Source organism: Cervus canadensis, chromosome X (genome assembly GCF_019320065.1).
Source record: "Cervus canadensis isolate Bull #8, Minnesota chromosome X, ASM1932006v1, whole genome shotgun sequence".
Classification (NCBI taxonomy): Eukaryota; Metazoa; Chordata; class Mammalia; order Artiodactyla; family Cervidae; genus Cervus; species Cervus canadensis.
Window position 1 is genome coordinate 117,876,466 of NC_057419.1, and position 72,089 is coordinate 117,948,554.

General features: G+C 41.9%; 2 protein-coding genes across 2 annotated transcripts; one reads left to right on the forward strand and one right to left on the reverse strand.

Moving 5' to 3' along the window:
* Positions 1–7,817: 7,817 nt before the first annotated feature.
* On the reverse strand, positions 7,818–22,765 carry LOC122435172 (histone H2A-Bbd type 2/3-like). The gene is made up of 2 exons (XM_043459128.1): positions 22,709–22,765; positions 7,818–8,384 (listed from the first exon to the last, which is right to left on the reverse strand). The coding sequence occupies exon 2, from the start codon at positions 8,293–8,295 to the stop codon at positions 7,966–7,968; it is 330 nt and encodes a 109-aa protein (XP_043315063.1). The 5' UTR covers positions 8,296–8,384; positions 22,709–22,765; the 3' UTR covers positions 7,818–7,965.
* Positions 22,766–34,876: 12,111 nt separating this feature from the next.
* On the forward strand, positions 34,877–50,547 carry IGSF1 (immunoglobulin superfamily member 1). The gene is made up of 20 exons (XM_043459968.1): positions 34,877–34,971; positions 37,327–37,445; positions 37,594–37,620; positions 38,027–38,311; positions 38,666–38,953; positions 40,866–41,150; positions 41,392–41,685; positions 42,142–42,420; positions 42,738–42,858; positions 44,697–44,767; positions 44,864–44,896; positions 45,277–45,567; positions 45,867–46,145; positions 46,758–47,045; positions 47,806–48,093; positions 48,281–48,568; positions 48,763–49,050; positions 49,171–49,449; positions 49,837–49,960; positions 50,121–50,547. Exons 2-20 carry the CDS (start codon positions 37,376–37,378, stop codon positions 50,254–50,256), a joined length of 4,014 nt encoding a protein of 1,337 aa, XP_043315903.1. The 5' UTR covers positions 34,877–34,971; positions 37,327–37,375; the 3' UTR covers positions 50,257–50,547.
* Positions 50,548–72,089: the final 21,542 nt, after the last annotated feature.

Consider the following 72,089-nt stretch of genomic DNA (forward strand, 5'->3'; position numbering starts at 1 on the left):
CTTATTTTCCAAAGGTCTCATCTCCAAATACTATCACATTGAGGTTTTTGTTGGTGGGGTGGGGGCACAATTCAATCCATAGCATTCAGGAATACAAAAATCACCAGAAGACTAAAGAACTGGCTTGTCATTTGGCATTTATTCTTTGTTTGTTTTAGTATTTCTCATTTCAACCCCATTATAGACTATGGATCACTGATGTATTGTTTTCCTCACAGGCATCCCTGAGAAAATAGCCCTGTATTTCCTGTGAGGTGTCTCCAGAGGCCTCATCTTTCTCTTATGCTTCTTTATGTTCAAAATGATCTTTGTCCAAGACATGAAATAAGTTTTTGGGTGTATAAATTCCAATTTGAGCAAGAAAAAGTTACAGGACCAAGAAGAAGAAAACCACAATGATGACTATTCTTCTGGCTCCTCTTTCCATCACTTTACTCACACTTATCCATCATGGAACTGGAATTCCAGTTGAGCTATTTCAAATCCTAAAAGAGAATGCTGTTAAAGTGCTATACTCAATACACCAGCAAATTTGGAAAACTCAGCAGTGGCCACGAGACTGGAAAAGATCACTTTTCATTCCAATCCCGAAGAAGACAATGCCAAAGAATGTTCAAACTACCACACAACTGCACTCATCTCACAAGCTGGCAAAGTAATGCTCAAAATTCTCCAAGCCAGGCTTCAATGAACCATGAACTTCCAAATGTTCAAGCTGGATTTAAAAAGGACAGAGGGAACCAGAGATCAATTTGCCAACATCCGCTGGATCATAGGAAAAGCGAGAGAGTTCCAGAAAAGCATCTACTTCTGCTTTATTGACTATGCCAAAGCTTTTGACTGTGTGGGTCACAAAAATCTGTGGAAAATTCTTAAAGAGATGGCAATATCAAACCACCTTACCTGCCTCCTGAGAAATCTGTATGTAGGTCAAGAAATGACAGTTAGAACTGGACATGAAACAAGAGACTGGTTCCAAATCAGGAAAGGAGTACGTCAAGGCTGTATATTGTCATCCTGCTTATTTAACTTATATGCAGAGAACATCATGCGAAATGCCAAGCTGGATGAAGCACAAGCTGGAATCAAGATTGCCAGGAAAAATGTCAACAACCTCAGATATGCAGATGATACCACTCTAATAACAGAAAGTAAAGAGGAACTAAAGAGCCTCTTGATGAAGGTGAAAGAGGAGAGTGAAAAAGTTGGGTTAAAACTCAACATTCAGAAAACTAAGATCATTGCATCCGGTCCCATCACTTCATGGCAAATAGATGGGGAAACAATGGAAACAATTACAGACTTTATTTTTTTGAGCTCCAAAAATCACTGCAGATGGTGACTGCAGCCATGAAATTAAAAAATGCTTGCTCCTTGGAAGGAAAGCTATGACAAACCTAGACAGCATATTAAAAAGCAGAGACATTATTTTGCTGATAAAGTTCAAAGCTATGGTTTTTCCAGTAGTCATGAATGGATGTTAAGAGTTGGACCATAAAGAAAGCTGAGCACTGAAGAATTGATGCTTTTGAACTGTGGTGTTGGAGGAGACTCTTGAGAGTCCCTTGGACTGCAAGGAGATCAAACCAGTCCATCCTAAAGGAGATCAGTCCTGGGTGTTCATTGGAAGGGCTGATGTTGGAGCTGAAACTCCAATACTTTGGCCACCTGATGCAAAGAACTGACTCATTGGAAAAGACCCCGGTGCTGGGAAAGATTAAAGGCAGGAGGAGAAGGGGATGATAGAGGATGAGATGGTTGGATGGCATCACTGACTCGATGGACATGAGTTTGAGCAGACTCTGGGAGTTGGTGATGGACAGGGAAGCCTGGCGTGCTGCATTCCATGGGGTCACAAAGAGTTGGACACTACTGTACTACTGAACTGAACCGATCCATCCTCGAATAGAACGTTTTGCCCTAAACTGACTGCAGCTTTAGAGCATGCAGCCAAGGAAAGAAACCAAGAAAGAGATGAAATCTGAATAGCCAAAGTCTTTATGCCATTTACAAAATCAAATTTGCCACAAAATAAAATGAAACAGGATGTGCTATTTACATAGTTTCCAGGTGTAAAGACAGATGATTGTATATTTTAAAAACAGAAAATACTGAGTAATATGGATGGGGAAGTATTATTGTTAATATATTAGTTTTCAAATGTCTGATTTAGACCATGGGTTTTCAGTTTATAGTAAGACCCCAGAAAATATGTTGCTGTTCAGTCACTCAGTTGAGTCTTGACTCTTTGTGATCCCATGGACTGCAGAATGTCAGGCTTCCCTGTCCTTCAGTATCTCCCAGAATTTTCTTAAACTCATGTCCATTGAGTTAATCATGGCATTCAATCATCTCATCCTCTATCTCTTCCTTCTCCTCCTTCCCTAAATCTTTCCCAACATTAGGGTCTTTTCCAAGGAGTCAGCTCTTCACATCATGTGGCCAAAGCCTTGGAGCTTCAGTTTCAGCATCAGTCCTTCCAATGAATATTCAGGGTTGATTTCCTTTAGGATAGACTGGTTTGATGTCCTTGCTATCCAAGGGATTCTCAAGATTCTTTTCCAGCACCACAGTTAGAAAGCATCAATTCCTCCATGCCCAGTGTTCTTTAGGTTCAGTGTTCTTTAGGGTTCAACTCTCACATCCATACATTACTACTGGAAAAAACATAGCTTTGACTATACATAGGACTTTTCTTGGCAAGGTGGTGTCTCTACTTTTTAATACACTGTCTAGGTTTGCCATAGCTTTTCTTCCAAGGAGCAAGTGTCTTTTAATTTCATGGGTGCAGTCACTGTCCACAGTGATTTTGTAGCCCAAGAAAATAAAATCTGTCACTGTTTCCACTTTTGCCCCTTCTATTTGCCATGAAGTGATGGGACCAGCTGCCATGATCTTTGTTTTTTTAATGTTGAGTCTTAAGCCAGCCTTTTCACTCTTCTCTTTCACATTCATCAAGAGTCTCTTTATTTCCTCTTTGCTTTCTGCCATTAAATTGGTTTCATCTGAATATCTAAAGTTATTGATATTTCTCCTGGCAATCTTGATTCCAACTTGTGATTCATCCAGCCTGGCATTTCACGTGATATAACAGCAATCCACTCCAGTATTCTTACCTGGAGAATCCCATGGACAGAGGAGCCTGGCGGGCTACAGCCCATAGGGTCACACAGAGTTGGACACAACTGAAGCGACTTAGCATCAAGCATGCACTCTGCATATGTTAAATAAAGAGAGTGACAATATACAGCCTTGACATATTCCTTTCCCAATTTGGAACCAATTTGTTGTTCCATGTCCAGTACTAACTGCTGCTTCTTGTCCTGCATACAGGTTTCTCAGGAGGCAGGTCAGGTGGTCTGGTATTCCCATCTCTTGAAGAATTTTCCAGTTTTTTTGTGATTGACACAAAGTCTTTAGCATAGTCAATGAAGTAAAAGTAGATTTCTTTTGGAATTCCCTTGTTTTTTTTTTTTTTTTTTTTTTTTTTGATCCAGTGGATGTTGGCAATTTGAACTTTGGTTCCTTTAGCTTTTCTAAATCCAGCTTGTACATCTGGAGATTCTCGGTTCACGTACTGCTGAAACCTAGCTTGAAGGATTTTGAGCATAATCTTGCTAGCTTGTGAAATGAGTGCACTTGTACGGCAATTTGAACATTTTTGACATTGCCCTTTTTGGGGACTGGAATGAAAACTGACCTTTTCCAATCCTGTGACCACTGCTGAGTTTTCCAGATTTTCTGGTGCAGCACTTTAACAGCATCATCCTTTAGGATTTTAAATAGTTCAGCTGGAATTCCATCACCTCCACTAGCTTTGTTTGTAGTAATGCTTCCTAAGGTCCACTTGACTTCACACTCCAGGATGCCCGGCTCTATCTGAGTGATCATACTATCGTGGTTATCTGGGCCATTAAGACCTTTTTTGTATAGTTCTTCTGTGTATTCTTGCCACCTCTTCTTAATATCTTCTGCTTCTGTTAGATCCATACAGTTTCTGTCCTTTGCTGTGCTCATCTTTGCATGAAAAGTTCCCTTGGTATCTCTAATTTTCTTGAAGAGGTCTCTAGTCTTTCCCATCCTATTGTTTTCCTCTATTTCTTTGCAGTGATCACTTAAAGTTTCCTTATCTCTCCTTGCTGTTCTCTGGAATTCTGCATTCAGTTGGGTGTATCTTTTTCTTTCCCTTTTATAACTGAAACTTTGTATTTCTTGTCCTTTGAGACCCATATGATGTGAATGTTTGTAGACTTGATGCTGTCCCAGGGTTCTTTTAAACTATCCTCATTTTATCAAATTCTCTTTTTCTCTTCAGCTAGATGATTTCCACTACTATGCCTTCCAGCTCACAGATCTGTTCCTCTGTATCATCTACTCTTTTGCTGATTCCTTCGACAGTATTTTAACATTCCAGTTATGGAACTTTTCATCTTTATTTCATTCTGCTTTATAGTTTGTAACTCTTTGTTAAAATTCTCACTATGTTCATCAATTCTTCTCCCAAATTCATTGAGCATCTTTATGATCATTACCTTGAACTCTTTACTGGGTAGATTTTTTATGTCCAGTTTGTTTAGTTCTTGTTCTGACATTTTGTCTTGTTCTTCATATGGAGCAGATTTATCTTTTCTTCAATTTGCCAGCTCTCTATGTTTTTTCCTATGTATTAAGTAGGTCAGCTACATTTTCTGATTTTGGAGAAGTGGTCTCATGTAGGAGACACCTTATGGACCACAGCAGTGCACTACTGGTCATCAGAGCTATGTGGTATAGAGGTGTCCCCTATGTGTACTTCATGGACCCTTCTGTTGTGGCAAGGCAGATGACTATGGACATAATTGTAGGCTGGGCTGGCCTGGGTTTCGTTGCAGCAAGGCTGTATTGTCTTCAGTGGCTGCTAGCCCACTCATCAGTGGACCACATCTTGGGAAGCTGGGAACAGAGCATTCGGGGTTCCAGTGCCTTTCAAAAGAAGCTTCACTGAAAGTACTTACATGTATGATTCCATTATTTGAAGTTCTAAAACAAGTAAAACCAGTATGTAGTGAAAAACATAAAAACAGTGGCTGCCCCTAGGGCATGAGGATGAGACTATTTGTGAAGAGAGCCTGAGGAACCTTTTCATATGAAACAGTCAGCCAACTCCTGGGGATATACCTTAGAGAAATGAAAATTTATGTTCATATTAAAAACTTATCCATGAATGTTCATATCCGCTTTATTCAAAATTGCCCAAAACCTGGAAACAACCAAAATGTCCTACAATAGACCAAGGGTTAAACAAACTGTGGTACATCCACACAATGGAATACTACTCAACAATAAAACATAACTGCTGATACACACAACAATCTCAATGAACCTCAAAAGCAGTATGTTTTGCCTATGGGATCGGGATGGGGAATACATGTAACTCATGGCTGATTCATGTCAATGTATGACAAAACCCACTGCAATGTTGTGAAGTAATTAGCCTCCAACTAATAAAAATAAATGAAAAAAATAATAATAAAAAATAAAAATTAAAAAAAAGCAGTATGTTTAGTGACAGCAGCCAACCTCAAAAGCTGACAGACTTAATGAATCCACTTACAAGACATATGTGAAAGGTAGGTTTTTTTGAGATGGAGAACAGAGCAGTGGTTGTCAAGGATTAGGTCTGAAGAAAGAGTTTGACAACTATTGAGAGTTTAAAGTGAAGTCGCTCAGTCGTATCCGACTCTTTGCGACCCTGTGGACTGTAGCCCACCAGGCTTCTCTGCCCATGGGATTCTCCAGGCAAGAATACTGGAGTAGGTTGCCATTTCCTTCTGGAGAAGGAGAGTTTAAAGTACTCTATAATATTGTGTTCTTTTTGTGTGGCTAAGGGGCCTGCAGGGACCTTGGGTGGACACAAATCTATCCTCAAGTACATGCCCTGGATGACAGTCAGCAGAATCATAAGAAAGAGTAACTGATACGACTTCTCCAAAGGCCCGGGTGATTTAACAATCTCTTCCGCCTCCCAGCTCCTTCCTCTTATGGGTCCCTTAGGTAGAACTCCCACAGAGCTTACCAAAACTTTGCTTTTTTTTTTCTTTTTCGGTTTTGAATTGACCAGTTTGGCCTTATCCAGGGAACCCTAGAAGCACTTAGCCTATGGGACCTAATAAAAGCTATAAATCCCGGATCCTGCTGCCTTCCCTCTGACTATACCCTGCTCTGACCTCCTGTGCCGCCCTCCAGGAATGCTTTGTACCTCCTCCAGGTCTTATGAGTAATGAACTTCTTCATTTCACTTTCCCTTGTGGTCTTTCTTGAATTTTGGCTCACCATCCAACTCCCCACCCAGGGTTCTATTTAACAAACATTATTTTAACAAAAAGCAAGCACTGAAACAGGGACCACGGTACAAGATCAGGGACTTTCTGAGTTGATGGAGCTGTTCCATGTCCTGAATGTGGTGGTGGATGCACACATGTATACATGTGCTAAATTCATAGAACTGGGCTCCAAAAGAGGTTGTTTCATTGCATAATGTTAGAAAATAAAAAGATATAACACAGTGCCATGGACTGCATACAGAACTACCCTTACTACTTAGTAAATTCTTATTTTAGCACAACTATACTTTTATATGGGCTTCCCTGGTGGCTCAGTGGTAAAGAATCCCTCTGCCAATGCAAGAGAAGCAGGTTCAATCCCTGGGTAGGGAAGGAAATGCAACCTGCTCCAGTATTGTAGCCTGGGAAATTTCATGGACAGAGGAGACTGGCAGGCTACAGTCCATGGGGTTGCAAAGAGATGTGACTGAGCAACTAAACAGCATGTTTTTGCATATTTTTAAAATATCTTTTATGTTGTATATTATATATCCATCATATATGTTTCCAATTCTTCTAACCATTATTCTGAAATGGTGGGCAGGTATTTTGTTCTCATTATTTAAAATGAAGAAATAAAAGGTCAGTAAAAGGCTAGCACCCTATCAGGGAAGCAGCAGTAGGTATAAAGTTTCTTACTAATCAAATCCAAACTACCTAAGGCATAAAGAAATAGCATTAATTTTAAAACGTGGGTCTCAGACATGGTTACTACTCCAACTTTCTAGGCTAAAGGTCTATTTCCACGGTGATATGCAAATGAAGTCGCAGGAGGCGGAGCCTGGCCCCGCAAATGTCGTATATGCAAATTGAGGGTGGTGGCATGGCCCGCCGTTGCTAGGTGACCTTTTTGATGCAGGTTGCCAAGCAGGGCATCTCCTGGCATCTCTAAACAAACATGACCAAAAAGTTAACTCGACCCCACGTGACCCTGATTCTGACCTTGCATACGTGCTGGTTGTGTCCTGCCCACCCCAATCCCCATCCCACCACAGTCTTACTGTCTAGGCCCCCGCCCCCATGGGAATTCATGTTAAGCACACTGTCCACCCACCCCTGCATCCCATGCCATGGCTTTGTCCGTCACTTTGCCGTCTTCGCCCTATTACAACACCGCCCTCATGGGCCTGAGCGTCACCACCAGGACCCCTGTCCCTCTGCGGACTTGGCCTGGCTCCCACTTGCTCAGAGCCAATGGGGGAGCCTTCCATTCCCTCGCCTCCCCCAAGACCCCACTCCACCCCCACCTCTGCTGTAGCCAGCCTCTCCCACCCAGGGCCACACCACGCACTATCACCGTGAGCTACTTCTCCTTTTTGCCTGCCATCCCCGACTCCACCCACATCCACAACACTCCCCCTCAGCTCCAACCAGACCCCCGACCCCCATCCCTCCAACAAAGCGTGTCCCACCACCACCTTCCAGACCAAGTGACTGAAGCACACACAAGAATACCTTGAAACTCTTTATTGATTTGACATTACTGGGCCCAAGGCACCGACCTGTGCAATCAGTCGGTGGGCAGGCCTGGCACCGGACAGCCGGAGGAGGCCTGTCTGGGGGCCAGGGACTGGGCGCTGGGTACCCAGGTGTAGTTGGGCACCTACTGTGGACCCGGGGCCTCCAGGGAGATGTTTGTCATCCAAAAAAAGCCGCTGAGCAGAGCATTGTTGTGCATCGCCATGTCCACCAACTCGGGGGTGATGCACCTTTGACCACTATTGTGGGCCGCGTTGCCTGCCAGCTCCAGGACCTTGGACGTCAGGTCCTGAATGATTGCTGCTAGGAAAACTGGTGCATTCGAGCTGAGCCGCTGGGCGTAGTGGCCTTTGCGCAGGAGGTGCTCCATGTGGCTCACGGAGAAGGACAGCTCAGCTCGGGCGGTGCGGGAGCGGTGATGAGATGACCTTTGACGGCCCCTTTTCTTCGGCATGCTGGCTGTTGAGCCCGCTTTCTCCGAAGCCTCGCTCTGCAGTGCGGTGGGGAGAGGTGCGGTGGGATAAGGTACGATGAGATGAGGTGCTGTAAGACGAGATGCGGTGAGATGAACCAGTTGGTTCCAATGTCTCAAGACAACTGCTACTCTCAGATCTCTACTCCGTATCCTAGAAACCACGGGCCGGCGCCTCATTGGTCAGGACGCATGCTCTGTGACACGTAGACCCAGTGAGGTCATTGTTTCTCGCGCTCCCCACCCCACCTCCCCAACCCCCACAGGGCTGGACCTGCAAAGAAATGACACTGGCAGGATCCTTCTCACCCTGCCCACTGGACCCTCTCTGTCGAAACTCTCCCTTTCCACTTCACAGAACCTTTGTATAGAAAAGGCAGCAGACCACCCAGTGGCACCGAGTATACACTGGCGGTGCTGGGCCACCATCATGACTGTATCTAGTTCCAAAATGTTGGCACCACTGCAAAGAGAAACCCCTGTACCTGGCCAGGCAATCACTCCCCATTGCCCCCTCCTGCAGTTTCCCCTACCCCACCCCACCCCATAGTCCTCAGGCAACCACTCATCAGCTTCCTGTTGACAGCCCTTTGCCTATTCTGGAGACTTCCTAGAGATGGAGGCATACAATAAATATGTGGCCTTCTGTCACTGAGCATAGGGTTCATGCACATATGAATGAATCAGTAGCATGAATCAGTACTTCTTTCCTTTTCCTGGCTGAATAGTATTCCACTGTATGGCTAGACTACACATGTTTTGTATCCACTAGGCAGTGAATGGACATTTGGGTGACTTCTCCTTTGTGCAAACTGGGAATAGTGCTGTGATGGACATTCCTGTACAGGTTTCTCTTTTCCACCCTTTGGGATTTATGTCTATGAATAGATTTATGGGTTTATTTCCATACTGTTAATTCTATTTCACTGATCTATGTGACTATCCTTATGCTAGTACCACACAGTTTTGTTAACTGTAGTTTTGGAGTAAGTTTTGAAATCCAGAAGTAGGTGTCCGTCATGCCTCGGTACACTTTACTGAAATATATATTGTTAGTCTGTTTCCCAGCCTTCCTGAAAGGGACCTAGAGGTTTTTAGTCAGTGTGATTTTGAATTAAGAGAATACCTTTTGGTGACTATTGGACACTGACTCTGATCTCACACTAAATCCAAGATGGCCAAGTGTCACTATGGTCTATCAGTCATAGTAGGAGCTTATGGAGGTCAAGGGATCAATGAAATTTCAACTCAGGCTCATCTCCATTGGGGCTGGTGTGTACCCAAACCAATCCCATGCTTATCTATACAGTTCTGGAATGCTAAATTAGGATAGACATATTCAGCAACTGGCAGACTCCACAACACATCTGTTCCCTGACCTGCAGAGTGAGGGCTATTTTGGTAGGGATGGCCAAATGGAAGCAATTAGAGTTGCCTCTATCTAGAAATATAGTAAACCAAAAGCCTTGCACATACCTGAGTGGGATTTCAGAGATTTGCAGCACCATCAAGGGCTACAAACATGCAGGAGTGACTATTTACTCCATACTCCCATTAAAGTAGCCTATTTGGCCTGTGCAGAAGACAGATGGTCTTGGAGAATGACAGTGTATTTGCATTAGCTTGACCAGGTGGTGATTTCAATTTCAGGTGCTGTACCAATGTAGTTTCATTGCTTGAGCAAAATTGCTACTTGCCCCCTTCATGGATCACAGCCTTGTTGTGGTGAAGGTGCTTGCATAACTCAGTGAAGCTATGAGCCATGCTATGCAGGGCCACTGAAGACAGATGGATCTTAGTGGAGAGTTCTGACAAATTGTGGTCCATTGGAGGAAGAAAATGGCAACACACTCTAGTATTCTTGCCTCTAGAACTCCATGGGCAATAGGAAAAGGTAAAAAGATATGACACCAGAAAATGAGCTCCCCAGGTTGGAATTTGTCCAATATGTTACTGGTGAAGAGTGGAGGGCAATTACTAATCGTTCCAGAAAGAATGAAGTGGCTGGGCTAAAGCAGAAACAATGCTCACTTGTGGATGTGTCTGGTGGTAAAAGTTAAGTCTGAACTGTAAAGAACAATATTGCATAGGAACTAGGAAAGTTAGGTCCTTGAATCAAGTAAACCGGACGTGGTCAAGCAGGAAATGGCAAGAGTGAACATCCACATCTTAGGCATCAATGAACAAAGTGAATAATGGGAATGGGCCAATTTAATTCAGATGACCATTATGTCTACTACTGTGGGCAAGAATCCCTTAGAAGAAATGGAGTAACCATCATAGTCAACAAAAGAGTCTGAAATGCATTACTTGGGTGCAATCTCAAAAATGACAGAATGATCTCAGTTCGTTTCCAAGGCAAACCATTCAATATCACAGTAATCCAAGTTTAGCCCCAACCACTGATGCTGAAGAAGCTGAAGTTGACTGGTTCTATGAAGACCTACAACACCTTGTAGAACTAACACCAAAAAAAGATGTCCTTTTCATCATAGGGGATTGGAATGTGAAAGTAGGAAGTCAAGAGCCACCCAGAATAACAGGCAAATTTGACCTTGAGGTACAAGATGAAGCAGGGCAAAGGCTAAGAGAGTTTTGTCAAGAGAACATACTGGTCATAGCAAACACCCTCTTCCAACAACACAAGAGATGACTCTACACACAGACATCATCAGATGATCAATACCAAAATCAGACTGATAATATTTTTTGCAGGCAAAGATGCAAAAGCTCTATATAGTCAGTAAAAACAAGACCTGGAGCTGACAGGACTCAGATCAGGAGTTCCTTATTGCAAAATTCAGGCATAAATTGAAGAATGTACTGAAAACCAATAGGCCATTCAGGTATAGCCTAAATCAAATCCCTTATGATTATACAGTGGAGGTGATGAGTAGAATCAAGGGATTAGATGTGGTAGACAGAGTGCCTGAATAACTATGGATAGAGGTTCATAACACTGTACAGTAGGCATTGATCAAAACTATCCCCCCAAAATAGAAATGCAGGAAGGCAAAGTGATTGTCTTTGGAGGTTTTACAAGGCAAAAGAGGTTTACCAACAGCTGAGAAAAGAAGAGAAGCAAAAGGAAAAGGAGAAAGGGAAAGATATACCCAACTGAATGCAGAGTTCCAGAGAATAGCAAGGAGAAATAAGGAAGACTTATTAAATGAACAATGCAAATAAATAGAGGAAAGCAACAGATTGTGTGGATCACAGCAAACTGTGGAAAATTCTTAAAGAAATGGGAACACCAGACCACCTTACCTATCTCCTGAGAAACCTGTATGCAGGTCAAGAAGCAACAGTTAGAACCGGACATGAAGCAATGTCCAAATTGTTCAATTTGTTCCATTGTTCCATTTGAATAATTGTTCACCGTCCAATTTGTTCCAAATTGGGAAAGAAATATACTGTCATCCTGCTTATCTAATTTATAGGCAGAGTATATCATGCAAAATGCCGGGCTGTATGAATCACAAGCTGGAATCAAGATTGCCAGGAAAAATGTCAACAACCTCAGATATGCAGATGATACCACTCTAATAGCAGAAAGCAAAGAGAAACTAAAGAGCCTCTTGATGAGAGTGAAGGAAGAGAGTGAAAAAGCTGGCTTAAAACTCACCATTCAAAAAACTGAGATCATGGCATCTGGTCCCATCACATCATGGCAAATAGAAGGGGAAAATGTGGATGTAGTGACAGATTTCCTCTTTTGGGGCTCCAAAATCACTGCGGATGGTGACAGGAGTCATGAAATTTAAAGATGCTTGTTCTTTGGAAGAAAAGCTGTGAGAAACCTAGACAGTGTGTTGAAAAGCAGAGAAATTACTCTGCTGACCAAGGTCCATATAGTCAAGACTATGGTCTTTCCAGTGGTCACATACAGTTGTGAGATCTGGACCGTAAAGTCAGCAGCACACCAAAGAATTGCCTTCGAACGGTGGTGCTGGAGACAACTCCTGAAAGTCCCTTGGACAGCAAGGAGATCAAACCAGTCAATCTTAAGGGAAATCAACAGTGAATACTTGTTGGAAGGATTGATGCTGAAGCTGAAGCCCCAATATTTTGGTCGTTTGATGGGAACAGCTGACTCATTGGAAAAGTCCCTGATGCTGGGAAAGATTGAGGGCAGAAGGAGAAGAGGGCATCAGAGGATGAGTTGGCTGGATGGCATCACCAATGCAATGGACATGAACTTGGGAAAACTTTGGGAGATGGTGAGGGACAGGGAGGCCTGGGTGTGCTGCAGTCCATGGGGTTGCAAAGAGTGAGACAAGACTGGGAAGAGGGAACAACAACAACAGTGGTAATTCTATGTTTCTCTTATTGAGTAACCACCCACTTCACTGATTTCCACAGTGGTCTTCCATTTTTGCAATCCCAACAGTATATGAGGGTCCCAATTTCTCCACATCTTCTCCAAAACTTATTTTTGTTTGTTTTGCTTGTAATAACCACCTGAGTGGGTGTGAAGTGGTATCTCATGGTGATTTTTATTTGCATTTCTCTAATGGCTAAAGATGTTGAGCATCTTTTCTTGTGCTTCTTGGACATTTGCACATCTGCTTTGGAGGAATGTCTATTCAGGACCTTTGCCTGTTGTTTAATTAGGTTGCTTGTCTTTTTGTTGTTGACTGGTAAGTGTTCTTTATGCATTCTGGAAAATAGACCCTTATCAGATATATGATTTGCAAATGTTTCTCCCATCCTGTGGGTTGTTCTTTCAATTTCTTTTATCTTTAAGTCAGAGTGAAAGGAGAAATATCTATGGCATCCCTTATATGTGGGAGCTAAAAAGAAATGACACAGATGAACTTACAAAACAGAAAGAGACTCACAGACTTAGAAAATGAACTTATGGTTACCAAGGGGAAGGGATAGTTAGGGACTTTGGGAACATCATCTACTTACTGCTATATTGAAAATGGATAACCAACAAGGACCTACTATATAGCACAGGGAACTCTGCTCAATGTTATGTGGCAGCCTGGATAGGAGGGGAGTTTGGGGGAGAATGGATACATGTATATATATGGCTGAGTCCCTTCTGTACTCACCTGAAACTACCACACCATTGTTAATTGGCTATACTCCAATATAAAATAAAAAGTTTAAAAGTTTGGGTAAAAAAAATAAATAAATAAAGTTTGGGTAAAAAAAAATTTCTTAAAGATTTTTCTATTTTTCATATCCTCTCCTGATTTTCCCTCCTTTTTTTCCGTTTTTCTGTATCTACATTGTCAGAACATATAGAGACATTACATACTACACACTATCTACTTTATAACCATAATTTAGCCTTGATTCTTAATCATAATTTTTTCTTTCTTTCTTTTGAATTGGAGAATAATTGCTTTACAATGTTGTGTTGGTGTGTGCCATACATCAACATGAATCAGACATAGGTACACTTATGTCCTCTCCTTGAACCTTCCTTCCTCCTCCCACTCCATCCCATCCCTCTAGGTTGTCACAGAGCACCAGATTTGAGCTCCCCGTGTCACACAGTAAAGTTCCACTGGCTATCTGCTTTACATGTGGTAATGTATAAGTTTCCATGCTACTCTCTCAATTCATCCCACCCTCTCTTTCCCCCACCATGTCCACAAGTCTGTTCTCTATGTCTGCATCTTCATTTGTTGTTGTTCAGTCGCTCAGTCGTGTCTGACTCTTTGTGACCCCACGGGATGCAGCATGCCAGGCTTCCCTATCCTTCACCATCTCCCGAAGTTTTTTCAAACTTAAGTCCATAGAGTTGGTAATGCCATTCAACCATCTCATCCTCTATCATCCCCTTCTCCTCCTACCTTCAAGCTTTCCCAGCATCAGGTTCTTTTCCAATGAGTCGGCTCTTTGCATCAGGTGGCCAAAGTATTGGAGCTTCAGCTTCAGCATCAGTCCTTCCAGTGAACATTCAGGGTCAGTTTCCTTTAGGATTGACTGGTTTGATCTCCTTGTAGTCCAAGGGACTCTCAAGATTCTTCTCCAATACCACACTTCAAAGGCATCAGTTCTTCAGCACTCAGCCTTTGTTATTGTCCAGCTCTCACATCCATACATTACTACTGGAAAAACCATAGGTTTGACTAGACGGACCTTTGTTGGCAAAGTAATGTCTCTGCTTTTTAATACACTGTCTAGGTTTACTGTAGCTTTTCATCCAAGGAGCAAGCATCTTTTAATTTCATGGTTGCAGTCCTCGACCACAGTGATTTTGGAGCCCAAGAAAATAAAGTCTGTCACTGTTTTCATTCTTTCCCCATCTATTTGCCATGAAGTGATGGGACCGGATGCCACGATCTTAGTTTTTTGAATGAAAAAATGGAGATCCTCTGTCACCGTGGCAGGCCACTGCTGACTCATGCTTCTGCAGGAGGCCCTCAAACACTCAACGGCAGGTCTGGCTCAGTCTCTTGTGAGGGCCACTGCTCCTTTCCCTTGGTCCTGGTGCATCTCCATTGCTGCCCTGCAAATAGGCTCATCAGTACCATCTTTCTAGATTCCATGTGTGCTGAGTAGCTTCACTCATGTCCAACTCTTGCAGCCCCATGGACTGTGGCCCACGAGGCTCCTCTGTTCATGGGATTTCCCAGGCAAGATTCCTGGAGTGGGTTGCCTTTTCTTCTCCATATATCCTTATTAACCACAGATTTAAAAGATGCTGTCAGTTTGGGTTATATTTACAGGACTAGAATATCCAAAATGAGGGATATGATAATCTTACTGTTCTCTGTCCTTTCACAATGATGCCTGGAATTCTTTAGTCAGTTTTGGGTGCCAGAATTCAAGAAGACATAAATAAACCAGCACACACTTAGCTAAGCAACTAGGATGGGTGGGGAAGGCAAAACTATATCATATAGAGTGTTTGAAGAAACTAATCAGAGTGGCTTAGAGAATAGAAAACTGTAAGGGCTATAATCTCCACTCTGACATGTGAGTGAACAATACATTAATTAACCACTTTACTTTTTGGAGACATAATTAGGTTGATTACATAAGGAAGAATGTTCCTTATGTTGACAACATAAGGAAGAACATTCAGATAGAGTTCTCTGAAGATGGAATTGGTATATGTTATTTCTTTTGAGAAACTATTCTTGACCCCTCTGTTCCTAAATTTCGTTTCTTTCCTTTCCCCTGTAGTACTAATACCTTGTATTTCCCACTACCATACATAACCTTTTCCATACTGCATTGTAATGGCCAGCTCTGTGAAGACAGAGACTTTAGCAGCCTTATAATGTGTCTAATTATTAAAACTGGACACACAGGAGGCACTCAATAAATGGGTAGACAAATGAGGGTAAGGCATATCAGAACATAGAGGGTAAATACGCAAAAGCAAAGGCAAATAGATTGAAATAAGCATGGTAAATGTATGCCAGGAGATGAAGCAGAGAAGGCAAGTTGTATGAAGTGAGAAGAACTGCCTAATAGTAGTCAAGAGCATATATAAATATAAACAAACAAATAAATATATATATGTAAAATCAAGCTTCCCAGGTGGCTCAGTCATAAAGAATCCACTCACAGTGCAGGAAACACAGGAGACAAGGGTTTAATCCCTGGGTTGGGAAGATCCCCTGGAGAAGGAAATGGCAACCCACTCCAGTATTCTTGTCTGAGAAATCCCATGGACAGAGAAGTCTGGAGGGCTTCAGTCTTTGGGGTTGCAAAGAGTCAGAGATGACTGAGCGGCTGAGCATGCATACTTACTCTAAGTTGCTAAGGCAGAGTGGAATCAGATTACAGAAGATCTTGAATGCCAGAGTGAAGAACTTCAACTTAATGAATAAGGCACTAAGAAATCATGTGAACAAACACCTTTAAATCTCTGCTTTAGACCCATAAATATCTGTTTTCTAGATACTGATCCTCATGAAGATTAAGGACCACTTATTAGTTGATCTTAGGTGAATTTTTTTTTTGTTTTTTACCAGCAATTTTTTAGGTATAATTTAGAATTCACCAATTGTAAGCAGACAGTTCTATGAGTTGTGACAAATGAACACAGACATGCAAACACCACTACAATCAAAATAAATAGCATTTCTTTCACCCCCAAAAGGTCCCTCATTCTGCTTTGCAGAACTCTTGTACTTCCGACCCTCGTCCCTGGCAACCACTGATTTATTCTCCATTACTATAGTTTGCCTTTTCTAGAATTCCATATAAATGGAATCATACAATATACAGCCTTTTATGTATGGCTTCTTTCACTTAGCATAATATGTCATCAAGATTCATCTATGTTAGCTAGAAATATCAACAACCTCAGATATGCAGATGACACCATCCTTATGGCAGAAAGTGAAAAGGAACTAAAGAGCCTCCTGATGAAGGTGAAAGAGGAGAGTGAAAAAGCTGGCTTAAAACTCAACATTCAAAGAATGAAGATCATGGCATCTGGTCCCATCACTGTATGGCAAATAGATGGGGGAAAATGGAAACAGTGACAGATTTTATTTTCTTGGGCTCCAAAAAAACTATGCACGGTGACTGCAGCCATGAAATTAAAAGACGTTTGCTCCTTGGAAGAAAAACTATGACAAACCTAGACAGTGTATTAAAAAGCAGAGACATCACTTTGCCGACAAAGATCTGTATACTCAAAGCTATGGTTTTTCCAGTAGTCATGTACAGATATGAGAGTTGGACCATAAAGAAAGCTGAGCACCAAAAAATTGATGGTTTGATGCTGGAGAAGACTCTTGAGAGTCCCTTGGACAGCAAGGAGATCAAACTAGTCAATCCTAAAGGAAATCAACCCTGAATATTCACTGGAAGGACTGATGCTGTAGCTGAACCTCCAATACTTTGTCCACCTGGTACGAACAGCCAACTCATTGAAATAGACCCTTATGCTAGGAAAGATTGAGGGCAGGAGGAAAGGGGGATGACAGGGGATGAGTTGGTTGGATGGCATCACCAACTCAACGGACATAAGCTTGAGTAAACTGTGAGAGACAGTGTAGGACAGTGAAGTCTGGCATGCTACAGTCCATGGGGTCACAAAGAGTCAGACACAACTTAGTGACTGAACAACAACAACAAATATTTGCTACATCTATCAATAGTCTGTTCCCTTTTCTTGCTGAGTAGTATTCTGTAATTCATAGGTAGTGTAATTTATTTATCCATTCACCAGATGATGGGCATTTGGAATGTTTATAGTTTGAGGCTACTATAAATAAATTTGCTGTGACCATTCAAATAGCAATGGTGATGTGCTTGTCGAGCCCTTCAACTCAGACCAAAGGCGTCTAGCAAGAGTTGAATAGCCCTGGAAGTGACGATTGGACTAAGAATCCATCAGGACTTAGATTTATCTCTCCCTCCACTTGATCTAATTCATCCATTTAAGGATATTCATTCATATAAGGGTATTGTTATTGGTGACTCCAAGTTGAAACACATTGATTTCTCACTTCTCTTCTGAAGACTTTTGTGCATAAAGATATATTGTAGCCATTCAAATATTTGCATCTTCTCTCTCTCCCTCCTGTTTTCTCTATTTTCCCTGTATTTCTGTGCCTCTTTGCCCTTTTATTTCTCTTTTCTCATTTTCCTCCTGTTTCTGTCTTTTCTATCCTTCCCTTTCCTTATTATCTTCTACCTTTTGTTTCCCTTCCATTTCCTCTCTCCTTCCCTATCATCTTCTAACATAGCAATTTATATTTACAAAATGTTTAAACCAAGGAAGTAGCCAATTTGCATGAGCTGTTACACACCATAAGCATTTTGTGCACTGTCAATTCATTTTATTTACTTGTTTTAACTATGAGGATACGAAGCACTCAGTCCCATTCCTATTACGTGAGATCACATCAGTCAATTACGCCTAATTTCCTATAGTGATTCTGAGAATTTCAGCTGGATAGAGCTTTTATGTTTTGCTTTAAAGTACGCAGTTGTTGATTCCTATGCCACATACCAACACCAGCCCTTCCTGCCCCCCATTAAAACTCCTATGTTTTGACAAATTGGAGTCATTAGTATTTCAGCCCTCTGAAATAGGTTTAATCATTCAGGCGGTGATGTTCTATGTTCAAACTTTTGTATTAACAAACTCTCTCTTTTCTTCTTCTTGTTAAATAAGAACCTGATATTTAAGCATCCTAGATTAGTGTTACAAGAGCACTTTCAGCCCACCCATGAGGATCTGTGCTCAGATTCTCATGTCCAATGCCAGAAAGCATTAAGGAGAATAAAGAAGTTCATTTTATAGCTTTATTAGAATTGCTCCTTTTGTACCTAGGCCTTTTTTTGTCTACAAGACTTTGGCTTAAGAATCTGTGCTAGTTAACTCAGATTCTCTTTCCTTTCCCAGGGTCATGAAGGCTTTTCTAAAAATGAAATGTGGAGGAGGTGGGGCTTACTGTGGTCCAGTCCTGCTAGCTATGAGTGGGAAAGCACAAGAGTAAGGGGGAAGTGAAAAGGGGTTGCAGAGAAGTGCGGTGTCTAGGATATGCAGGGAAATTCTACACATGTCATAGAACCAAATTGGAGCATCATCCACTTGGGATACAGCTTTAGGGAGGAAGTATAAGTGAATGAAAGTGGAAGGAAGAGACAAGGGACAAAAGAGAGGGGGAAAGAGTGGGAGGAGGAGACGATGTCGAAGGAGGATTCAAAGACAACTACCTTCTGTTCCTCCTCATTTCTAGGCTAAGGTAGGCCAGGCCTACTCAGCATTCCCTCTTCTGCATGGTTTTCAGACTTCAGCATCTTCCTCTTGCCCTTTTAGATGCATTTTAGTTTGTGGCTGCTATCCAAATGTTGTTCCCATCCTGCTATTTTCACTGAACATTTCAAGTACAGGTCTGCCAAGCACAGAGCTGGGCTGTGCTATCACTCCCTTGTTTCTGACTCTATCTTTCTATTAATGCAGATGAAGATGAATTTAGTTTTCGGCGCAACCACAACACACAACTGAATAATATTGAGTTTACAGTCCCTGAAAACCCCTAAATCTTTTTTATGTGTGTTGCTACTTAGCCACATCTCATCCTTTGCTTGTACATCTGGGGGGTTTTGGACTCAAATGCAGAATTGCACATTCACGTTTGTGAATATTTAAAAATTATTTTTGAAGCATGTACTATTAAGCTTATTTCAGAGTTATTTTGAAAATAACTCTCATCAATTCTGCAGTCAAGTAAATGTCCTATTTTGTTTTGTTTTCATTCTGGCAATTAATTTTCAGAATGAAGGCACAGGTAATTAGACATTCAAATTTTCAAAATTCATCTTTTAAATATAAATGTTCTCAAATTTAACCTGTTGACAAATAGCAGGTTTAAATTCTTCATTTTGCTGTCTGTTTCAGCCTAAGGTGGAAAAAAAGTGGTATATGCCTAGTCTGTCCCCAGCCTCCTAAAGTGGTGCAATGCTGCAAAAACAACCACAGTCCCTCGTTGCTGGGCAATGGACAGCGTCACAAATCAAACTCCCTTCATTTTTGCATCTACTTGTCTAGCTTAATGTTGAGACAGTCACAAACAAGGTATTTGTTATATAAATGTGATTGTTAACATATTTCAGGAATATTTTAGATCTTACTTCGTGTTTATTTGTACTTAATGTGTTTTTAACCTTGGAAGAGATACACACTATTTAGAGCCAAAATTTAAATTACATTAAAAGAACTCAATATAACCTTATTACCTTGTGATAAACATGACTTTAAAAAAGCCTTTCTGTTTGTATTTTCCATTTGAATGACTTCCAGCAGATGACATTAAGTTATAAGGTGATGGATTTATAAAATCATAGAATGTTCTTCTCATTTGAAAGGAAATTCAGGTTGTTGTTACTTTTTTTTTTTTTTTTTGCTAATCTCCTAGGGAACACAAATTCAAAGAAAACTCTTTCAGTCTGGGATGCCTTATTAATATATTTCCATTTCTGCTCAGTTCATGTCTAGTTCTTTAGTGTATCTGCTAACAATACTATTCAAGAACATCTTTCAAAAGTATCACAAGCTGTTATGACCATTATCAGTTATAATAGCTACATTATATATGGCATGTCAACATTCAGCCCAAAGATACCATTGCCTCTGAACAGATTATTTTTCCTGCAATTAGGTGCTGTATACTAAGCTAGCTAAAAAAATAAGAATTGGCCCCCATGTACCAAGGCTCTATTTAGCAGAACTGTCTTGAAGGAAAATGAACAAAATGAACAAAATGGATCTATGAGCACTTTGTAGGAAAGGAACAATGTGCAATACATAGATAGATATTATAATAAGAATAATAACAGTCATCAGATCTGACCTAAGGGAAACTGAACAGCAAAAGTAAAGGCAATTTCACAACCCTTATATAACCATCTTCTTCTTTTTTGTTGTTGTTGTTTTCTTTTGCTTCCATGGTGAACTGTATTTGCATGAAAGGCTTACTACTAGGATTAACTGCCCCCATTAGTCCAACTTCACCTCACTCTCCAAAAGCACCTTACCAATTTTCCATTTAACCAAATATCCAGAAAAACTCAACTAAATTGCTAATTAGTTCAGAAAAAATGGTCAAAATAAACACTGACTTGACTATCTCAAGACAATTTGAGAAGAAGTTGAACAGAAGTTGGCCTTTGAAATGATACTGTAGGTAATATGGCCAACTGTGCAAACTAGAAATGAGTTTCTTCTGGTACAGTTAGCAACTTGAAGAAGAATAAGTTGGCAGTGCCAAAACAAGGAAACCTGATGGAAATAAGTGCTGTTAGAAGAGTGGAAATCTGATGCTTCTCATGATTATTTTTCTTTATTATATTTAAAATTGTAATATTTCATATTTATGAATCATAAACTAAATATATGAACTATAGATGATGCACACTATATGTATCTAGTATATAGTAATTGTGCATTATTTATAGTTCATATATGTGTGTGTATATATATTTTTTCTCTGGCTTTTTTGCTTTACCTAGTTGGACATGTGTTTTTCCCCTAATTTTAATATAAATTTAGACTAAGATAAATGTTGCAAGGATAGTAAAAAAATTTCAGCTCCAAAATTCTCAGATTCCCTAAATTTTGACATTTTAATATATTTGTTTCCTCTCTCTCTCTTTCTCTGAACAATTTAAGAGTAAGTTGAAAATTTCATATCCACATCACTCATGAGTGCGCTTCCCTGATAGCTCAGTTGGTAAAGAATCCACCTGCAATGCAGGAGACCCCGGTTCGATTCCTGGGTCAGGAAGATCCACTAGAGACAGGAAAGGCTACCCACTCCAGTATTCTTGGACTTCCCTTGTGAAGAATCCGCCTGCAATGCGGGAGACCTGGGTTCGATCCCTGGGTTGGGAAGATCCCCTGGAGAAGGGAAAGGCCACCCACTCCAGTATTCTGTCCATGGGGTGGCAAAGAGTCAGACATGACTGAGCAACTTCCACTTTTCACTCTTAAATATTTAAGTGTGTATTTCTTAACAACGAGGAGTCCTGCTTATTTTTTTAAATATACCCTAAAATATTACTCAACCTTTTAAAAGTTCCTTTTGTAATCACAAATTTGTTTTCATAGTAGAAAATACAAGGATGAAGAAAAAAAACATCCCCAATAATTCTCCACATCATAAAGAAATGAGCAGCATGAACGTTTTGTCTGGTCTTTGAGGTGTTGTCTGTGTAACTTTTATGGTCTATCACTGATGCTGTGTTGAATTGCTTCAGTGGTGTCCGACTCTTTGTGACCCTATAGACTAGCCCGCCAGGCTCCTCTGTCCATGGGATTTCCCAGGCAAGAATACTGGACTGGGTTGTGATTGCCTTCCCCAGGGGATCTTCCCAGCCTAGGGATAGAACCCACACCTCTTATGTCTCCTGCACTGGCAGGTGGATTCTTTACCCACTGAGTCATATCACTCATATTATAAGTTAAAAAATCATAATATTTCTTAAATGCTTTATCAAAGTTATTCTTAAAAATCCAGTACATTGACCCTCATCTTTTTCAGAGAAACAATACTGACATTTCTCCTGAAAATTCCAAGGCAGTTTTGCCTCTCTTTCTCCCCCAAACAGTTTGCAGATTCATTGGTTCTTATCTTCACAATATCTCTCTTCTTTCCTCTTTCAGTTTTCATTCACCTATTTATTCAAAATTTCTAACTACTTTCTATGCAAATTTGGGACCTAGATTCAAATTGTAGCTCCCCCTCTGACTAACTTGTGTGATCTTAAACAGGTTGCTTAGCCTCTCTGGGCCTCACTTTTCTCGTGTGTAAAACAGGGATACTAATACTGATGAACAGTGGTCCCCTCTTATCTGTGGTTTTGATTTCTTCCATTTCCATTACCCAAGGTCAACTGTGGTCCAAAAATATTAAATGGATAACTCCAGAGATAAACAATTCATAAGTTTTAAGTTACATACCATTCTGAAGTAGTGTGGTGACTCTCAGGCTGTCCAAACCCGTCCCATCCAGGATCCCCAAGCATCGACATCGTCTGCTCCTGGCAACCAACCATTGACATCATCACAGCCGGATGATCCATGATCTCCTGAAGCAGATGATCCTCCTTCTGAGAAACATCACACAGCCTCCATCATTCACCTCACTCCATCTCATCACGTAGGCATTTTATCACAATAAGGTATTTTTGAGAGAGAGAGCACATTCACACAACTTTTATTACAGTTGTTGTTGTTTAGTCACTAAATTGTGTTCGACTCTTTGCAACCCCATGGACTATAGCCCACCAGGATCCTCTGTCCATGGGATTTCCCAGGCAAGAATATCGGAGTGGGTTGCCATTTCTTTCTCCAGGGGATCTTTCTGACCCGGGGATTGAACCTGTGTCTCCTGCATTGGCAGGTGGATTCTTTACCACTGAGCCACCAGGGAAGCCCTTTATTACAATATACTGTTATAATTATTTATTTTATTAGTAGTTATTATTAATCTCTTACTATGTCTAATGTATAAATTAAACTTTATCATAGGTATGTATGTATAAGGAAAAAAACATAGTATATATAGGATTTGGTACTCTTAGTGGTTTCAGTCATCCATCAGGGATCTTGGAAGGTACACAAGTCAGCATTCCACAAATGTTGTTTTTGTTGTTGCTGCTATTGTCCCTATAGCTGCCACAGAAGTGTTGTCAAGGTAAATGTGACAATGTATAGAAAATGCTTAACATGGTGCCCCACAAATAGTAAGCAAGTGATAAACAGTAACTATTATTAGCACGATGTCTGTGTTAAGCAGAAGAGGTACACAGATGAGTAAATCACCCTCTCTATTCTTGCAGAACTAACCATCCAGCATTTACAGCCATCAGATTAATCCAACCGTATTTCAGAGTTCAGTTCAAATGTGGCCTTATCCACAAGGCTTTCACTGATCCCTTCAGCTAGAAAGAATATTAAAAATATTTCCTTTTACTAAAATCTTCATGACCTTTTTTCCTACACTTTTCTTATCAAATTTTAGCACACTCTTCTTTTATTTTTACTTGTTTACACATCATTGTTCTATTTCTAAACTTTTAGTTACTAGAAGGGCAGTGAATGTGTTTTATTAATCTTTTAGCTGCCAGAGTATACGCAAAGGGTCTTGCATTCTTTTGCCTTTCCCTCTATCTTTCACTCATCTTATTCCACTAAATATGTGACTGTTCCTTGTTCATAGTGGATATTCAATAAAGGTTGGTTAAGTAAATAAGCAATGGGGTTAACCATTTGAAATTCAAGAAAGTGCATGTTATTTTCAAAAAGTATAAAATTTAAATTACTTCTCGAGGTCATAAGAACAGACTTCCACTTCTTTCTGAGTTTGTGCTAAGTTCCACTTGGTAACTTTTTGGCGCCATCTTACAGCTATTTCAAGTGGGATTCTTTCATGGTGTACATATTTTTAAAATATTGTCATGCTGTGCCCAGGATAGTCACAGAACTTCCACAGCAAGTGCTCCTTGTTGAAGTACAAAGTTATTAATAATGACAAGTCATTTGGATACTTTAATTAGTGTCTAGCACTATTTCCATTAGTTAATATATATTTTTAACATCATAATGCCCAATGACAATTGTACTGTTAATTTCCCTGGCACTGCAATTTCCCCAGTGGATTATGCCATCCTAAGTTTCCGGAGATCTTGTTAAAAATATTAGGAAAATATCATCTGTAGATAAAGGTCACACAGTTAATCAAAAATATTTTTAATGCCAACTGGCCAAACCTTTTCCTCTACTTCTTTTTAAACATGTATAAGGCTTTTGATGATCTTTCTCCTACAATCCTACCCTTCCTCTTCCTTTTGTTCACTTGGTTCTGAAGAAAGGGGTTCAGGGAAAGATTAGACAAGGCCATACAAAAAATCTCTTTAGTTATCCACCCGCTAACCAACCCTAGCCACTAACATCCACAAATTCAATTGTCACAGCTTGCAGAAAAGTCAGTTCTGTATCTTTAGTAACTTAAAGTTGTGAAAATTGCTTCTTCTATTGAAGCATTAGAAAGTTTGTTTATCCATATACTTAGTAAAAATATTCACTGATTAATATGTGGAAATTTTTCTGTTTTGTTCACTCATGTATCCTTAAAACTAGAAAGCAAAGTATGTGTGCAATACCCCATTTGCCTAAGATCTCACAGTACCTAAACACTATGAGCTCTAAAGACTATTTTTTAAGTTGCTTTGAAAGAAGAGGTATGAAACAGCTGTTCTAATTTTTAGTGGGTGAATCTGATCAAGTGTTTTACTAGTTTCCAATAGTAATTTTCAGTATTTCTGAGAATTGACATGAAAATCAGATGAAATCACCATTTGCATCTGAATTTGCTGCACTTAATTTTTACTTTTTTCCCCCCTACACAACATCTCCTTCTCTAAACTGTCCTCCTCCAAACCCATTCAAAGTTATCTACTTGAACACATTAAAGTCTGAGATAGACACTGATTTTTAAATTACCAGATCTCTGAAAGTGCCAATATTTTCATATATGGGTATTTAATATGCATAACTGTAATTGTAAACTACCCTGTCTCTGATTTTTTTGTTTTGTTTTGTTTTCTTTTGAAACAGAAACCTGAACTACTAGGAGACTGAATTAGAGGGACAGGTGGACGGTCAGCTCAAAAAGTGGCCTCTGAGCCTTGTCCCTGAGGATCCGTGCCCAGGATAGCATAACTAACGTCTGGGAGCATTAGAAGCTAGAGAAGGTCATTTTCTGCTTGGTTAGAAGCCCTCCCCTTGGACCTAGAACATGACCTGGCCTTTCAATTTAGCACAAGGAAGAAATTTTACTAAAATTTACACATGGCCCTTAATGATCTGGCTCCTGTCCATGTCCCTAGCTTCATTTCCAGACATTTTCCACATACCTTGTGCTGCCATACTTTGCACTTCTTTGCCCTTCTATTCCCAGAAAAGGAAATCATATGGTGGACTGTCAGGGACACACTGGGTGTGTGAAGCAGATGTTTTGAAGTAGGAAGCCTCGTAAGTGCTCTCACCATGCCTGATGATGGGAATGCTTCAGTCCGGAGGGCTCGGATGAAGAACTTGCTAGGTGCTGCCAAGCAGAATTAACTGTTTTCTCCTCTACAGTCCCATAATGTTTTTTATCTGACGTCTGTCTTTCAAAACTTACCATGCTCTGCATTATATTATACTTAGCTGTGAATATGGTTATATCTCCCATTAGGTCATAATCTTGAAGGCAGAGTTTATCTTTATTTTCTCATCTCTCTCATCCCTTTCTACACTACTTTGGATATAATCAAGCTGCATCCATATTTTTTAAATGTTCAAAAAGAAAAATGATGCTATGGGAGCTGAGAAAATATCCATTTGAGTCCTATTCAAGTTTTCCCTTCCCCATCACTGTCCTGTCTCTACCTCTGCCATCATCACCAAGCTAAATCCCAGATACCACTGTAAAGAGATATTTAAAAAAAAATACGTGATTAGGCTGAGGGTAACAAAGAGTTCTATATTCAGATTTAACTCAGAGTTATTGAATACTCATTTGACTGATGAGGAGATGGAGACTCAAATAACTTTCAGTAGCTGGCCAAATGTCACACAATTACACAGCTAATAAGTGGCTCTGCCAGGCCTGAAATTCAAGCCCCCTGACACAAAGTTAAAATTTCTTTCCACAAACACTGAAACGTTTAGATGAACTTCTTTCACTCTTTACTTTATAATTCTAATGCACCTAGTTGTTTAATCAGAAACATATTCTGTGTACCCTCAGTCAGGAAGAAACTAAATATTTTGAACACATAAGGTTCATTTTAATGTACATTTTTATTTGCATGTTTGTGTTTTTGTGCCTTTATATAATGTTTTTTGTGTCTGTATATTTATGTATTCAGGTATTTAGTGTACTGATGTCTTTATATGTGTGCTTATTTTTTATTTATGCATTTATCTATTTCCTCATCTTACCTGTAGGGCTATGAAACTCTTTCTCTCAGTGCTATTAGAGGAGAGCACATCAGTTAATTATACTTTAATATTCTATAGTTTTCTGAGCATATCATAAATTAAAATACGTATTGGATTTTGATTAAAGGATCCCAGTTCTTGAGCTTCTGGGGAACAGGAGAGAGCAGCTGTGTACAGAACCAAATTGCTGAGCTTCAGAAACCCCTTGAAGACAACAGAAGCTTTAGCTACAAAAGCAGGGAAAAAAGAGAGCAAATACTACTCGAGCTTAAAAGAGAATGAAGAAAATGATGAAGACAAGCTTAGGAGCAAGCAAGAAGCACTGTAATGCTGCAGAGGAACCAGGGACCTCAGAGGGTTTAAGAGATATAGCTGGCCTGGAGAAGCAGCAGGCAGAACCCAAAGAAAGGGCCAATGTGAGGGAGATGTTGTTTTCCACCTTGAAGGTGATTCAGGACCATGTGGACATTTAAAAAAGTACACAGGAAAAGCTCATCAAAGATCACAGGACTGAAAGAAACCCTGAGAGAGGAAAATTATTGAATAAATACCATGGAAGAGAGAATCAGTACAAATGAAGAGCAAATTGAGCTTCAGTCTCAAAAGAAAAAAAAAATTTTAAGCAAACAACCCCTCACATTAGAAGACAAGGTGATGGATTTTGAAAACACATCAGGGATATATAATATTTGTGTGCTTGGCATCTCTGAAGGTGAGGAAAATGAGAGTAACCTTGAAACTGTTAATGAAATTATTGAAAATAATTTTTCCAGAGCTAAACATAGATCTCAACTTACACACAGAATAAACAGGTCCCAACTCAAATATACCTCTCAAACTAAAAGTCCAAGTCACAAAATTGTACAGTTCTTGAATTTGAAAGGAAAAGAAATAATCTTGCAAGCTGCTCAAAAAAGAGAACTGATTTTCAACAAAGATAGGTCTAACACCTAACTATGCCTTAGTTACAGTGCAAGAAAGACAGAGTTGGAACCAAGATCTACTACCAGCTGAAGTCCTTGGGCCTGAAGCCTCCGGTGAACCATCCAGCCAAGCTATCTTTTGTATTCAAAGATGAGAGAAAAATCTCTGACAATCAAGATGACTTCAAGGCATTTGTCAGCAATATTCCAAAACTCCTGGCTTTACTGCAGACAGCTGCAGCCCAGGGAGAGGGTGCTTCTGGAGATAAGTGACTAAACTGATTTACAAAGCTGTTTCTTAAAAAAATGCAGATCTCAGTTTTATGATTAATTGCGTTTTTGCCAAGGGAATTAGGGAAAATGATGTACAAATATAATATTGACATTTGTTACTAAGAGTGTATATGTACATCTATGTCTGTATCTATCTATATTCTGCATGAGAAAGAGAAAAGAAAAAGTAAAAAAGAAATGGAAGGGATAGAGGAGGGATACATGGGAGAGAGGATATGAACACAGCAAGATAATTAGCGGTGAGTGGGATAGGGAGATACTGGAATATGATAGCTAAAATAGGAAAAAATAATTTTGTTGTGAATGTGAAAGTAATAACCTATACAAAATTAACAAACTCGTTCAGAGAAAGAAAGTTTTCCCCCACCCTCTGTCAAGGGTACTTGGATCTTTCAGAAAATTTGACCGTATCTCAGAGCACGAAACAAATTAAACTCAGAGAGATGCATGTACATTGAAATGACTGCCTATAAACTGACATTTTAAGAAACAGATTGTAAACAGTGGGTGATGTTGAAGTGATGTGTTTTTAAACTGCTAATTTGTATTGCTCTTGCAGTTTAGATGTCTCCATTTAACTTTAATTATATAATTAGTTAATCATACAATAAAGGGAGCTAAAAGAACCCATTTGTTGACTTCTTTACTTTCCTTTGGACAACTGATTAAAAGTTCCCGACTGACATTACCTCCCTTTTTCTCCTCAAACTCTAACCCACCCCCCACCTCAAATCCCTACAATTTAGACAAACTGGAGGCAAGTCAGACTCCGAAGCAGAAAAACAAACTTTCCTGGCGCTGGCACTTTAAAGCATCCTGCCTGTGTCAGACCTAAACTGCTCATTGAAGCCACTCTGCCTGCCCACCAAGGCAGTGGGACTGAGCCCACCTCCTTCCTTCTGGGGCCATCAACTTCATCCAGGATATGAAAAGCAGACAATGAGACACTTTGCAGCCCACTCTCAGAGGTTCCCTTCATTTTATAAGTCTATGCCAGAACCCTCACCCCCATGTATGCAGATGCACACAACATACAAGCACATACATAGGTTTTCTTCTCATTGCTTCTTATATAAACAAAAGGCATCTTGTGATGCTAGGAGAATTATTATATGGGGACAGTGGGGCAATAGTTTACCTTTCTGGTAAATGGTATATAGGTCAAACAGAACCTTATGGTCCTGCTAGATGAGAACACCACAAAACATCTTTTTTTTCTCTCCACCCATTAACCTTAAGTTATATTCACCTAGGCAATCACACTGTTGATTTGCTTTATGACAGGCATTTAGAAGCCTGATCATGCAGGTCTCCATGCCTTATGGCTCACCATGAATCTTTTGATTAAATAAGTTTCAGTTCTGGTTCATCACTTGCATTTGATTTATTCTAGGAATCTTCCTTCACAGTCCTGAAAATACCCTCAGTTATAGCTTCAGGGAGTGACTTAATGCCCCAAACTGTGCCCTTAGTAATTGAAATCCTGGACAAAGGATATACTGAAACTCAAGCTCCGTGAGTGGGCCCCAGCTTCTCTTTTTACCTCTCAGAGAAGGTATTTCCCACCTCCAAAGCTCTGCCCCCACACCTCAGGTCTTGCTGTTGGAACCTAATTGGTCCAGTTGGGCTTTCTCACTGTCCCAGAGCACCACTTGCCTAGTACCTCCCTTCCTTATTTGTCTACTCCATGTACCCATTCTACCATGAAATAGGATTGTGGCTTAGACTTACTGGGAAGTGGTGTGTGTGAGTCGCTCAGTCGTATCCGACTCTTTGCAACCCCATGGACTAGCCTGTCAGGCTCCTCTGTCCGTGGAATTCTCCAGGCAAGAATATTGGGATGGGTTGCCATTTCCTTCTCCAGGGGACCTTCCTGACCTAGGGATAGAAGCCGGGTCTCCTGCATTGCAGGAGGTTGCTTTACCGTCTGAGCTACTATTGGGAAGTGGGAAGGGTGCTAAAACATATTGGCACCTCTTGAATGCACCAAATACTCTAGAAATCTGACCCACCCCCAAGGTGGCTTTCCACAGCAGTAAAGTAGGGGGGACAAGGAATGCTTTATAATGATCATAATTCTCGAGAGTATGAAAATCACCAAGATTTTTGGTAGTTCCTGTTTACCACTGAGAATCACTGTCCTAAAATTTAAAACTGGAAGTGGTTTGCTAGTGGATGTTTAACAAACAGCTTTCTGAGGGGTGGGGGAAAGCCCTGATTTGTAGCAGTTGCCTGTTCGTTGGTGTAAATTCTCTGGCCATGGCCAATTTTAAGGCATGATATTACTAAACCCTGGGTTAAGATGAGATGCACACATTCAACTGTAGCTGGTGCCAGCACATCACTGGGAGGAGGCCAGTGCTCCTTTGCCCTGGGCTTCCCCTGGTTGGACTACCATAACACAAATTTAGCTTAAAAAAATCTCATTTAATTCAGTTCAGTTCAGTTCAGTCGCTCAGTCGTGTCCAACTCTTTCCCACCCCATGAACCGCAGCACGCCAGGCCTCCCTGTCCATCACCAACTCCCGGAGTCTATCCAAACCCATGTCCATTGAGTCGGTAATACCATCCAACCATCTCATCCTCTGTCATCCCTTTGTCCTCCTGTCCTCAATCTTTCCCAGCATCAGGGTCTTCTCAAATGAGTCAGCTCTTCGCAGCAGGTGGCCAACAAGCTTCAGCCTAAGGACTTGCAGAGAGCAGGAAAATATTCTCACTGCTTTCTTTACTACATTATTAACAGAGCATTCGATTGGTGCTTTTCTGTCTCACTTCCCTGGTGGCTCAGACGGTAAAGAATCTGCCTGCAATGCAAGAGTCCTGGGCTGGGAAGATCTCCTGGAGAGGGAAATGGCTGTCCACTTCAATATTGTTGCCTGGAGAATTCCATGGACAGAGGATCCTGGTGGGTTACAGTCCATGGGGCTGCAAAGAGTCGGACACGATGGAGTGACTAACACTTTCACTTCAAGTACATTCACATCTGTTTTTTAAATTAAAAATTTTTTACTGAAGTATGTAGTTGATTTAAAATGTGTTAGTTTCAGGTGTATGGCACAGTGATTAAATGAGATATATATATTTACATATATGAAAGATTCTTTTATGAATATATTACAGCATATTGAGGATAGTTCCCTGTAGTATACAGTAGGTCCATGCTGTTTACCTATTTTATATATGGTAGTGTGTATATATTAACTCCAACTTCCTTATTTACCCCTCCCCCACACCTTTCCTCTTTGGGAACCATAAGTTTGTTTTCTATGTCTGTGGGTCTCTGTTTTGCAAATAAGTACCTTTGTATCTTTTTCTAATTCCATATATAAGCAATATCACATATTTGTTTTTCTCTGACTTATTTTACTTGACATGATAATCTCTAGGTCCATTCATGTTGCTACAAATGGCATTATTTCATTCTCTTTTATGGTTGAGTAACATTCCATTGTCTATATATACCATATCTTCACTATCCATCCATCTGTTGATGGACGTTTAGGTTGCTTCCACGTCTTGGCTATTATAAATAGTGCTACAATGAACACTGGGGTGCATGTATCTTTTTTAATTAAAATTTCCTGCAGATATGAGCCCAGGAGTGGGATTGCAGGATTATATGTCAACTTTATTTTAAATTAAAAATTTTTTTTTACTTTTATCATTCCAAGCTTCCAAAGCAGAGGTAGCATTGTAGTGTTTAAGACAATTTTGCAATATATACAAATATTGAATCATTATGTTGTATACCTGAAACTAATATAATGTTGTTTATCAATTATGTGTGCATGCATGCATGCTAAGTCGTGTCAGTCACGCCTGACTCTTTGTGATCTTATGGACTGTAGCCTGACAGGCTCCACTGTCCATGGATTCTCCAGGCAAGAATACTGGAGTGGGTTGCCATGCCAGGGGATCTTTCTGACCCAGGTGTCAAACCTGCATCTCTTGGGTCTCCTGCATTAACAGGTGGGGTCTTTACCACTAGCGCCACCTGGGAAACCCTTATCAATTATACCTCATTTTTATAAAAGAATGAAGGAACTGAGAAGTTGTTCAGTTACTTTGCATAAAAGAATTTTGAATTATTTTCTAAATAAAATCCCTTTTAATAGATATATTAAAATCAATAAAGTAAGCAATTTTAAAAAATGGAGAAAGAAATGGCAATCTACTCCAGTATCCTTGCCTGGAGAATCCCCATGGATGGAGGAGCCTGGCAGGCTGCAGTCCATGGAGTCACAAAAGAGTGGGACATGACTGAGCGACTCAACAACAACAACAGCAACAATGAAAAACATGGAACCGTGGAATTGTATATACAGATTACCTGGATGTGAATTCTAGCTCTTCCAGTTGCTGGCTGTGTTGGCCTTGGGCAATTTGTTAATGGATCTGTGTTTCAGCTTCTTCATCTGTAAAATGGGACTGATACCAATAACTAATCCCTAGTGTTGAGATTGAGATAAAATGAGTTCATATTTATAATGCACTTAGTACCTGATACATTCACAGTGATTTCTTCCTCTTTTTTTGAACGTGCTGGATCATTGTTACTGCATGGGCTTTTCTCTAGTTGTGTCCAGGAGGGGCTCCTCTCCTGTCGCAGTGAACATGCTCCTCTTGTTGTGGCACATGGGCTCTAGAGCACACAGCCTTCAGTAGTTGTGGCATGAGGGCCCAGTAGTTGCGGTTCCCAGGCTCTAGAGGACAGGCTCAATCATTGTGGTACAGGAGCTCAATAGCTCCATGGCATGTGGGATTTTCCCAGATCAAGGATGGAACCTGTGTCTCCTGTGTCTCAGCATTGGCAGGCTGATTCTTTACCACTGAGCGACCAGAGAAACCCTATCATAGTGATTTCTAGACAAATCTTTTAAAAATAGACATGAATATTTCCACCCTGACAGATAATGAAATGAAAAATGAAATGTTAGTCACTCAGTCATGTCCGACTCTTTGTGATCCCATGGACTGTAGCTCACCAGGCTCCTCTGTCCATAGAATTCTTCAGACAAGAATACTGAAGTGGGAGGCCTCCTTCTCTATTCCCACTGCCCTGGTTTAGCCACACAGTAGGTGGCTCAGTGGTAAAGAATCTCCTTGCAAATGCAGGAGATGCAGGTTCAATCCCTGGGTTGGGAAGATCCCCCGGAGAAGGAAATGGCAACCCACTCCAATATTCATCTGGGAAATCCCATGGACAGAGGAGCCTGGTGGGCTACAGTCCGAGGGGTTGCAAAAGGGTTGGACACGACTTAGCGACTAAACAACAACAGTAAATGGCTTGCTGTTCTCCATGCCTTACTTGCTGGACGTTCCTGTTGCAATCCTCTGATTCCCATGGCACCTCCTTCCTTGACCATCTTCTACTTGTTCTCTATCACTGGTTACCCTCAGCCTACAAACTCCTTAAGAGCAGAAATTGCTATTCTTTCTGTATTGTCAACATCTGGAACAATGCCTGGCACAAAGAAAATACTCAACAAAAATGTGTTGAATTAATGGATGGTTGACTGCTGTGTCCTAGTCAGTATGTAGTAGTTTACAGGGGGCGAGGGTGTCCATTCAGTCCTACCCAAAAGTCTGTGTGATATTAAGTACAATTATTATCCCTATTTTACAAATAAGAAAATGAAGGCCTAGAGAGGTTAGATAACTTGTCCCCAAAATACCTATTTGTATGGATATGGCTATTCTATTCTTTTTTTTCTTTGGCTATTCTATTCTAATCAATACTTTATAATGGTATGTAGGAACAGAGGATGGCAGGAAGCCACAACTGATATCCCCATGAAGATATGACATTCAGTTTTCCTATTAAAACAGATGTTGCTTTATTTTTATGTAGTTTGTTCTCAAATTACAGTATTTTTTCTTTAGGTAAGTTTTAATCTTCTATGAATGTAAAACTTGTACACAGAGAAAACCGTGTCATTTTCTTACAACAATCCATTGATCTCTGAGTCCACTGAAAGCTCTACTTTAATCCCATCATATAGTATATGTCAGGAGCTTTGGTTAGCGCCTCATTCACACATCATCGTTTGAAAAAGTTGCTGATGGTCAACTAAATTTATGAATTGTCTGCATCACTGAAATCCTCGTTCTCTGGGGCATTCGTGGAAAGCTGTACAGATTAATAGTAGTATTATTAGTGATAGTAGACGGGGCAACAACAGCACCTATCCTGTAGCAAGCTTACCTGCACTCTCCCATCCAAGCCCTGTGAAGTGACTTCTGTTGTTTGATTTTGCAGATGGGGAAACTGAGGCTCAGAAAGTGTAACACACTTTCTTGAGGTCACTCAGCTCTCGAATAGCAGAACCAGACTGAAATCCAAATTTGTATTAATATGTTTCGCCTGGGCTTTTATCCCGAGCTGGACTTTGACGGCTGTCCAAGTTACTCAATCCTCTCTGAGGTTCAGTTTCCTCGTCTGCAAAATTGAGGGAAGTAACACATCTTTTAGGGGCTGCTATGAAGATTAGAAATAATAGATGCCCAAGGCCGCAGAGGCACATAGTAGGCATTTAAGCCTTGGTGGCGGTGTTTACGCTTCAGTGGGGATGTGAAAGGAAGATCTGAGATCCCTTTAAAGGCATTGGGGAGCTGGAGAGAAGGGATCGACAGCTTTGCCCGACTTCAGAGCTGGCCTTCTCCTCTCCTGAATACAATGACCCAATGAAACTCAGCGATTAGCGAGGGGGTAGGGGCCTGAATCGGGCTCCGGCAACCTCTGCAGGGAATCGGGAGAGAGGCGGGAGCTGGGGAGGGGCGTGGAAATCCCGGCCGCCGGAGGACTGCAGGTGTTAGAGAGTTGGTGTAGGTGGACTCCCAGAGCCTGGCGGAGGGAGGGGAGGAGGTCGGAGCGGCCGGGAGGGCGGGGGAGAGAGGGAGGCGGGGCCCTGAGACTGAGAGGCTGTCCTTAGACCGCTCTTCCCGTGCCGGGCAGTTTGCAGCATCAGGAGGAGCTCACTGGAGAATCTCCAACAGCGGAGCGGGCCTTCAACTACCGTAAGTACCTGCAAATGCGCGCACAGTCCAGTGGCTGAAGATTAAATACTGCCCATCAGATCCTAAACAAAACCCCGAAATAATTTCCCTGAAGTAATTAATTGCCGTAAACTTAAAGGCTCCCAAGTCTTTCCTCCCCCCACCCCCTCAGCCCTCCTTTTCGCCTTCCCTCCCCGGCTCCCGGCCATGCCTCGCTGAGAATCTCTGGGCACTCAGATATCTTCCCTTTTCCTTCGCAGTCTTCCCTCAAAACCTCTAGCGGAACATGTACCCGGCACCCCGCCGAGCCCAAACCCTTTGATTCCTGGAACCCTCAAAGCCTTGCAGGGGGCGAGCCATTAGACATTTCGGGTCTCTCGCCCTCAAAAGCACTGCGGCGCTGCCTAAGGGTGTGTGAAGTGCTTGGGGTGGAGTAGAACGGGAGGGAGAAAAGGCTAGACTGCCGAAGATGGGGGTGGGGGAGTGTTGGGGTGAGGGGGTAGTGTGAAAGGTCAAAAATGGGCGTGGCCAATTAACCCGAAGCCCGCAACTCCTTCCCTTGTACCCTGGACAGAAGATTCCTTTTGGCTGGGTATAAACGGTAGAGTTTCCTCAGGAGGTGGAGGAGGGGTCAGCCATGCTGAGAAGCCCAGCTTCCCTTATTCCCCTCAAGCCCCCAGGAAGTGAAACCCTGGTTTAGGGGTCCACCTGGCAGGACTGGAATCTCAGTTGGCCTTCCTGGGTGGAATCCCAGTTAAAGCTTTCCCTTGGCAGTAAAACCTGAAGTCCCCCCCCCCCCCAATAAACTGGCCCAAAGCCTCAGGGGAACAAAGCAACAGGGTGTCACCAAGACTGGGCCCAGGCCTGGGAGTCTGTGGGAGCTGAGATGGAAATAGCATCTTTAGGGTCCTATGCCAGATTAATGTCCCCTTTGGGGAGAAAAATAGCCAGTTTTAAAGAAATATTCACTATGTGCCTAGCACTATTCCTGTATTATCTCAGATTCAACACAACAAGGCTAGTCAGATATTAGATAAGAAAAGTTCAAAGGAGGTAATTTGAGCATCCTTCGATGCAAAGTAAGAAATGCAAAGGAAAACTGTTCTTCCTTGGATCTCTGACTGTCCACCTGCTCCCTACAGCCCAAATGTTTGAATCTTCCCCCTTTTTCCTGCTCCTTCATCACTCCTAGTCCTGAAGCAAATTAGAAGCTTTGATATCAGGATCAGTTTGGAGAAGCAAAAGCCCCCGTTTCTGCTCTGGGAGCTGCCTTTATCCCACTCTTTTGAAATAGAATTAAACAGCTAGGGTCAGACACAACCTCAGACCCTAAATAGAGAGGCGATAGAAGAGAGTCATCCTGAGTTTGTGTGATGAGCATACATCTTTCTTTGGCCAAAGGATACTCTGGGCCCAGGGTGGGTAGGGTAGGAGAGACAGAAAAGCATAAGGGGTCTACTTATGGACATGTAGAGCCTGTGGTCAATAGTGATTTTCAAGAAAATAAGAAAGCCTCCCTGAACTCAAATATTTTTGCCACATTCCCTGAAATTCAATTCTTTTTTTTTTCCTTAGGGGCAGTGAACAAAAATGCTTATAAGTTTCGGGGCGCCAATGAATCATTTACATTTCATATCAATTAGTTCAAGTAATTTGATTCTCCAATACCTACTCGAAATGGAGGTTTTGAGCTTTGGACAGGGGATACGAAATAATAATGAAAATAATACTAAATTTGAAGCATTCTACAGAAGGGAAAGCCTGGATGGGATGAGACAGTAGAAGTGAGGGAGGGTGAGAAAGGGGGCGAGGGCTACCTCTGAAAGTTTAATTTCTGGTTTTAGAGCATAGGCATTGGAGTTCAACATGGATCTGAATTTTGGCTCTGATATTTAATACCTTTTGACTTTGGGCAAATTATATCTCTTGCAAAAAAAATTTTAAAAAATTATATCTCTTGCATAAGCCTCAGTTTCCTAGCCAGCAAAATGGGAATGTAGAACTCTTCCTTTGTTAGGTTGTTGGAGGACTCTGACAAAAAATATACATATGAATAAAGAATCCGAAAAGTTGACTCTACACCTCCCATTCCCCTCATGCCTTAGGGCTTCTGCTGGCCTGGATTAGGTCACACTCTGGGCCTCTCAGACCCTAGGGACAAACACATTTCAATAAATTTGATATGGTAGATATACCAGCAAAGACCTTGAGTGGAAGAAGGGGGAAGTGGGGAAAGGGGACAAAGAGAACAAGTAGCTGGTAACCCTGCATGCCTGTGGGGGAGTGGAGGGTAGGTGTTCTGGTGCAATTTAGTGATCCAAACTGAACTTTCAGGAGAAGGAGCAGTCCCCTGAGTAAAAATGCTTCTGCTTTTAGATCTCACCGCCTTCTGAGGGGCAAAGCCCTTTTAGACTCCGGAGGCTCCATGACCCTCGACAGGCCAGGGGAAGGGGCCACCATGCTGCGGACATTCACTCTCTTACTCTTTTGTGCTGGTGAGTACAAGGAAGGCATGGCGGGGCAAGTGACCCTGTCATAGGCACCCCTGTGAGTGGGCCCCTTGGGGAGGGAATGGAGAATACTGAGGTTTGAGGGTGATTGGGACAACGAGGGGCTCTCCTTTACCATAATCTCTCTTTTCAGGACTGAGTCTGGGTGTGACACCAGTGGGTAAGTAAGTCCTGCCACGTCAACTCCCTTCCTTCCTGAAGGCTGCAAGACATTGCCCCTCCATGGCCCCGGACGTAACTGCCTTGAGATGCCCAGGGCAGTTTCCAGACTCAGCTTGTTAGGAATCAGGACCGCTCACTTCATGACTTGGTTTCCCACAAAATAGTAAAGACTTTGTCTCTTGCACTTTGTTCTCCAACTCACTTGAATTCCTTAAAACAGTGTCCTACGGTCCCTATCCCACCCTCCCCCCTCCCCATAAAAGCACACAACCCTGTCCCGAAGGAAAGACAAAAGGAGGAGTGGGGAGGGTTGGGGCTAATTTAAAGGGGACATTGCAGGGGGCATGTTATGGGAGGGAGAGGGTTGGAACCGCTGACATCTTTGTTTTCTTTGGGAATGACAGCAGTGATGCCATCTCAACCGGAGCTATGGATAGAGTCCAACTACCCCCAGGCCCCTTGGGAGAACATCACACTCTGGTGCAAAAGCCCCTCTCAGATTTCAAGCAAGTTCTTGTTGCTGAAGGATAAGACACAGATGACCTGGATCCGCCCTTCCCGAAAGACCTTCCAAGTTTCATTCCCCATCGGTGCCCTTACTCAGGCAAATACAGGTCTTTACAGGTGCTGCTACTGGAAGGAGACAGGCTGGTCAGAGCCCAGTAAAGTTTTAGAGTTGGAGGCACCAGGTAAGAAGACAGAGAGAGATAATCAAGAATAAACTCCAACTCCTGGGACTCAAACTTGCCTTCCCAGAGCAGGGTTTGTTTAATTCATTTGCCTCAAGTGCTTGCATGCATAATACAGATATTCCACACTTGGTAAATAAGTGTCTCATCTCTATAGGTAATGCAGAGTGAGGCTGCAGACTCTGGAATGGATCTAGAGGGCAAGCTCCTCAACCTAGGGGATACTCTAGATGGGGAAAGAGGGGTGACAAATAAGGATCAGACCAGGAAGACTCATTTAAGTAGAGCTCTCTGCGCTCCCTGAGCTGCACTACCCTTGCTCTACCTGAATTCTAGTTCATTCTCTCCTTCCAGGCCAGCTGCCCAAGCCCATCTTCTGGATCCAGACTGAGACCTCCCCTCTTCCTGGATGTAATGTTAACATACTCTGCCATGGCTGGCTGCAGGATTTGGTATTCATGCTGTTCAAAGAGGGATATGCGGAACCCGTGGATTACCAAGTCCCAACTGGGAGAGTGGCCATATTCTCCATTGCCAACATGACACCCGAGAGTGAAGGGGTTTACATCTGCCGCACTCATATCCAGATGCTCCCTACCCTGTGGTCAGAGCCCAGCAACCCCCTGAAGCTGATTGTGGCAGGTGGGTGTGGCTATGGCTGCTGGGGTCTGATGATCATTGTCCCCGGGATCATGGTTGGATGAGCCAGGGTTTCTGATATGACTTTCCTTGCCCAGTTCTCTGCAAGGCCCATGAGCTAGAGTCATTTGATATTTTACTGAGATGCAAATGAGAATCACACATGCTAGAAGGCAGCTGTCTGGGAGCCAATCACTTGGCTAGTGAGTGAGTCCAGCCAAATGTCCAGCAGCTTCAGCTCATCACAGCTTTGTTGTTCTCTATTTGTTGAAAATCATGTGTTCATTCATTCATTCGGCTAATGTTTATTGAGCACTTAATATGTGCCAGGCACTGCCACTGCAGTCATGGAAACTGATTTTTTTTATTTAAATGTATTTTTATTCTATTTGTGATTTTTATTTTTAAGTGTGGAAAACAGAGTGAATTGCTTGTGCTGGCGATAAAAAGAAACAAAAAATGACAAGGAAAGTGATAGTTCGTATTTCAGAAATGGTTTTATAAATGAATTTAGTCTTGTATATATACAGATCCAGTAAGGCAGTACCAAGCTTTAAACACAGTAGAAGGTTCTTCCAAACGCCTAATGTTAGACACACACCCCACCCCCAACTCCTCCACCCCATAGCCCAGATGCTTCTAGACAGAATTGGCCACACTTGCTTTAGTTCCTTCATCAAGTTAAATAGGCTTGGGGAAAGCTGTGGTGCTACAGAAAATACCCTGGACTTAGAAGTTTTAATCCTAGTTTCTAGTTCCACCTCTGACACCACCTCCCTGTGTGATATTGAGCAAGTTACTTCAACTCTGTGTTTCGGTTTCCCCCACTCTAAAATGGGATAACAGTATCTACCTGATCCACTGTATGATGCCTCTCTGTGCCTCAGTTTTCTCATTTGCAAAATTGGTATAATCGTAATACCTACCTCACAGGGTTGTTGTGAGGATTTGCCTAACATAATATGTGTACAGTGCCTGGCATATAAGTTCTCAATAAATGGTAGATATTAATTTTATTAGTATAGCTTTTTATTGAGGATCAAAGAACAAAAGCCTGTCTGTTTGAACTGCGTGTTATGGATGCTTGTTGTACGAATGTCCTTCTGGTATAGATGCCACTAACACACACTTCTGCAGTTACCTGTTCGCAGGTGTCCCCCACTAGGCCCTGAGCACTTAGCGAACAGGGACTGTGTCTGTCTCCTTTACTTGTATACCCCTAGACCTCCATGACGCCTGAGGTATCCTAAATGCTTAATGAACCTATGATAGAGCTGATCCTTCCAATAATGGATGGGTGGGCCTACCTGGGATTGGGGTGGGTAAGAAGGAGTGCTTTGGGAGTGAGGTTTACCTTCTGTTTTGTAGTTTAATCTCTTTGGAGAAACAATACATGAAAATGAGGGTGTGGCCCCATTAACAAATGTTTCTTTGGTTTGCAGACTTACTGGCCAATCCCGACTTACTGGCCTCTTTCAGTCTCCTCTGGGAAGTAGGGTTTTCTGTGAACTGAATGTGTTCAAAAGCCATCCTTAATACTGCAGTAACATTCATGCTTTATGAAGAAGGAATCAAAGTAATTTTCAGAAGTTTGGTTTCTTGGGTGATTGGAAGAACTACATTTGGCATTTTAGAGACCTAAAGATAGAGGGAATTACAATGTAGACACTCCACTGAGACATACCCCTATACATAGTTAGAGCTCAGTGCAGTGATAGAGTCTGGTGAGAGGGAAGGAGTGGAAGTGAACTTCCCCTTGGTTACCTTCTAGAAGAGGCAGAGATTCAGGGAAGAGTGAGGGAGCAGAGGGTAAACTTCAGCTACCACTTGCTATCTAAAGAAAGTAGAAAATAAAACCAGAATATGATGAGGAAGAATCACCCTACTTCTAACTCAGGGTCTCTTCGCTTTCTAGGACTCTATCCCAAACCAACTCTGACAGCCTACCCTGGGCCCATCATGGCACCGGGAGAAAGCCTTAATTTCAGGTGCCAAGGGCCAATCTATGGAATGACCTTTGCATTAATAAGGCTTGAAGACTTGGAGAAGTCCTTTTACCTCAAGAGGCCAATAAAAAATGAGGCATATTTCTTCTTCCGGGCATTGAAAATTCACGATGCTGGCCATTACCTCTGTTTTTACTATGATGGATCATACAGGGGTTCACTCCTCAGTGATATCCTGAAAATCTGGGTAACTGGTAAGAGAGGGGGGTGCTCTGGGACCTATGTTGGGGGGTAAGGGTGTTCGGCTCTCTTTGGGCCCACTGGAGAACTTCATCATGCAGCCAGGGTTAATGGTGGGGGAAGGAGCAGAATTTGTATAACTGGGCTTTGGGTGGGATTTGCCAAGGGTGGACTGGAGGAAAAGGATAGAAGCCTTAACTAGTGGGAGGGGTAAGTCAGACTTATTAGCCTTTGATATTTTGGGTCTCATCCTAGACACTTTCCCCAAGACCTGGCTACTTGCTCAGCCCAGTCCTGTGGTCCAAATGGGTCAGAATGTGAGTCTGTGGTGTCGAGGGCCAGTGGATGGAGTGGGGCTTGCACTCTATAAGAAAGGAGAAGACAAACCACTTCAACTCTTGGATACCACCAGTATCTATGATGACACGTCATTCTTCCTCAACAATGTGACCTCTAGTGATGCTGGCATCTATAGCTGCCACTATCTCCTCTCCTGGAAGACCTCCATCAGAATGACATCGCACAACACTGTGGAGCTTGTGGTTGTAGGCAAGTGCTAACAACTATTCTTTATTTTTATCTTCATTCCAGTGTTATTAGAAGGAGCTAGTGTCCCTGTACCCTTTTGGATTTATGAGCCAAAGAAAACCAGACTAGGAGGGTGGTTTTCTCCAAAACTTTAGGGAACTTCTCTCCCAGTACTGTTACTCAAACCTTACCTCTAGGCATGGACAAGCCCCGATGGGACTCCTAGAAAACTTAGTTTCCTTAAGACCCAGGGAAACCTACAGGTATTGTTAAGTTTCTGATTGAAGGTAGGAGCCTAGAAGTCTTTAGAGGATCAAGTAATGGGCCAAGGAATTCTGATGCACAAATTTTGAAGCCACTGATCTAGTAGAGCAGAAAAAAAGAGAAGCCCAAATAAGGAGATGAGAAACATTTGTTGAGAGGAGGCAATGAGTTCAAAGTCACTTGTTCTAACTCTGGTCTCTGGATTGGTTGCAGATAAGCCCCCCAAACCCTCCCTGTCAGCCTGGCCCAGCACCGTGTTCAAGCTAGGAAAAGCCATCACCCTTCAGTGCCGAGTACCTCATCCAGTTCTTGAATTTTGTCTGGAATGGGAAGAAAGAGCAGCATCCCAAAAATTCTCAGTGGATGGAGACTTCATCATCAGTAATGTTGAAGGGAAAGGCACAGGGACCTACAGTTGCAGCTATCGCATAGAGGCACACCCTAACATCTGGTCACATCGCAGTGAGCCTCTGAAGCTGATGGGGCCAGCAGGTGAGAGGAAAACTCTTCATAGAGGTGCCCCCACCATGACTTTGGCCATGATACCCCTGGGATCCCAGAGCAATGCCCAGCAGGATATGGAAAGGGTAGTCGGGGGCTGGTTTGGGCATCTTTCTCCTGGGGTGGTCTCACAATCACTCAAAGGCAGTGAGCACGATACTTTCAAGGGTCCCTTTCTTCATGTAAAAGGTCACTTTTGCTTCAACTTCCCTTTACCTGCAGTAACCAGATTCCCCTTTCCCCCATGAATGTGTTCATCTGTCCCTGTCCCCATCAAGGACCCTGTTTCTGGTCTTCTCTGGTCACAGGCTTTCTCACCTGGAATCACGTTCTGAATGAAACTATCAGGTTATTTCTAATCATTCAGCTTGTTGCCTTGCTGTTCGTAGTGCTGTGGATAAGGTGGAAGTGTCGGAGACTCAGAATCAGGTAACTGTCTTATCCCAATGCCCTGCTCCTAAATCTAGCTGAGTTCAGGCTCCCCAGAGGTTCAGGAATGGGGTGTGCTCCAGTTGAGACAAGCCCCATGGGCACACCCTTTGTATCCTCCACCTTCAGGGATGAAGATACAAGGCTTTCTCATTCCAGCCGTTTCTCTTTCATTTCATGGAGGGGTCAACTCCCCTACCAGAGGGTAAAGAAATGCGAATTTCTCAGAGGCTTGAAGAAGTCCTCAGAACCTCATTCACTTATCCCCCCCAGGAGGGTGCCTAAATCTCCCTCCCAAGCCACCTTGCCTCTCACAGATGATCGATGTCTTCCACATTAACTTCATCTGAACTTTTTTTGTAAGAAGCGACACTGTCCTGTCTCTCAGGATGTTATTCAACTCCCATCCCAACTATTCAGCCTTACCTCAGCTCTCAAGGGCCAGCAAGCCACGTAGTCCATCCTCGCTGCTATGGAAGCCAGTGTCTCTGCCACTCGGCCCGCAACCACTGTGCAGAGCCTTCTGAGAATAGAGCCTTAGCCTGGGTGGGCAGCTGATGAGAGAATGGATTGGGTCAAAGAATCAGACTGCTTCCCCTGATCCATAAAGTGTCAAGTCAAACAGGTTCTCCTGCTGTTTACTTTTATTATTTTGTGTCTCCTGGGTCATCCCCTTCTCTCCTTTATCCCTATATCCTTGTGCTCAGGCTATTCTGCCCAAAAATGAGGAATGATAGCTCCTAGCTTGGTGGGGGCTTCTGCTCCTGAATGCCACTTTCCCCCACTCTCTGATCCTGGCTGTACCCCTCCCCCACCATGAGCAGAGGCCTTTGTGTGCCTGGGAGTATTCAATACACAATGGATGATGACTATGATTGTGTGTGTCTGTGTTCTCCTCTGAGATCTGAGGGACAGAGTGCTTGGGTAATGGGAAGGGAGCCACCTAAACCTTCTGCAAAACCACTACCCCTTTTGAGCTTCCCAAACGTTTCAGTGGGGGTCAGGTTCACAGAATCTGTTCTGAGTTCCACATACACTGTGGTAGCCTTCAAGCCAGAGATTAGAAAAAAATGTAGCTTCAAGTGCCCCCCACCTCAGCCCAGGACCACTGCATCAAAGAATGAGTTCAGAAACCAGATATCAGAGAAGACAGTTTGAAAAGCATGTTGTCCTGACCAGGAAGGAAGGTCGGTGTTTTCTAAGTCAAAATTGTCAGGTAGATTTTGGCTTAATATAAGCTAAATCTATAGGATCTGAATCTACAGGACCTGTAACTGCTGCACATTTCTAGTCATGATCGGGGTGGGGGTAGGGAGATCCCACTGTTGCTGCCTAGGTAACCCTTCCACAACAAAGGCGGGTGAGGCAGGTCGGTTGGAGGACCAATAGTGCCATAATAAACACTGCTTCCAAACTTAAACTTGATGACTGAGAAACACCTAAGATTTCTCCCTCTGGCCCCATACCCATCACCCAGAGCTTCCGATCACACTGAACTCCAGGGGTTCTGAGAGCTGGAGTTACAAAGGTATTTTCACATCTGACATCTCAGTTCCAGCAACGGCCTAATCAGGGGCCTTGGGGAGCTGACATTTGATATTGTCTGGGGAGGGGGGAGGGGCAGGGGCCTGTGGGTCATGAAAGAGCAAGAGGTCTGTAGGTGGTGAGGCCCTCAAAGAGAAAAGTCATCGATGTCAGAAAAGATGATATCCCATTATTCTGGCCATATCCAATCCCTATTGGGTGGTAAGTAAGCCAATGACATAAATTGCCGCCCCTTCTCTCCGCCCTCCCCCTAATCCCAGCAACTCCTCTCATCTCTTTTCTGGTCTTGCTAGAGAAGCCTGGTTGCTGGGAACAGCTCAAGGGGTCACCATGCTCTTCATACTCACAGCTCTTCTCTGCTGTGGTGAGTACAAGGGGGTGGGGAAGGGGCCTGGGCAGAAGGCCGGGGTGAAGTCCCGTGGGGGAGGGGGCAAAGCCCTGGCAGCAATTTCTTTTGCAGGACTGTGCACTGGGGTATTGACAGAAGAGACTGGTGAGTTTTTCCTGCTCCAGACTGGGACATTCCTCCCTGGAGATCCGAAATAACTACAGTGTCAGTGTCAGTGGCCAGGGAGTGACTGGTTGGGAGGGAAGGGCAGCCAGGAAGGGGCACTTTGCTGAAGCTGCTGGCAAAATTCAGCCTCCAACTCCGCTTTTCTGCCTGCAAAATTTCCCCCAAGCTTTTGCATTTTTCTAAGGCTCAGCTGAGACATCAGCGTCTTCTTTCCCCAGCACCTGCAGAAGGGAGGAAAGAGTTTGGATTGGGGTTGAAAGGGGAGGTGGGCAGTGTGATCTGGGGAGGGGGATTCAAGGGCAAGGAAAGGGGGAGGGGCAGGGGAGGGAGGATGGCTTCATTAACTCTGCTGTTTCTAGAAATAATCATGCCAACCCCTAAGCCTGAGCTGTGGGCAGAGACCAACTTCCCTCTGGCCCCGTGGAAGAACTTAACCCTCTGGTGCAGAAGCCCTTCTGGTTCAACTAAGGAGTTTGTGTTGCTGAAGGACGGCACCGGGTGGATCGCAACTCGCCCGGCCTCCGAGCAGGTCCGGGCTGCCTTCCCCCTTGGGGCCCTGACCCAGGCTCACACCGGGAGTTACCACTGCCATTCATGGGAGGAGATGGCTGTGTCTGAGCCCAGCGAGGCACTTGAGCTGGTGGGGACAGGTAAGAAAAGGCCGAGCGTCCTCTCGGCATGATCCCTGGTGCCCCGGGACTCCAGCACTGCTCCGAGGCATGGGGAAATGCTCAGAGATCCAGAGCCCAAGGGACTTTTGCTGCCTGTAGGAGAGGAGGGGACTGAGATGGGGGAGGGGGTGGGGAAGAGAGTTGAGAGGAGACTGACAGGAAGAGCCAAAGGCCCGGCCAGGATGGATCTCTGTTTTGCTGACCGAGTGACTCCGCTCGCGTCCCATCTGGGCACCTCCTAACTTCGGACTCCTTGTCCTCCCTGTTTTGTTTTCCAGATATCCTCCCCAAGCCTGTCATTTCTGCTTCCCCCCCAATTCGGGGTCAGGAACTGCAAATCCGCTGCAAAGGATGGCTCGCAGGCATGGGGTTTGCTCTGTACAAGGAGGGAATGCAGGACCCCGTCCAGCGACTTGGTGCCGTTGGGAGAGAGGGCTTCTTTACAATCCGGAGAATGGAGGATAAAGACGAAGGCAATTATAGCTGCCGCACTCACACTGAAAAGCGCCCCTTCAAGTGGTCCGAGCCTAGTGAGCCCCTGGAGCTTGTCATAAAAGGTAGAGCTGAAAGGGGTGTGTGAGGGAGGAGGGGGGAAGCAAAGCTCCAGGTCAGACGCGCCTTTCCCCACAGCGAACTTTGCTGTTGGTCCTAGGAGCCTGTGTCCAATCTTAGAGCCAGGCAGGCGTGGCGCTGGGAGTGCCAGGGCCTCTGGCTGCACGATATTAATAGCCATAATCGTTATTAATAGCTGGGGTTTGTGGAGGGTGATTTAATTTTTCTAATTATTTTCATATCAATTATCTCCTTTAGCTATAGAGCAAATAGTCAAAGGAGGTGGATCACGTACCATTTCCCCTTCTTGTCCCAATGGGCACACTGAGGCTCAGGGAACCAGCAGAGCCCCAGTGACTACCCACTCTTTTAGCTAGCTTCCACTGCTCAGCCTGCTGACAGTGAGGATTAGGCTTGAGGAGGTGAGGGGTGGGGTGAGGGGGGTCCCTGTGAAAATTCTATCTGCAAAGTGGTTTTGCCTGGATTTTTAAATGCACCTTCTTCTGAATGAAATACTACAGGAAGCCAAGCTGCTTTCTGGAACCAATATTTGCTATATTATCTAGCTTGCTTTCTATTGATTTGGTTTTGGTTATGTTTGGTTTTTTGCCTTCTAGAAATGTACCCCAAGCCCTTCTTTGAGACATGGACCAGTCCTGTGGTCACTCCTGGTTCCCGGGTGACTTTCAATTGCTCCACCCCCCACCAGCAGATGAGCTTTATTCTTTACAAAGATGGAAGTGAAGTAGCATCCAGTGACAGGTCTTGGGCAGGTCTGGGAGCCAGTGCAGCCCACTTTCTGATCATTTCTGTGGGCATTGGTGATGGAGGGAATTACAGCTGCCGCTATTACGACTTTGCAATCTGGTCGGAGCCCAGTGACCTCGTGGAACTCGTGGTGACAGGTCAGGACTGGGGAAATGCAGGCGGAGGTGGTACTGTCCCTGGGACAATGGGCAGGAGGGATGTCAGTGAGAGAGGAAGAGGTGCCCTTTCTAAAAGTCACCAAGAATGTGCTCAGGACAGTGCCTGCATGTGGTAAACAGTCCATGTAAGGCAGATGCTTATATTATCACTATACGGGAAGATGAAAAGGAGGAGGAAAATAATCCACTTCTGGGGAAAGAAATGAGGCAGATGGGGATGTTGCACATGTTGCCTTATTTCTGAAGTCTTTTTGCAGCTTGGCCTTGAGCTTTAGGCCCAAGGTCCACTTTTTCTTTAGCTGGGCTACCAGATATTGGTGGGCTGGATGGCCCTCAGAGAAAGGTCGGCAAAGACCCTGAAGTGTCAACTGCATATTATGCAGCCATTACAAGTGATAGTTTTCAAAGGCTGTTTAACATCATAGGAAAATGTTTACAATATAAAGTGAAAAATACTAAATTACACCACTGTGTATACAGTAAGCCCAATGATACAAATAGTTATAGCTAAAATGACATGGGCATGTACAAAAATAAATGGGAAGTAATACAGAAACATGTACAAAAAATGGCCATCTTTGAGTGGTAGAATTTTACTGTCTTCATTATTTTTTTGTGTGTATTTTCTAGTCTTCTACAATAAGCATATATTGTTTCTTATAATCACACTAAAAAAAAAAAACCAGTGCTCAGAATGTGTGAGGCAGGATTCTGTCATGTGTGTTCTCTTTAATTTCAGAATTCTACCCCAAACCCACTCTCCTGGCACAGCCAGGTCCCGTGGTTCTTCCTGGGAAGAATGTGACCCTGCGTTGCCAAGGGGCTTTCCAGGACATGAGGTTTGCCCTCCTGCAGGAGGGAATCCCGGGTCCCTTACAGTTCCGGAGTGCCTCGGGGAACTCGGCTGACTTCCTCCTCCATACTGTTGGAGCGGAGGACTCTGGGAACTACAGCTGTGTCTACTATGAGACCACTATGTCAAACAGGGGATCATATCTCAGCAAGCCTCTTATGATCTGGGTGACTGGTAAGGACAGACAAGACATGGGACTGGGACAGAAGCAACTGGAGTAGGGGTAAGGGAGGGTAATCCCTCTTGGAAGGCTAGGCTAGGACAGGGAGGGGAACGGTTGTGTCTGGAAGGAGAAAGATAAAGGTTGAATTCAGTGATCAGTTTGCATACTCACCACTTTCCATCTTTGGTCTCTTCCTAGACACATTCCCCAAGCCACGGTTGTTTGCTGAGCCCAGTTCTGTGGTTCCCGTGGGGCAGAATGTTACTCTCTGGTGCCAAGGGCCAGTACATGGAGTAGGGTACATTCTCCACAAGGAAGTAGAAGCCACTTCAGTGCAGCTCTGGGGATCCACCAGTAATGATGGGGCCTTCCCCATCACCAACGTATCTGGTGCTAGCATAGGTCGTTACAGCTGCTGCTACCACCCTGACTGGACCAGCCTCATCAAGATACAGCCTAGCAACACCCTGGAGCTCATAGTCACAGGTAAGGGGAAGATGCTCTGGAATGGGCAGGGGAGTATAGAAAAGAGGGAAATGGGCTGGCAGATGGTTCACGGGAAATGGTTCTCAAAGAACTCAAGGAGAGGCAGGCAGTAACTCTTCTCTTTATTGAGACTTCAGGGGTGATGTCCTGGTAAGTGGCCACCTCTCTATGAACCAAGAGTTCATTTCTTCTAGGTTTGCTCCCCAAACCCAGCCTATTAGCCCAACCTGGTCCCATGGTGGCCCCTGGAGAAAACATGACTCTTCAGTGTCAGGGGGAACTGGCAGACTCAACATTTGTCCTGTTGAAGAAGGGTATTCAAGAGCCTTTAAAGCAACAGAGGCCAAGCGGGTTCAGGGCTGACTTCTGGATGCCAGCAGTGAGCAGTGAAGATTCTGGGATGTACAGCTGTGTGTATTATTTGGATTCTGCTCCCCTTGCAGCTTCTAATCACAGTGACTCCCTGGAGATCTGGGTGACTGGTAAGGTCTTGGGGCTTTCAGTAAGACTCTAGCTTTTGTAGTTTTTTTAGTAGTTATCCCTAAGTTGGTAAAGGGCTGGGTTTGAGGCCATTTCTAACTCTGTATCCTGGTTGGTTGCAGACAAGCCCCCTAAACCCTCCTTATCAGCCTCGCCCAGCACTGTGTTCAGGCTCGGGAAGGACATCACCCTTCAGTGCAGAGGGCCCCTGCCAGGCGTGGAATTTGTCCTGGAACATGATGGAGAAGAAGCACCTCAACAATTCTCAGAGGATGGAGACTTTGTCATCAATAATGTAGAAGGAAAGGGCATTGGAAACTATAGCTGCAGCTACCGTCTGCAGGCCTACCCTGATATCTGGTCAGAGCCTAGTGATACTCTGGAGCTGGTGGGGGCAGCAGGTGAGATGATAATCCCTCCGTGATTCTGGCCTGACACACCTGGGACCCTGGAGACAGTCTCCATGGAGGCAGGCCACACATGGAAGGGGAGGGGTTTGGAGTCGGAGACCTCAAGTGTGGTCATTTTTCTCCTAGGGATGGTAAGGAGGTGGAACCTCAGATTCACTCAGTGAATTGAAAGGATACTTTCAATGCGTCTTCCACCCTACAAGGGAGGGCTGCTTCTACCTCAGCAGAAGCACTGCCTCTGACCACCCCATCTGTTGTCCCAACATGTGGTTCCCAAGTGAACCCCAGTGGAGGCCAGATGAAGGGGCAGCAAGAGAGCAAGGGGAACACACGTGCACTAAACTCTATGGCATTGGTTTCTGCTCTTTATCATCACAGGGCCTGCTGCTCAGGAGTGCACTGTCGGGAACATTGTCCGAAGTACCCTGATCGTGGTGGTGGTTGTTGCTTTGGGGGTGGTGCTAGCCATAGAGTGGAAGAAGTGGCCTCGACTCCGAACCAGGTAATTGCCTCATGTCATCCTCCTGCTATGAACCCAGGGCTTCTGTGAAAACAATGATCCAAATGCTCCTCTAGCATCTGAGCCCCATAACTCAGCCTGTTTTCAAGTTGATGGCTCTGTATCCTCCCTTAGTCCTGTTTTTTTCTCTTTCTCTACACAGGGGCTCAGAAACAGATGGACGAGACCAGACCATAGCCCTGGAAGAGTGTAACCAAGAAGGAGATCTGGGCACCAACACCAACTCTCCCTCATCAGTCTCTCAGGGCACTTCAGTAGAGCAGCCAGTCCCAATATAATCATCTCCTACTTTACAAGAGCTTTCCTCTCCTCTTTTTTTATCCTCAGAGACCTTCAAATCTGACTGGTTTCCCCGGGAGTCCACACCACCTACTGTTCCTTGGCCACTAATCACCTGAGATGGGTCAAGGGGATTTTAGGAACTGAGAGCTCTACCAGGGTGAGAGGTTTCCTGAAGAGAGATTTCCCACCCCTGTAATTCCTCACTGTACTGATTTACTGGTGCATGAAAATCTATTAAAAATGTATTCTTCTGAATAAAAAGAGTATTCACTATTTAACTGCAAAAACTATGGCAGCAGTTTTCCATTGGTTTGTTATTTAAGATTTAGCAAAAAAATGGTGTATTGGAGCTGACCCCCCATGGCACAGTAAGAGAGCAGGGCGTTGCTAACACAGAGAAATGAGCTCAAGGATAGGGTCAGGGAGGAGGGAATGCTCCAGCATGTCCAATTTGGTTTCAGACATGGTTACTGAACAGAATGTCCTGTCATCCCTTCATTCTCCATTTCATTACTGAATGAATGAATGGCAATATTCTCTCCAAGTTGAGCCTGAGGAGGGCAAACACTTCAGTTACATACTTTCACTGTGGAACTTCTAGGTCTGTAGTACATCTGCTTTCAAACATTAGGATTAATCCACTGCAGAACTTGGAAATTGGGAAAGTATGCTTTGTGAGCCTTTCCCACCAATCACAGGTGTACATTAACTCACTCTCAAATGTAAATGATTGATAAAAATGGAATACTTTGCCCCTCCCTAAAGAAAGCCCTGTGTTTTTCTGGTGGGGGGAATCTCAGAGAGCGAGTAAGCAGCTGCGGTGGTTGGTTTCAGGCAGGGGACCTCCCAATGTCCTGTCCCAGTGTTGCTTCCCAGGACCCCAAGTGGAGGCTAGTTCACACTCTGAGCCCCTGATCTTTCTCCTTGCATCAGCATGCAACTTGCCACCCTGGTGAAAATCTAGTACACATTAGGAGGCTTGGACTGGGGAAAGGAGCTTCCCTAATTCCTTAAACCTGTTCAAGACCTCAGAAGGATTGATCTGTGGGTCCTAGAGGAGGTTGTAATCCCTTCAAATCTGACCCTAAAGTTTCTTATCCCAAACACTGTTTAATTTTAAGCTATCACTATTTAATAGAGCAATGTCCAGGGGTGCTGCACACAGTGAGTTATTTAACCCTGCTTAGTATAAAATTTAGAAAGTAACTCCCATATTCTTACATCAGGAAGCTTATTTACCCAGCAACTTAATGAAAAAAATGCATCACATTTCCCTTAATCCTTACAGAATGAAATACTCTGAGTACTATAGACTAATTTGTATTAAGCTGTTTGGAATGTCGAAGTACAAAATCTCATTCTGATTTCCATTTGATGAGATTCTATTAGTCACTTATACTAATTTCATATAGTGTTTATAAAAATTGCATTTCAAAAGTGTTTTTGCATATGAATTTAGCAAAAACTAATTGTTGCTTTTTGCCCAGCACTACTCACTGCCTTCAAACTCTCCATCCCTAACCTTCAATCAAGCTGTACATTTTGAACAGTGGAGGGAGGCCTGTTTTTGGTCCTTGCTTTTCTGATAGAATTCCTTTGATCAGGTCTGATTTTGTTTTCTAACCATTGGATATTGTCGTGTATTGTCAAGGCTAGCAGTGGGGCTGTGCAAGTTAGCAAGTGATCACTTGATTGCTTTAGCTCTTCACCAAGGGAAAGAGAGGCGGAAAGAAAAGAGAAGAGGGCCAAGGACTGAAATTTATAGAAGCCTCTGAGTTAGAAAAGTAGGACAAAGATGAAGCAAAAATGACAGAAAAAGACTCTTGTGAAATCTTGTGAACCGGGGTCTCCTGTATCAAACAGATATCCATGCAATCAGAAAATTTTGATCAACCTTTCAGTGAAAAACAAATATAAACATGTGACACTGGACTTTTAGTTGGTTTTCTGAAAGTATTCACATATACCATTCTTTCACTGAGAGAATCAAGTTTTATATGATTTAGAAGGGGAAAAAAATAGTTGTCAATTAACTGAAATACTTAAAGAGTGGCTTTGGGTTTTAACTTCCCTACTTACTGTCAGAGCTATTTCAATGAATTAAATATCTATTTATAATGCAGAAGTCGTAGCAAACTATCTCAATGAATTAAATATCTATTTATAATGCAAACGTAGCTTGTTGCTGACAATGCTCCACATGGTATGTTTTTTTCAACCTGGTTGCCATGGGAATCAGTCCCTTTACCCCTGGCTGGCCTCTAATCAGCACAGCATCAGGTAATCTCTGGGAAATGGAATCTCAATTAGAATGGAATGGACCTTTGAGAGAAGAATTTGCCTCTGGGACTCCAGAAACAAAGGCCAAAAATTCTCCTTTCAGTTCTGAAAAAAAAATGTAAATTACCCTCCATCCGTGGGCCACATCTTTGGCCTTAGCATCTTAGAGTTACAAAGATTGTCAAGGTAGTGTGGTCCAATCCCCAACCCAGTACACAATCTCCTTTATAGCGAAGCTGACAGGTAGGTACACAGCCTCTTTCTGTATACCTCCAGTGATGCGGAGCTCACCACTCCATGAGACAACCTGAGAATTTCAAATTGCTTGATTGATCTCTTATCTGTGTATACTCCCTTCATACTCATTGGCTCTAGTTCTGACCCAGGTTGCAACCTAGATGAAATCTACTTCTTACACAGTTCTTACAAAGTTTGGAAGATATGAGTTGTCTTCCTTGAGTCCAGAATGTCTCACTCATGTTGTTTCCAGGGTTTGGCCAACATTCTATTGCAAATGTATCTCTGTAGTTAACTCTTAATTATCTGGGTTTTGGAGAGGGCAGAGTTCCTGCCTACCCAACTCCTGCTGATTCAACCAGAACAACTCTTTTATATATTTATTATATATTATTATTGATTGATCTTATATATCTGTTAATTACATAGAATATTAAACAATGATAAAAGATGTGATGAAAAACAAAGTGGAGAAAGGAGATACAGAAAGGTGTGTTTTATGGGGGAAATTGTTTCAATTTAAAAAGAGTGACTAAGAGTACCTCACTGAGAAGGTTAACATTTGACTTACGATTACAGGATAAGGAAGAGTAAGCCATACAGTTATCTAGGCAAAGTGGGTTCTGGTCAGAGAGAACAGGAAGTACAAGAGCCCTGAGACAAGAGAATGCCTGGCTGGTTTGAGAAGCTGACTAGACTACAGTGGCTGGAGCGGTGTAAGCAAGGGGGAAAGTAGGAGATGCAGTCAAAGAGGTAATGGGAACCAAGACAAGCAAGACTTTTGCAGATCTTTGTAAGGACTTGGCCCTGCACTCTGTATGAACTGGGAAGCCACTGGAGTGACATGGTTAGACTTACAGAGACCTGGGTTCAATCCCTGGGTTGGGAAGTTACATCGGAGAAGGGAAAGGCTACCCAAGCCGGTGTTCTGGCCTGGAGAATTCCATGGACTGTATAGTCCATGGGGTCACAAAGGGTCAGACACAGCTGAGCAACTTTCACTTTCATCCTGTCTTCAGGCTTCCCAGGTGGCTCAGTGGGTAAAGAATCCACCTCCAATGCAGGAGACACAGGCAGACAAGGGTTCAGTCCCTAGGTTGGGAAGATTCTCTGAAGGAGGGCATGGCAACCCAGTCCAGTATTCTTTCCTGGAGAATCCCATGGACAGAGGAGCCTGGCGGCCTATAGCCCAAAGGGTTGCAAAGAATCGGACATGTCTGAAGCAACTGAGCATGCATGCATGCCTCCTGTCTTCTGTGTAGAGAATAGACTGGGTGGCCAGGGTGGAAACAGAGATATCTACAAGGACGTTACTCCAATGATGAGGCAAGAGATGAGGGACTTCCCTGGTGGTCTAGTGGTTAAGACTCTGGCCTTTCACTGAAACCAAGGTCCCAAAAGGCCAAAAAATAAAATATAATAATGAGGCAAGAGATGGTAGGCTAGGTCAGCCCAGTAGCAGAGTGGTGACAAAAAATGGTTGGGCTATTGATATAAGCTGAGGAAACAGCCAATGGGATTTGCCGACAAATTGAATGTGGCGTATGTTCTATAAACATTCTCATTAGAACAAAAAAAACTGTTTCAAATATTGTGCCTTACTGCTTTCTTCCTGGGGTTATTTTAATCTCATCCTTAAGAAAGGGTTTTCTAATGCTCCCCAATCCAGGTCACCACTTCTGGCAGTTTGTTAGTGAGCTTGTCACTGTTCATCCAGAAATGTAAGCAAAATGAATTCCTACATGTCTAATGTGATCTGACCAGCACAGGGTACAGAGGACAGTGAAATGATCATTTTCTGGGATCTCACCTCACCATTTCTTTTAATGCCATCTAAAATTTCACTAGTTCTCAGGCAGCCAGATTACACTGTAGCCTCAGAGGAAACTTGTGGTCAACCAAAACCCACAGCTCTTTTTCACACAAGCTCTTGCCAATTCAATCCTTTCTTGTCCTTCTCCTGTACAAGGGATGTGTTACTTTGCAACTGTCTTAAACTCAGATTTAAGATTTGACATTTATTCCCATTAGGTTTCATCCTATAGTCCCCAGCTTATGGGAGTCATGTATGACCACTTAGTGAGTTGCATTATATATAGCACACATATAGGTACTACCTCATTCACTCCTAACAACAGTCCTGTGTGACCCTGTGCTATTATCATCCTCATTTTTATTTATTTATTGATTGATTGATTGATCTTTTCATTGGTTTATTGATATCATCCTCATTTTACACAGGAAGAAACAGAGGCTCAGAGAGGTTACGGAACATGCCCAGGGCCATTCAGCTCACAGCCAAGGTCAGAGCTGAAATTAGAATTCCATTTTACCTGACTGCAACGTCAGATTTTCCCATACTAAACTTTGATTAGCACAGTACCTGGAACAGAGTAAGCATACAATAAATATTTGCTAAATTGTCCACCTTTGCACCATTGTTTTTAAATTTATTTTGTTGAACAGACACTCATATTCACTTAGTTAGGCTGTGTTACAAAGCTTTACATTTATTAAGCATCTTAATCCCTACAATAGACCTGTGAGGTAGGTTCTATCATTAGTCACATTTCTTACAAAGAAAGAAGCAGAGCCATAGAGATTAAGCAACCTCCATAGGTGACACGGCCAGCAAGTGTCAGAGACAAGATTGGGACCCAGGCAGTCTGACTCCAGAGTTTGTGTTCATAACCACTAAGCTATGTTGTCTCATCTATTCTGATATCCTGACCTTGCCTCTCAAGGGAAGGAGGTGCCTCAGTCTAACTCACTGTCCCCTGCCGAGTGCTAAACCTGCAGCCCTCCTAGTGAAATCTACTTCAGCCTCCCCCTTCTCTTCCATTGCCTTTCCATACCAATGGAAGCTGGCCTCTAGGCTTATTAACCAGGAAGACTTGTTCATGCCCTCAAACTTAGTCTTGATCTCTACCCTTCCCTCCCAGGACTCCACACTCTTCTGTTCTGCTATGGACCAACATTTCAACTTCCACCACTCAAGGAGGCAGTCAATGTGATGAGGTGGTAGGTCAATGGAGTCTCAGAGAAGAAAGATGTTCCCTTGGCTCACTCCCCATCCCCTCAAATAGGTCCTAGGCCAGACCATCATATCAGACTGTATGTTAAATTAACTCCATAAGACCCTGGCTAGAGTCATATTTTAAACTGGGTGTGGTGAAAGTGTTAATCACTCAGTCGTGTTTGACTCTTTGCGACCCTATGGACTGTAGCCTGCCAGGCTTCTCTGTCCATGGAATCCTCCAGGCAAGAATGCTGGAACGAGTAGCGATTCCCTTCTCCAGAGGATCTTCTTGACCCAGGAATTGAACCCGGGTCTCCACATTTCAGGCAGATTCTTTACCATCTGAGCCATCAGGTTGTGGTATGGGTGTGCAGAGAAATCAAACCATTCACATGAGTTATTAGCCTATAAAGGACGATTTTTGTAAAGAAATCCCTTCTCATCTCAGAAAGCCATCTTTTGTACTATATACTAAAGACTCAAGGGTGATCTACTATAAATGACATCATAGGCTAGTAGAATGTACAGAGGCTGGAATTATTTTTGAGCTTGAGGCAAATCCCATAAAGGGTGGCAAATCATAAGAAATTTCAAAACTAGCCAAAGCTCCCTTATTTGCAGGATTCTTACTCAAGCAATTGTTCCATTTTAATGCCAGCAATTTTGGGAATTCATCAACTGATGTCCCAAAGTTGGACTTGATCATATGTATCTGGACACAGTGAAAGAATGAAAGACTTAATAAATCATAGAATTTGAAGGGCCATTAGATGTACTATAAGACACACACTTTCTATAACATACCAAACAAGAATTTGACCAAGCCTCTGCTTGAACCCTTCTAGGGGAGGGGTGCAGGGGGTTTGGGGGCCCACAGGAAACTAAATATCTATAATGAATAATTGTCCCTTCAATTATCAGGTAGCTGTAATAGCGAGGAAAGTTTTAATTTTCTGATACTGGCATCTTCCAATTTTCTTACCCATTAATCCACAGAAAAATGTCTTTGTGACCCCATGGACTGTAGCCCGCCAGTCTCCTCTGTCCATGAGCATTCTCCAGGCAAGAATACTGGAATGGGTTGCCACGCCCTCTTCCAGAGGATCTTCCCAACCCAGGGATCAAACCCAGGTCTCCTGTATTGCAGGCAGATTCTTTACCATCTGAGCCACCAGGGAAGCCCAAGAATACTGGGTAGCCTATCCCTTCTCCAGGGGATCGTCCCGATCCAGGAATCAAACCAATGTCTCCCACATTGCAGGCGGATTCTTTTCCAGCTGAGATACCAGGGAAGCCCATATAACACAAAAGTATTCCTTAAATCTTTCTTTTACAAGTATAACATCCTCATTTTCTTCAAATCTAGAAACCTGAATAAAACAACACTTTAGAAATACTCAGATCAACTTTGGATGGAAAGAAACTATCATCTCCAATGTGGTGGATGGTGTATTTCCATTAATATACTCTTCAGATCTCAATAGCATATTTAGCAACCATAGAACACTATGGGCTCACACTAAGTTTGAAGCTAAAGGAAACCCCTATGCCTTTTATAGAAGTACTGCTAAGCCTTGCCTTCACTCTGAATTTATGTAGTTAATTTTAGAGCTGAAATATACAGTTTCATATTTGTCACATTGTCACAAATAGGAAGTTGTAAGAGCTGTGTTTGTTTTTTTTTTTATGTTCAGCTTCACAACTATTTGTCCCCTTGGAAAATTACTGAATCTTTAATCTCAGTTTTCGTGTCTGTAAAATGGAGATAATCACTATTTTAATTTTGCAGGTTTGTGTTGAGGACGAAATAAAATAATATATGTGAAAGTGCTCTACAATACAGAAAAGTACTGAGTCAGTGTAAGACCTGATGGTGACCACAATGAGGGTTTTTATTTTTTGTTGTACAACATACACAGATATCCCTACAAGCTTTGTCTTAATCCCCAGTTTAGTCAATGTCTCACCTTTATTCGAATGTTGGAAAACACTTGCATTCCTGGATTTATAATAATGGACTAAATGTATACATTTTGTATGTGATCATTTAACGAGTTAGTTGCTTCATAGTGTCTGACTCTTTGGGATGCCGTGAACTGTAGCCCGCCAGGCTCCTCTGTCCATGGAATTCTCCAGGCAAGAATACTGGAGTGGGTTGCCATTCCCTTCTCCAGGGGAATCTTCCCAACCTGGGGTTCGAGCCCCCATCTCCTGCATTGCGGACAGATTCTTCACTTTCTCAGCCACCAGGGAAGCTGTATACTAAGCTATATACCACTTTCCTGGTGGCTCTTATGGTAAAGAATCTGCCTGCCAATGCAAGAGACACAGGAGATGCAGGTTCGATTGATCCCTGGCTCTGAAAGATCCCCTCAAGGAGGGCATGGCAACCCACTCCAGTATTCTTGCCTGGGAAATCCCATGGAGAGAGGAGCCGGGTGGCCTACAGTCCATGGGGTCACAGAGTCGGACACGACTGAGCAATTAACGCACATTTAACGAGTTAAACATTCAACCACCCATACTATTAGCTCACACCATTTCTTCACCTGCCTGAAAGGACATCACAGGAAGTGTTTGTCAAGATCCTTGCCAAAGCCCAGGTAAATTATTTTTGCAGCCTCCTTTTGCAAGCCCATCCAGAAGGAAATGAGCTTAGTCTGGCATGACTTGCTCTTAATGAACCCATGCTGGTTCCTAGTGATTAGTAAGTCCCTTTCCAAGGGCTCAGAAATCATCTTCTTAATAATCCATTCTAGAAGTTTGCTGGGGATTGACATCAAACTAGCCATGCTAGCACATGTAGTATCGCCTTTCTTTGTGGGAAAAATAAAATCATTATTTTATTTAGTCTTTTGGCACTTCACTCCTTACCGATATGTCTTGGAAGACTACAAAGAAAGGTGTCCAATCTCATAAGACAGACCAGGAAGAAACAAAGCTAGATCCAAAGCTATCAACACTTTTCCTCATTTTTCTGAAGTAGGAGAATTCATCTTTATTAGAGTGATGTAGACATGTCATCTGCAGTTGAGGGTTATAGGGGTTATATATGGCATATAGAGGTTATATGCCATATTTTAGAAAACCCAGAATGCCAGTGGGCAGATTGGTTGGTGATGCAAAAGTGTTCTTCCCAGGTGATGCTTTACAAGAGCTCACATTTCTTCTAGAACAGTGTTTCTCAAACTTTAATGTGCATATGGAACTACCAACAGATCCTATGAAAAGGCACATTATGACTCAGTAGATCTGAGGCAGGGCTTGAGTTTATGCACTGCTGCCAAATGCCCAGGTGATGCCCATGCTGTGGATATACAGACTACATTTTGTATAATAAGAATCTAGAATGACTATTCTAGATCTTGGCTGCACACTACAACCATCTGAAGAGATTTTAAAAATCCTGCTTTCCACATTAAATAATCAGAATCTCTGGAATTGGGGCCCAGAAATGTGTTTTTCTAAAGCTCCTCAGGTTATTTCAATGCACAGCTAAGGTTGAGAAGATTCTTGTAAAACTAGTTATCTTCAATCTTTTGGCTAATAGTTTTCAGGAGGTCTCAAAATTTATCCCTGACTTATGCAACTGTTGAAGTGGTAGGTTCCCATCTGCCTATTATAGGCCCATACATAAAAACATTTTTTTGTAGTAAAATATTGTTAACCTGAAAAGTGAAAGTGAAAGTCACTCAGCTGTGTCTGACTCTTTGTGACCCCATGGACTATAGAGTCCATGGAATTCTCTATGCCAGAATACTGGAGTGGGTAGCCTTTCCCTTCTCCAGGGGATCTTTCCAACCCAGGGATTGAACCCAGGTCTCCCACATTGTAGGTGGATTCTTTACCAGCTGAGCCACGTATCAGAAACGTAAGCCTTAAGAGACAAGATTTCATGGTTGGCGATTTTAGGATTTCTTTTGCTTTCCTACTGCTGCCTACTACCATAATTGAGGGGCCAGAAGGGTGGCATACATGGGAGGAAGGTTAGGTTAGAAATAGTTTTGTAGCAATAAAAACTCATGTCCAACAATTGACAAAGGACTACAGAAATGGCCAGGTTGTGGTTTGGCTCAGAGCTCCATAGAGAACTCCACTAGTAAACGTCTCTCTTTAGATGAGAGTGAGTATACACATAAAACAGAATATGCCTTATGGTTAAGCAAACCCTGTCTTCATTGATAGTGGGTCAATGACAGTGGAGGCGGGTTAGACTGAGCAGCTAAAAGAATTTGACACAAAGAATATTCAACATAAGGCAAATCATTCAAAGGTAGACTCTTCCATGAAGGTTCTCCAACAAAGGTTAAGGATCTACATTACGAAAAGACAAAAACGTATCAGAGAGCGAACATTGGAATTTTACAGCACTGGGTATTTCTTAGTTGAGCAATCCTGATATAAATCCTCTCCCTGGCAGCCCAGCAAAGGAGAAGGAGTATCAGTCTGCGGTGGGGTGTGTGAAGGGCAACAACTTGGCTGGCACTCCGGCTAGGGGCATACCAGAGGGAGAAGAGCCAAATGAGGCCAGGCTCAAAGGGGAACAAAGAGCAGGCTGGATGGTGGCAGGCCTCAAAAAAAGTTCTAGGCAAGAATACTCCCTCAGCAGCTATCCCTGCTGGCGCCAGACCTAACAATCCTTTGGGACAACGTAGAAAAAGGCCACTTTGAGGCTTGCTAATAGGATCACCATTATGACACTACTGACCAATTTATAACATCAGGAGAGTCAACATTTAGCAAATCCCCTCTCTTTACCCACCAGGCATACATTAGAGGATCTAAAAAAGGAAGACCTGGTAGGGAAAATTTGTGATTCCTGAGTACCTTTTAACAAGGGCCCTGTCAGACAATTTTCCAGTGACTCATATCCTCCAGAAGAATCTCCTGAAGACAGAGAAGAAATTTCATTTACCTTCCCTTCCTTCAGAATAGAGCTTGCCCCTACCCCTTCAAACCTCACACACTTCTTCCAACATTTCATTCCAAACCTTCTAACAATGTGGTAGTCTAAAAGAGAAAAAAATCCTTCCTGTAGCACATCATAGTTCCAGATGCCATTGAGTGTGGCATCAGTGGTTCAAGGGTCACCCTTTTGAAGGAGACAACTCCATACTGAGGGGTTTGTTGATGTAAACTCCTGGGGACAATTATTTAGTCTGCCAGCGGCTATGCACTTTATGCACTTACCTTCTTTCTTTCAGGGGCCCTAGACATTGTTCTGTGCTCATTTAAATTGTCCCCTCTCATCCTCCCAAGGTTAGCACACAATGATACTTTTATTTCTCCTTGTCTGGCCAAAAGCAAGCCATAAACCCTTTTGATGTGGCATGGAACGTGAACAGCTCATTTTATGCTGTAGTGAAGAATAAGAGCTTTGGAGTGAGTGAACCCAGGGTTTGAATCTCCCATTTTGCAACTTACCAGAAGCATGCCCTTGCACATCCACTAAAACTCTATGAGCCTCAGTCTCTCCTTTTGTCAAATGGAAGCGAATAATAATAGTGCCCCATTCTGAGAGTGGTTATGATGACTAGCTATGATGTATGTCAAGTGCCTAACATGCAGTAGGTAAATGGTCAATAAATAGCTTTAATTATTGTTTCCTATGGATTATTTTCTTGGAAACTATAGAGAAAACAACTAGTGAGGTTTGAAAGATACTAATTGCAAACAAAAAAATGAAGGCTACAAAGTCACAATAATCTACAAGGAAAATACAAGAGAAAATTATAAAAATCCCAACCTGAGGTAATCACAGAAATATGAATAGAAATAACCTTGATAAAATAAAAAAATAGATTAATTATTTTAAAAAACCAAAAAAAGAGAGAAATAACCTTGAGCTGTCTCTCAAGTTCAAGTTTTTTTTTCCTTCTTTTTTTCTTTAAACTACAGTCTAGGCTTCTCAGGTTCAAGGTTTTTTGTTTTTTTTTTTCCTGGCCCAGACATCAGGCAAGCCTAAGATCACATGCCAGTGATGCCCCTTACTAGCTCCGTGACCTTGAATAAGTCCCTTAATTTTTCCCAGTCTCAGTTCCCTCATCTGCAGAAGAATAATGAGTTCTCAATTCATCTGAGTGTAGTGAGGTTGTAATGTGTTCGTCACAGTGTAAGAAGAGCCCAGTAAAAAGAAATTGCTCTCGTTAGCTTGTGCTCATACATCCTAGGTCCATGAATTTCTGGGGCTATGCTGATAGATTCCATCCACATCTGAGAAGTTCTTTCACCTTCTCTTTACTCCTTGATCCTCTTTGGCTTTCTGGGAAAACAAGCTGGCTTATTTCCATCCACTGGTAGAGCTTACTTATTTCAATCACTTCATCAAGGAGGAAAGGAGCAGAGGATACAAACCCAGACTGCAGAAGAGCCTAAGACCCTGGCGAGCAGAATGGGAGACTGAGAGAGAAAATCTTCTCACTTTTGCCTTCTTGGCCCCTTGTCTACACCTGCTAAAAGTAGGCTAGGTAGCTCTGGAACGGAGCACGAGGAGACGGCGTGTCAGCTCTGCTGCTCCCTCCAGTGGTGGGGCCTGGAGAAGTCATGAGTTGGAGACAGGGTAATCCTGGGAAGACTCATGGAGTGAAGCAAATATTAGTGACAGCCATAATAATAATGACAACACGAAGAATAATAACCCATGGTAGGCTCATAGGGAAGAAGGAATGGTAATAGCAAAAACAACAATAATAGTAGTATTTGGTGGACTTCTGGGAGAAAAAGACAGAGCTTCTGTAAGATTCATGGGTAAGCATGGATAATGATCATTATTCTTAATATGACAATGCGTAAATATAGATGCGTATGTGCTCAGTCATGTCCAACGCTTTGCAACCCCATGGACTATAGCTCTCCACGCTCCTCTGTCCATGGGATTTTTCTAGTTAAGAATACTGGAGTGGGTTGCCCTTTCCTTCTCCATATGACAAAGATCATGGCAATGCTTAGTGGGCTCATGAAGAAGAGAGAATAATCATGATTATAAAAGTTAACACTTATCAATTACTCCCTACATATCAGTGCTCAGTGCTTTGTATGTACAATTTTACACAATCCTTCATGGGACTTGCACCTCAGAAAGATTAAGTAACTTGCCCATGGTCGCAGGGCTAGCAAGTGACAAAGCCGGTATAAAATCTTGGTCTGTCTGACTCCAAAACCTATGCACTTTTCCCTTTACCATGTAGTGTCAATGGAGAGGAACCAGCTGACCTGGCTGATTAGGACCCCCATTTGCCTTCCACTTCCTCTCAGCAACAAATGTCTGCAGGGTTCTGAACACAACTGACTTGTTACCATGGAAGCCTCCCTCTCTCCCCTAACCTCTTTTAACCAGTCCCAGAGCAGGGGGCTTCTGGAAAATAGAATCTTCCCCCATCTCCAGTAGGGTGGCAGATGTCTCACTGAATGGGACGGACTAATATCCAGATTACCAGGTGTGTCATCTTCTCATAAATGTGTGAATTGAAGGACATGAAGAAGACTCCTTCCCCCTAATTGCTAATGCTCGAAATTAGACCTTTGGAACATTCTGTCCCTTATCAAAATGCAAATACCTGTTTTGATTCATCTACACCACAGTGTGAACCTTTTAGTTCATCATTTCCATGAAAACTACTCTTGGAGACTTTAGTAATGTAGTTAGATTGATCGGCAAAGTCCTTCATAATATCCACTCTCAAACTCCATCTCCAGCTTCAATTGCCTGCACCCTCCATCCTAACACTTCCCACCACACACCAGCCCAAACCAACAACTTCTAATATGTTAATATGCTGTCTACCTGGAATAACCCCTACTTTCTCTTTCACCTAATTCTTCACTGTCTGTCAAAATTCAGCACAGATACCACCTCCCTCCAGTAATCCTCACCCATCATCACCACCACATGCACACAGCTCTGTTAGGTCACCAGCCCTTGTGCTAGTAAAGCAGCTTGCATTTTTATCTGGCTTTTCATCTACCTTTATAATTATATGTATGGTATGTATAATTATTGTTGACATGTGTTATTGTATTTCAGTTACATATAAAACAGTATTTATCTAATAAGAATAATAGTAGTAATAAATGCTCAGGGTTAAAATATACAAATAGTGCAGAAGATTATGAAATAAAAAGTAGAATATTTTTATATCCTTTCCAGCACAGTCTTAAACTCGAGGCAATCCCTCTTAACAGTTTATGTATTTTTCAAAAAATGTTTGATGCATATACAAGAATATCTGTAGATACTCTGTTTACACACAAACAGGATCATACTGTTCTGTACTTTAGTTCGGTTTGGTTTGCTATTAGAAAGAGTTAACAGTGAACATTTTTTTACAAATGTGTATTTGCATGTTCATATTTGTATACCCTTAGGATAATTCTTAGAGGTAGAATTATTGGGTTAAAGAGTATGGCCTTCTGCAATCTTGATTATTACATCAAATTGCCCTCCAAACGTATACCCATAAGTTATAGTCCAACTGATTATGATCAAGAGTTTGTGAATCCCTGCATTCTCAGAAATATTAGGTTTTGTAAAACTTTATCATGCTTTAAGTGTAGTAGGGAAATTATATCTTGTTGTTTTGATTTGTCTTTAAATAATTATCATCAGGTTTGAGTAGAACTTTTTAGGTCTGTTGAATATTTATTTTTCTATTGAAATTTTTGTCCGTTTTTTTCTATGAGATCTTTGCCCTTCATGCATTGTAAAAGCTTTTTATATATATTTTTAAAACTGTTTCTTATTTTAAGAAGGATTCTGAAAATCCTTTGTTATATGTGCGACATGATTTTCTTTAGTTGGTCATTTGCCTTTTTGTTTGCTTATTTATTGCTATAAAAATAATATTGTGTAGTTAAAGGTGTCAATCTTTTCCTTAATAGTGTCTGATTTTTGTAGCATGCTTAGAAAAGTCTCCTTCATTGCAAGATTATAAAAACAATAACTCATGTTTTTGTCTAGTACCTTATGTTTTTTTTCTTTTTTAGAGTTTTAACTTGTTGAGTGATCTGGAAGTTATTTTGGTATAAAAGGTCAGGTAGGGATTCAGATATTTTATTCAAATGGCTAACCATTTAATCACTTTGTATTTGTCAATGTTTACTTGTTTCTCCTGATAGAATCTAGGCTCTTCCAAGAAAAGAACTCCACCTTATTAATTGTTGTAACTCAACATCTAACACTGTACCTGGCACATAAGAGCACTTGCTGAGTACGTGTTGAATGAATATCGGATACTATTCAATTTCCTGTGTTGGTGAACAAAGCCTGCTTGAAAACAATTAGAAGCTTATATGTGCCACATTTTGCTAAGTCCACCTCGAACCCAGTGGGAGCCTCTTCTCATCAGCTACTGTCTGGTACCTATAACTTCTTATCCAAGCTAGATGATTAAAAAGCGCAGGTTGACGTGACTAGAGCCTAATTAAATATTGCAGGCACATAGTAAAAGGAAACATAATAAAGGTCCATCTGGCCAAGGAGCCCCTTACTCCATAATTACTAGTGCTTGAAATTCTATCTTTGGGACTTTATGTCCTTTATTACAATACAAATATCTTTTTGAGCTGTGCTACTTCATTCATTCACAACACAGTGTGATTTTTTTTTCCTTGCCTGATTTAATGCAAAAAAATAAATAAATAAAAGTCTAAAGTTTTGAGGGGAAATTCAGAAAGAAGTAAAGGCCATCAGAGGGTAAGAGAGAGAGATCACCAAGGGATGGGGGAGCAAGAAGGATGCATGGAGGAAAGCACTTAAAGTCTATGTTCTAACAATGGCACTTTAGTGTACCAAGCTGCTTAATTACAAAATACATCATCCCACTCAATCTCTCCCTGAACCTCAGCAATCTAAACTCTCTAGATTCTTTGGATGTATTTGTAAGGGACTATTTAGATTAGAGAAGATTACATCAGTCACTTAAGGGCTAATTTCTTTGGAGTGTTTTTGAGAATTTTATCTTGAAAGAGCATATGGATATTATATTTTCTTTTAAAGACTGTAATAATTGATTCTGGTACCCAAAGTACCTTCTCATCCTCTGTTGACCCTAAACTTAGCATTTACCTGATTAAACGTATTATGGGGAAGGAAATGGCAAAAACAAAAGGTCAAGATGAACCTCTTCATTCTTCTAATTTGGGGTTTTAAAACACATATTGTCAAACTCCTGCTTCCTCGTTTTATCTGGCTGGAAAGTAACCCAAAGTTTAAAGATCTTAAATTGGTGCGACTTGCAACCTGTTAAGCACCTGGGCCTGTGCCTTTGGGGTTGACGTCAATGAACAATGGGGGTTAAGAAAGTCATTTTCCTGGTTTATTAGAATCTCTCTCTTTGGGCTCAGGTCATTTCTCACAAGCCCTGGTCATGTCGTTCTAAGCTTCTTCCATCACAAGCTGTTTTTCATTTCCTAGTTGGTATGAAAAATTGACCATAAAAAGTCTGTACATGAGCCACTTGTTTATTGCTAATCCTTCCCTGGAGTTTGAAGGGAATGAAATAACTAATGGACTCAGAAATTAAGCCCTTATTAAAAGTGTAAATTCAATGGAAGGTGCAGCATTTGAATTAATACCCATTCATATCTTAGCATGAATGAGTGTTGGAGTCATCCCTACGGAAACTTTGAAGCACAGTATATGAAACAGCAGAGCACAAAAAGGCAAACAGGGCACACTGGACACTTGGGGTGAGAGTACCACTAGCCCTAAAAAGACCCTGAAATAAGAAATAAGATAACAAAAAAGAATCCTCAATTTTCCTCAGTTCACTTGAAATCTAGTCCTAGGACTGAGTGCTCTGGAACTTTCAAGTAATTTGTTAACCCTGGAGTATAATAATAAGAAGAAATAATATTAGGTAACATTCATAGTGTTGAAGCTGGGTACTCAGAAATTACACTGAATTTAAGTATCATTTATAGAGAAAAATATGAATATTTTTATGGGACTTCCCTGGCAGTCCAGTGGATAAGACTCCATACTTCCAAGGCAGAGGGCATGCGTTCAATCCCTGGTCAGAGAACTAGGATCCCACATGCTGCGCGATGTGGCCAAAAAGAGAATAATAAAAATATAAATATTTAAAAATATCCCATAAAATAAAGATATGCACATGGATATTAAAAAGTAATAATCACAATAAAAGAGATGCTTATGATATTAATGGCAAGTTATATTTACTGAGCACTTACTTTGTGCCAACCACTGTGTGCATAAGAACTCATTTAAGCCTAACAATAATTCTTTGGAGTACACTATTATACTCTCAATTTTATAGAGGAGGAAATTGAGACTCAATGAGATTCATAACTTGCCCAAAATCATATACCTAATAAGCAAAGTCATCCTCCACTGGCTGAGAGCCAAGGCTGAGCCAAGAAGCCCTCTTCTGAACCATCATGCTGGTTAATAGCAGGCTTGTGCAACTGCTGCTTCTTGTTATCTCCAGGCCCCAGGTCCAGATATCCCTTCTCTGAACCTTCTAATAATTCTGAGTCAGTATTGGCCTTTATGTATCTTGCTTCTCTTGGCTGAACCCCATTCCTCTAGACACTTTGAATACACTCTGCCTTGGCACCTCCCTCATAAGTTAACTGATACCAATGAAGTAAGGACACAGCTTGTATGCCTAGCATTTTCCTAGGTACTTCTACATTTGCTTTTCTCATTTAATATATCAACTTTTGAGGTAGAGATTATCATCCCCATTTGACAGATATGTAAACTAAGACTAATATAAGTTAAGACGATAGGTAAGATAACTGCAATTTGGATATGAGTCTGTCCAGGTCCGGAGTTTGAGAGGAGCGGTGAGATATAAATAATTTATACCTTCTCAGGAGTAATTGCAGGTTAAAAGGAGACTTCTTAAAGGACTGAATGACAAACATTGGAATCTCTGGTGTAAAGGACAGGCAGATGAGACATAGATTTTGGGAAAAGAGGCCTCTGTCCCTGGGTCCTCTTTCCATCAACCCAAGCAGGCGCTTGCTCCTTAACCCCTCCACCCCCCCTCTCCCAACACACACATCCACATAACACCGGACTGGCTAGATTAGTTCTGCCCCTGGCCTGTTCTTTTCCTTGTTAGGATTACTCTGCAAACCATGACAATAATACAAAGGCCAGGCTCTAGACTACCTCCCTTTTTCCTGGCTCAGTTGACTTTCGCACAACAGTAGTGTTCTGCATATACTGGTAAACCTAGATGGAGGTAGTAAAGGGTTTACCTAGCCCTTCAAGTTGGGGCTAAGGTATCTGAGAAGAATAAATGAGTCCTGGAAGAGTCCTGTTAGATCAAGCTCAAACGGAACTCAAACCATCCCTCTTCATCTAGTCATGGGAACCACAACAAACTAATGCTCCCTCCTCTGTCTCCCCAACACTGATGAGTCATTACATAAGTTCTTTCGTTCTAATTTAAATAAATTAGAATAAGAACTCAAACTTTCTTGCATAGACAATTATATTTACCCACTCATTTAATGAAAAATGCATCATTGAAATTTTGTAGTACCTAAGCATTTTGAGCACTATAGATTAATTTTATTAAGTTGTTTTGCCTTTAGGAAAGCGAACACCCACTCTCAGTTTTATTAGATGAGAACCCATCAGGCGTGTATGTTAATTTTATAGTGAATCTGAAATTTTCAGCTGCAAATCACTTGTCCTTTTGTCTTTAGTGAAGCCATTCTGATGCTGCCAAACACTTTTTTCCCACTGCCATCAGACTGCCAGACCAGTACTATTTCCAATATGACATGACTCCATTAAAAATTCTTGCCATAACACACTTAACACATTGGATCCATATCTGATCTTGAATTGACAAGCTCTGATCTGTGGGAAAAGCTGAATTTTTAAGCCTTGGATGTTTACAAGTTTGAATTTTAAAATTATGCCTTTCTTTATTCTTTTTAAATAGAAGCTCTAAATACAGGCCTCTTAAATCAATGTTCCATGAGGACAATCAGCCTACAAAGCATCTAAAAATTTGGTACATTCTGCACTGTATCTAGATTCAGAAAATTTTAAAAATAATTGCGGGTCATGTTTTATAGTCTATTAGAATCCCTCCCTTTCGGCCCAGAACATTCTTCACAAACCATCATCTTATGGATTGTTCAACTTTGCTCACAATTTAAAAATCTGCATGAAGCACTTCTTAGAAAATTGTTTCTGTATTGCAGCTTGGATTATAGTTGGAAGAGAGGAAAGTAGGTCCATAGCTAGCCTATTCCTGTACAAAGTGACTAAAGATGGACTGGGCTCACATGTCTGATTTTCTCTCCAAATCCCCATAAATGGCAGGAAATATATATTTGAAATTAATATCTCAACAACAGAAATGTAAAATAAGAAGTATAATTTGCATAACAAATTTTGAGGAATCCTTTTTTAGGGTTAAGGTGGAAAGAATAAGATTAATGGAGAAAAGTACTGCCTAAAACATATGTAGTAGAGGATGGTTTAATAAGGTAGGTATCACTTTAAATGATCTCCAAGTCCAGAGGTAAGAGATACAAGTAGTATATGGAAGCCATGGGAAAACCATTGTTTGTTATAATATCCCATTTGAGCAGCTAAGTGGTTTGGTTCCTTAATTCTCCATTGCCCAATTGTGTCAGGAAGTGGGTAGAATAAGTGTTTGTTCTAATTATTATGGATGCTTGGGTTAGTGAAGCAAGGCCAGGACCCAGGTGGCTGGAGAAAGCCAGGGGAAACAGGAGGCCTCCATGCCCTGAGGTGAATGATTTACACATTCAATCCAGCAGTATGTCCTGTCCCTTCTCAATCTCTTGACAAGTGTTCAGGCTGTAGGAAAAAAAAACACATCACCTAGAGGCAAGCAGGGTTACTCAAAACCCAAGGTGAGCACAAAGTAAAAATCTACAAACATTTGGGAGAAACAGTCGCCACAAAACAGACCCACCAAACTCAAGAACTGGGACTAATGCCTTACTCAAAAAAAGAAACTGTAAATAGGAGTTAAAGAATAACAAAGAAAATTGAAGAAAAAAGTGATCTAGCAAACAATAACAGTATAAAGTTTTTCAGAGTTGAGGAAAGACAAAAATCTTCAAATAAATACCATACACCAATTGCTGGGAAAGCTAGCTTAATAAAGTGTCCATACCTAAACCACATCATGGTGAAATTTCAGAACTCCAAGGACAGGAAGAAAATCTGTGAAAGGTTCCATAGTAATAAATAGGCTACTTGCACAGGGATGAAAATCAAGCTAGCATGAGATCACTCATCAACAATACTCAACGTTACAAAATAGTGATGGATTAGTTTCAAATGGATAATAAATATAATTTACAAGTACAGATATTATACTCAGAAAAACCAACATTTAAGTTGGAAAGTTGAGGGCTGTGTGAAATGAAGGTATTTTTCACTGAGTATGCACAGACTCAGATATTTTACCAATTGCAATTTATCTTTGAATCAATTATTGGAGGATGTACTCTGGCAAAATGACACATGAACCCAAGGGGATGATATGAGTAAAAGAAACAATGGTGATAAAAAGGAGCCAGTAAAAATTGTAATAAAGCCTAAATAATTATTGATTGAAAAATATTAACAATATGGAACTAAATCCCAGATGAACTCTACGTGCAACATTATGGGGTTTAGAAGAAAAGAGAAAAGGAAAATAAACTATTGCTATGGCTGTTGTCATTTTCAGGATGAGTACATAATTATAAATTCTAGAAATATAAGGAAAATACATGCTTAAATATTTTTAAAGAAATTAAGGGTAACAACCAGGACATGAAATACAAAACTTCCAAAAAATTACTGAGAACAACAAAAAATAAACACAGGAAATGCTATTTTTAATAAGTTGCTGGAAAAGAAACAACAAGAAATTATTATAATTAGAAAAGGTTAAACAAGATGGCAAAGGTCATCTCAGATATCAATAATCAATAGTAAAACTTAATGAGCTAAGTCTTCTTATTAAAAGATAATTAGCCTGTTTAAGAGACACATTTTCAGCCAAATGACACATGAGACTTGAAAATAAATGGAGACACATGAAGAAAACGCTAACAAAAATAAACTAGGTATGAAGTGAAGTGAAGTGAAGTCGCTCAGTTGTGTCCAATTCTTTGCGACCCCGTGGACTATAGCCTACCACGCTCCTCCATTCATGGGATTTTCCAGGCAAGAGTACTGGAGTGGGTTGCCATACACCAAGAGGATATACTAATTGTTAGTTTATTCACAAAAACATAACTTTGAAACAAACGAAATAAATATTGATAGGAAAACAAAAAGAAATTGGCAGCCTACAACATTAATGGGAAACTTTCACATACCTCTCTTTCAGAAACCGAGCAACAAATCAAGTGGAAACATAAATAAAAAAGAGAATCTGGAGAACACAATTAGTTTTATACAATAGACATGTACAGGAACATATGCAATAAGCAGAGAATTGACATTCCTTAAACACATGTAAGCCTTGGACTAAACTTGACTGTACATAAGGTTACAAAAAAACTTAACAAATTAGGAAGAACAGAAAACATAAAGGCTACATACTCTGAGAACATACCAATATAATTGGAAATTGGTAATAATGGTTAACAAAAATAATTTTTTAAAGAATTTCTACATAATTTAAGAAATCCTTTTCAATGACCCCAGGTTAAAGAAAAATATCAAATTTAAAATTGCAAATTATTTAGAAATGAACAAGAATGAAAGCATCATATAGCAAAACCTATGGAGCACAGCCAAAATGTCTCTCAAAGGAGATATCAAAGTTTTAAATATGGGGGAAGAGGGGAAGGAGGCTCAAAGGGAGAGGATATATATATATAATAATGACTGATTTGCATTGCTGTATGGCAGAAACCAACACAACATTGTAATTTTCCTCTAATGAAAAATACAAACAAAAAGAAAATTCAAGATGTTAGTTAAAAAACAACAAACTTAACAAGAGATAGTAAAAGTAAATATAAATATCAAAACATAATTCAAAGAAATTTTTACAAGAACAAAAAATAAACAAAAATATCAATAAGTAATGTTGATCCATAAAACCTAAAACACTTTATTTGAGGTAGCCACTAAAATTAGATAAACCTTTGGATAAGTCTGAAGAAGTAAAACAGATAGAAGGCATTAACTAGCAATGTTTGAAACAATAGCTAAAATAAGTAAATATATGGAAGATATTTTATGTTGTACTAAATGTAGTTACATTTAATTTTATTACACTAAAATTTTGAAAATCAATACTTAATGAATTTTTTTCTAGGAAAAAATGT

Excerpts from the sequence above, each read along its gene's own strand:
- LOC122435172 (XM_043459128.1), bottom strand. The coding sequence starts at position 8,295 with ATGCCGAAGAAAAGGGGCCGTCAAAGGTCATCTCATCACCGCTCCCGC.
- IGSF1 (XM_043459968.1), top strand. The coding sequence starts at position 37,376 with ATGACCCTCGACAGGCCAGGGGAAGGGGCCACCATGCTGCGGACATTC. Across the intron at positions 41,686-42,141 it reads TGTGGAGCTTGTGGTTGTAG|ATAAGCCCCCCAAACCCTCC; the intron begins GCAAGTGCTAAC and ends GATTGGTTGCAG. Across the intron at positions 49,961-50,120 it reads TGGCCTCGACTCCGAACCAG|GGGCTCAGAAACAGATGGAC; the intron begins GTAATTGCCTCA and ends TTCTCTACACAG.